The 61094-nt window shown below is 41.4% G+C and overlaps 6 protein-coding genes, 1 long non-coding RNA gene and 1 other non-coding gene across 16 annotated transcripts; 2 read left to right on the top strand and 6 right to left on the bottom strand.

Annotated features, from left to right (window-relative positions):
- Positions 1-1498: 1498 nt before the first annotated feature.
- Positions 1499-6900, bottom strand: LOC127773842 (uncharacterized). The gene is made up of 4 exons (XM_052300033.1): positions 6512-6900; positions 3526-4555; positions 2204-3057; positions 1499-1993 (listed from the first exon to the last, which is right to left on the bottom strand). The coding sequence occupies exons 2-3, from the start codon at positions 4492-4494 to the stop codon at positions 2221-2223; spliced, it is 1806 nt and encodes a 601-aa protein (XP_052155993.1). The 5' UTR covers positions 4495-4555; positions 6512-6900; the 3' UTR covers positions 1499-1993; positions 2204-2220.
- Positions 6901-8981: 2081 nt separating this feature from the next.
- LOC127773052 (uncharacterized) lies at positions 8982-11656 on the top strand. 2 transcript variants are annotated; one of them, XR_008017500.1, is made up of 3 exons: positions 8982-9230; positions 9317-9731; positions 10735-11656. It is a non-coding gene; the product is annotated as an uncharacterized LOC127773052 (long non-coding RNA). The 2 variants fall into 2 exon arrangements; XR_008017499.1 differs by having other exon boundaries at positions 8983-9230; positions 10710-11656.
- Positions 11657-17883: 6227 nt separating this feature from the next.
- LOC127774794 (uncharacterized) lies at positions 17884-18732 on the bottom strand. The gene has a single exon (XM_052301086.1). It carries the CDS (start codon positions 18637-18639, stop codon positions 18067-18069), a length of 573 nt encoding a protein of 190 aa, XP_052157046.1. The 5' UTR covers positions 18640-18732; the 3' UTR covers positions 17884-18066.
- A 413-nt stretch (positions 18733-19145) lies between these two features.
- LOC127774941 (uncharacterized) lies at positions 19146-20189 on the top strand. Its single transcript, XM_052301232.1, has one exon. The coding sequence runs from the start codon at positions 19160-19162 to the stop codon at positions 20111-20113; it is 954 nt and encodes a 317-aa protein (XP_052157192.1). The 5' UTR covers positions 19146-19159; the 3' UTR covers positions 20114-20189.
- A 715-nt stretch (positions 20190-20904) lies between these two features.
- On the bottom strand, positions 20905-30146 carry LOC127773924 (uncharacterized protein At5g08430-like). Of its 8 annotated transcripts, none has more exons than XM_052300165.1 (14): positions 29771-30146; positions 28936-29015; positions 27607-27800; positions 25964-26831; positions 25604-25725; positions 25364-25423; positions 23946-23996; positions 23619-23689; positions 23322-23479; positions 22920-23009; positions 22798-22854; positions 22188-22244; positions 21980-22042; positions 20905-21560 (listed from the first exon to the last, which is right to left on the bottom strand). In XM_052300165.1, the coding sequence occupies exons 1-14, from the start codon at positions 29929-29931 to the stop codon at positions 21187-21189; spliced, it is 2406 nt and encodes an 801-aa protein (XP_052156125.1). In that variant the 5' UTR covers positions 29932-30146; the 3' UTR covers positions 20905-21186. The 8 variants fall into 8 exon arrangements, with proteins under 8 accessions (XP_052156125.1, XP_052156128.1, XP_052156127.1 ...); XM_052300168.1 differs by having other exon boundaries at positions 22920-22982; XM_052300167.1 differs by having other exon boundaries at positions 20905-21551; positions 29771-30145.
- Positions 30147-33747: 3601 nt separating this feature from the next.
- Positions 33748-33829, bottom strand: TRNAS-AGA (transfer RNA serine (anticodon AGA)). The gene has a single exon. It is a non-coding gene; the product is annotated as a tRNA-Ser (tRNA).
- Positions 33830-34482: 653 nt separating this feature from the next.
- LOC127774988 (cytochrome c) lies at positions 34483-36813 on the bottom strand. Its single transcript, XM_052301286.1, has 3 exons — positions 36598-36813; positions 35642-35775; positions 34483-34892 (listed from the first exon to the last, which is right to left on the bottom strand). Exons 1-3 carry the CDS (start codon positions 36707-36709, stop codon positions 34800-34802), a joined length of 339 nt encoding a protein of 112 aa, XP_052157246.1. The 5' UTR covers positions 36710-36813; the 3' UTR covers positions 34483-34799.
- A 1697-nt stretch (positions 36814-38510) lies between these two features.
- On the bottom strand, positions 38511-45903 carry LOC127773742 (uncharacterized). Its single transcript, XM_052299909.1, has 10 exons — positions 45478-45903; positions 42877-43002; positions 41817-42494; positions 40435-41487; positions 40224-40285; positions 40089-40139; positions 39911-39995; positions 39288-39377; positions 39067-39158; positions 38511-38926 (listed from the first exon to the last, which is right to left on the bottom strand). Exons 2-10 carry the CDS (start codon positions 42946-42948, stop codon positions 38902-38904), a joined length of 2208 nt encoding a protein of 735 aa, XP_052155869.1. The 5' UTR covers positions 42949-43002; positions 45478-45903; the 3' UTR covers positions 38511-38901.
- Positions 45904-61094: the final 15191 nt, after the last annotated feature.

The following is a 61094-nucleotide window of genomic DNA, read 5'->3' as shown; positions in this document are numbered from 1 at the left end:
TGTGGCGAAGGTGAAGCCGTCACTGGTCGCCGGCGGCGGCGCTGCCTTTGGATTTCGGCTCCGTCATGCTGGAGGTGGCCATGGCGACCAAAGGACGTCGTCCCGCGGCCGCAGCCGCAAGATGGCTGCGACAATGACGACGACACCTGCAAGAACCATCTGGGGTGTACGGATCATGTGACAACACACGCAACGACCATCACCGACGACATGGATCTTCAGCTGATAACCGCCATGGATCTTCAGCCGGCAACGCTGGCAACGGCCAGTCGGCCATCACCGTGGATCTTATGACAATTAACACCGGCAGCAATGACGACTATGGACGTTACGACAGTTACAACAGTGACGAAGACTGCAATACTTACGGTAACGATCGATAATTATCACCATGGATATGATAATTGGGATATAAATTTTCAAAAAAAATTAATGCATTACTAAAATTTACGGTAGGAAAGAAAAGAATAACGAATTAAAAAAAGTAAAACAATTTCAATTTATCTCTTTTTCTAGCTACTGATCGAAATTTCGATGATTTCGCTCGGAATTTCGCTAAAGTCGACCAGTTTTCACAAGTTTATCGGTAAACTCAAGAAATTTGTATTCAAATTTTGGTTTATGAAATTTATTCGGAATCTACCGACTTTTTACCGAATTTTGTGAAAACCATCATTCCGCCAGAGCCGAAAACGGAAGGCCATCTCTGAATCGTAAACCCTGTATTACAGTGTATAATTTGTGAATGAAGCGTTATAATTCCTATTGTGACCTCTTGGGCTCGAGTGACGACTAATCTATGCTATAGTTCATGGCAAGGTTTACTTTGAACTAGTAAAAATACATGTGCACATCATAGCCGAGCGATGAACAGTCAATTAATAAACCAAGAAATCCAAAGAAAAACAACAATTTAATATTTTAATAGGACTTTTTTAAAAAAAATCTTGAGATTGACGAAGTCACCACAGGCGCCTCAATTTAATATTTTAATAGGACTTTTTTTTAAAAAATCTTAAGATTGACGAAGTCACCACAGGCGCCTCGCTGTTGACGGGTACATCGTCTACCACTGAAAGAATAATTAGCCGTAAATACAAGCACCCGTGTCAAATCTAGGAATTGAACCCGCATAGGCTGGTTTCACCACAAGGAACCTAACCAGTTGAGCTATGCTCACTTCACAATATTTTAATAGGACTTGGCCAACATCGTAACTTAATTAATACTGTTCTCAGTTAATGGGACCCAAGCACGAGTAAAACTATAGATAAAACCCTGGGTTGTTACATCATTATATGCATAACGGCGTACTAAATGAACATTAAGAATAGGCAGAACAATATTTACATATGGTTTGAGCACCACACTCAAGTTCTCAAGCCTTACATTTCAGGTCGCTATCTGAGCACCCAGACAAAGGCCGGCAACCACTGAGCACATAGTAAACTCAACCTACGGACACATAAACTAGAAACCAGTTAATCCTCAACCAATATAGAGTTTTACAATAAGAAAATACAGCATCCACCCTGAAGAAAATGTACATTCAATACTGCAGAATATAGAAAACAGTGCCAGAGAGTTTGCCTCTTGGCAAAACTTCACACATCAAGAAAGGAGGAAAAAAAGAAGGCACAGTTTTGTCCATTCAAAAGCTGAAAAATCGGTGGAAACACATTTTACAACACCAAACATGAAACTACTCCCCGAATAGAACACATCGAACGAATCACAAGCACAACCCTGACAAATCCAACATGGTGATGAGATGATAAATGGCATTGAAAAATTCAGCCTCGTTCTCAATAGGATAAATACAGTGGCACCAGATTTGTCACTTTTGAAAGCCATTCTTGCAAGGCTTTCTGTAAGCTGGCTCCGTCCAGTTCACAACTTTGTTTCAGTTTACTCGTACAGAAGACAAGCAGGTGGTTCCATTGTTTCTACTAACATAAGCAACACCAACAATCGTCCTGAATGGCAAGGAAACCTGAAAATTAATGGAACCGGAGGGGTCTCAGTGACAACTGATTTACACATAGCAAAACAGTAATCTCCTGAATTGTCAAGGAATACTATATGTGAAAAAACATATTAACTCATTCTAAGCAAGACTTTGAAGTACAAGCATCAAAATCACTTCCAGGAATCTTCATGTTTCTTCCTGCAAAGAAATTAACTAGCAGGAGACATAATGTACCTGGTTCTCAGCTTTTCTCATACTTGGTTATCGTTCTTCCATTCAGTTTCATCATCTGCCTCTCCTGTTGCATCATTCTCAGCATCACTTTCACTGGCTGTTTCCCACTCAGAGTCATCTGCCTCTTGACCAAAAGCATCACTAGCTTCTCCCTCGCAATGGATTCCCCCATGTTTCAAAGCTGCTTCCCTGAATAACCAAGCTGTGCGCATCTGCTTCTTCACCAAACGCTCAGCATAATCAGGAACTTTATTTTGCTTTAATGACAGGTCAGGATCATTTGACTGAGAGCATTCATTTATAAAGAGAATTGCATCCAACAGGCTCTCTTTCGCTAAACCAAGCATATCGTATGCTTGAGCCCTTCTCCACAAGCTTTTTGCGTGGCGATTCAAAGGACTATGAAGGCACAATGCACGGGTAGCATCACTTATGGCAGCCAATGGCTGCTGCAGGAGTAGATAACACTGAGCTCGATTACTATAAAGCACCACTCTTTCTTTCTTAGACTTCATTGGACATAGCGCAAGTGCTTCAGAGTACTTTGCTGCAGCTCCTGCTATGTTCCCTGAAGAGAAAAGTGAATTGCCTTCCAACTTAACAACCAATGCTGCTGCTTGTTTTATATGAAGATCCTCCTTTGGCATATTCTTCTCCAATTTCAAACTCTGCTTGGAACTCAAGAGTTCATCAATTTGTTCTTTGGTGTGAGTACTAATTGAATTCCGTGAATTTGCATATTGTTGCATACATTCTTGGAGCACTGTGACAATGGTGTCACCAAGTTTTTTATAATCACCGAGCATTGAGATATTTGCTAAATCTATCAGTGTTGAGGCAACTCTATCTATTACCTGTACCAAGGGAAACAAAAACATGACTACATGCATTAAAACAGATATTAACAGATCTGTAATGCTTGCATTCATACTAAATTAGCAGCCAAAATATAAATTTGCTGTTGCCAACAATTGAACACATAAAGACCACTTTAAGAAAGAAAAACAAGTGACCACGTAGACCTCATCAAAACAACCTTCTAAAATGCTAATCAATCAACATAACTATTCCAGTTAAAACACAGTGTGTGCCTCCATTAGTCCATTGACAGAAACTAAAATTTAACATCAGAGTATATGTTCCATATAGTTTTTGCATTTTTTACTGGCGTAGATCTTAAGCAACCCTAATTAAAAAATAGCTATAATCTGGAAAAAATTAACTGAGTAGACCCCAAGTTATTAAGACAAGACAAAAAAAAAATTGGTCGTGCTGTAGAGTCCCTTTAAGTGATGCATGTGATGTATTTAAGAATGTCCTACCTTATGACATGTATTTGAATCCTGCACCAACCAAAGTAAACAATCAACAGCCATGTATTGCCAGTCATCTGAAGAACAGGCAATGTTGCAGAGAGCTTCAACAACACTAGGAATATTAGCAACATGGCCTCGGCCAAGCTTGCTCTGGCAGATAGTTCTTAGCAAACCAACACCAGCAGGTGAGTTCTCATTTACGAGTCCACCCCACATTCCAGGTAACTTGACTAGAAAATCAGCCTTGCAAATATCATGGAGAAATTCAGACTTAAATGCGAAGCAGTTAATGAGTTGCAAAGACCAGCACTGAAGTTGGCTTGCCCATTCCTCAGCTTTGCGAGATTCCATTTCCACACCACCCATGCCTCGTGTGAGAAGGTCACAGTGGTAGCCAATCCTTCGGTCCACAAACTGGTAAAAATGAGAATACACAATCTCTAGAGAACTTGAAGCAAGTTGAATAGCAAGTTCAAGTACTTCTCCATGGTCAGCAACTGCAGGAAATGTACTGGGATATGTAGCCAAATGCCCCAAAGCTCTAACAGCAACCCTTTGCTCTACCCAAGTTAGCCTGCCTCGCAAGAGTTCAACCAATGGAGGTATTACACCAGCACGAACAGCACGTTCCGCAAACTCCTCCATATTCATTGTGTAGGATCCAATTATATGTGCCGCATAATATGGGATGTAAATATTCTGATCATGAGAAAGCCAACGCCTGTTTTTCAGTCCCTTCCATATAAGAGCTGACATGCATTCAAATATCCCCAAGTTGATGAATTCAGGGTCATTTGGATGTGCCATCGCAGTATTCCAAAGACCACTAATAGGGAGAACTTGACCATCATCATCTTGAGAAGGAAGTTCCCTAAAGAACTTCAGTACACTTGCTCTTCGTTTACTAGGGTTCGCCTCTTTCATAACACAGAAGAAACATCCAGGATAAGGGCAATCAGATTGTATCTTCTCCATCGTGAGAGACAAATGATTTTACTGACTTCTTTTATTCAGATCCTCAAAATCATACTCCAATCTGTGTCAAAACAGAACTATGAGTAAATTGAGCACAGCCCTTTCTCCATTCATTCATTGGACAAACTAAAGGAAATTCTTCTGTATGGAACGATCATGATAGTTTTGAGAGAATTACTTGTCAGAAAAAGGTGAACAGAACTATTGCATCTATTACAAAAGATGATAATATGGAAATATGTGTAAGTTATATGCATGTATGATATAGGTGATTTACTAGAGACTGTCTTGTTTGCACTGCACTAGTTCAAGTTCAAGAATTTCCTGCAGTTGCTGACCATGGCTACATGCTCCAAACATATGAACTAGTGTTAAAGTTCAAGAATTTCGAACCAGCTTGAAATTACCAGTGAATGCATTTCTAAAACCTGAATCAATGTTAACAGAGACTTATTCCATTGAATTGGTTCAATGGTTACAGGAATATGAAAATGGAAGATGAAACATTACACAGAACAGGCAGATAACAGTTAAATTACAGCATCATGATGAGCATACAATACTCTAAACATTTGGACTCAGTGGGTGATTTACTCCTGATAACAGGCCCAGCTGAGACTAAATGACACATTAACAGGTCTTTCAGCCTCTCATTCAAGAACATGCCCCTGGTTCAGACTGAACGAACCTTTTTTCCTAGGAAAAAAGAATCAAAGGGAACTTCAGAAACTGCCTCCATGCAAAATCCAAAATCCGCCCTCATATTTCAAAAAGGACGTCCAAAATCAATTCACAGGGCTGAGTGTGAGCCTTCCCACCGACACCGAGGCAGGCCCCTATCCCCGCTCCGCTATGCGTTAAGTTATCACGAAGACAGGAGATAGGTGGCAAATCTACCATTCTGTATCCAGTTCTTGTTGAGATGTGGCTTCAGTAGTCAGGCTCTGTTCGGGAGGAGGGGTTCCTCCCCGGCACGTAAAACGATGTTCGCATTAACACGTGATTAATTAAGTATTAGCTATTTTTTTTCAAAAATGGATTAATATGATTTTTTTAAGCAACTTTTGGCAAAAAACACACCGTTTAGTAGTTTGAAAAGCGTGCACGCGGAAAACAAGGGTGGGGAGTTGGGAACCCTGGGGAACGAACAGAGCCTCAGTCTCATTCCTTTCTTTAATGTCTGGTTCTAAATTCCATAACATTTTCATTGGGTATTTACAATGCTTATGTTGTGCTGTACCAAAAGTGAGAGAGAGTGTTCTCATGTTCTTTCCTATCATGAAAAGAAGCCTCCATAGACTTCCTAACAGTTGCCCATATATGTGTACCATCAATGGCTCCAATACAATACTAGTTGTTCAAATAACGTTGAGTAAATTTCAGTTTGCTGCAACTTTAACTAAGCATTTCAGAGAACGGTAACAACAGTACATGATTTATCAGAATGTTGCAACTAGTTAAAGTTTTGTGAAATACCTAGTTAAGTTGCAGCAAAGTGATAGTTTTGACCAAATAATTGCAGTTTTGTAAAATCTAGCAATTACAAAAATCAACCTACCCCTCAAACAAACAGTGGCTACATGTATGGTATCACAAAGCAAGTCACATGATTCACATCCCCTCAAAACTTCACACAAATGGAAATAAAGGAGCTCTAACATTTTTTTTGGCAGGTTGAATCATTCTTGTAATAAATTCTAGTATTTAGGCAGTCAAATATTTGCTGTCTTCTTTTCATTAATCTAGACCTGGCATACAAAGTCACAATAGCAGCAGCGAAGAAAGCAATGGCCCAAAAGAAAAAAACATCAGCTTTCGCCTTTTAGCGAGCCGCTTGTCCATCTCAAACTACATGGATGAAAGTGACTTGCTAGCTACAATAATACTCAAAACAATAAAGTCCATAAATATAGCTACCAGGGAACAATACGGTCAAATTCAAATGTAATGCAAAAAAAAAAAAGCGCAATCAATCAACACATGCAGCGCATTACTAACAAAATTCTGCAATGCGTACCCCGAAGCTTTTGGCGAGCACCCCCCGCAAACCAAATCGAGGAGGGGGAGGGAGGGAGAAAAGGGGCACTGGATCTGACGAGCCGACGAGCCCTCGTTGCCACCGGCCCGACGAGGCCGCTGCGCGCGGCGGATCTGGCCTTGCCCCTGCCTGCCTGCCTGCCGCCTCGCCGCTTCCCTGCTGCCCCGGCGCTGCCTCGCACAGCCCAAACCCTAGATTTTCTTGGCGGCCAGCCGACGGAAAGGAGGGAGCCGGTGCCGACGCCCCGCGACGGAGGATGGGGGCGGCGACGAGCAGCGGCGCACAGCTCCAAACCCTAGCTTTTTTTCGGTGGGAGGAAATGAGGAAGCGGAGGAATGTGCTTCTTCATGTGCACGTCCTCCTGTGCACGATGAAAACGGGATGGAAGGAAAATGAATTCAAAGTAATACTCCGTCCTAAAATATAAACATTATTTAACCCTCACGTGGTCTTAAAATATTACTTTGACCAACAATATTTATATAAAAATATAATATTTTAAATAAAAGAGTTATATATTATGATAGTTTGCTTAATGATAAATCTAGTACTCTCTCTGTCCCATAATATAATGGATTTTAGGTGGATGTGACACATCCTAGTACAATGAATCTAGACACTAAGATGTGTCATATCCACTCAAAATCCCATATATTTTGGACGGAGTGAGTAGCATCAATTTTTTTATTGATCTTTTTTTCCTATCAATAGTTAAAGTTAAAAATATTTAACTTGTTACTATGCTAAAAATGTTTATATTTTAGTATGGAGGGAGTAGCGAAAACATAAAAGGACTACAAATATATATACACCCACGACCAAATAACAAACGCAAAAAGACGTTTCTTCTATAACAAAACAAACCAAAATGCGAGGAAGTGGTATACATGTATCATATTACGGAACAAGGTTTGAAGGACCAAATTAGCTGATCCTACAGTATCAAAAAGACGTGCTAGAAGGCCGTACCCCACGCACCGTTCGGTGGTCGACTTCACTGGCGCTGTAGCTCCCGGCCGGCAGTGCAGTGCGCGTCGGCGCGCCGTCATGAAATTATGGCTTTGAGCCCAATAATGGTCCAATAATTGATTGATTTTGATGCTCAAATATGTTGCTGTAGGCGAGCTCGAACATGCGGAACAGACGGAGATTAGGCTGTGTTCTCTATTTCCAGTTAAAAAAAAGAGAACAGTACGCACAGAAATGGAGCGGTCCATCAGCGCATGTTTAATTAAGTATTAGCTAAATTTATTTTTAAAAATGAATTAATTTGATTTTTTAAAGCAACTTTCTATAAAAACTTTTTGCAAAAAACGCACCATTTAGCAGTTTAAAAACGTGCACGAGGAAAACGAGAGAGAGGGGTTGGGAAAAGGAGTGCCGACACAGCCTAATTGAACTAAAGCTATTTTTTAACTCCAATTCGGCTTGGCGATGAGTATAGATGGCCATAAGTCCCGAGGCCCGAGGCCCGGCCCACATCACGGCATTTTGGCCCGGCCCAAGCATGGCACGGCCCGACTTGGGTCGGGTCCGTGCCGGCCTAGCCCGACCGCTGGGTCGTGCCTGGGCCTCCCCACCGGCACGCTGGGGGCCGGCAAGCCAGGCCCGTCACACAAAGTATAGGGACTAAAAATAGACATATTAATATCACAGTCCAAAGAATAGGGACCTAAAATAGACTTAATTAGCTATTTATATGTCACAGCCCAAAGAAGAGGGAGGGAATATAGACGTTTTTAGCTATGCATATGTCACAGCCCATGAGGAGGGAGAAAAATTAGACTTATTCTGTAGAAAAGCACAATGGACCATCGTGCCTTCGGGCCGGCCCGGCACGGCCCGAGTCGTGTTGGGCCGTGTGTGCGGCCCGTGGGCTGGCACGGCACGGCCCGATGTGTTGGTCGGGCCATGCCGGGCCGACTACCCTTGGCCCAAGCACGGCCAGGCCTGGGCCATGCCGCCCGTTTGGCCATATATAGCGATGAGGCGATCAGCTTGCTAGTATCAGGGGCGGGTCCAGCTATAATTCAAGGCTATTCAGATGTATATCCAAGATTTTTGGACAAAAAATAGGTATATATGCTCTATAGTTCGTATATGTATTCAAAAAGTTAAAGAAAAAGACTTAAACAACGTATTTGGGCCTTGTTTTTTCATTTTCCTCTATTGGGCCTAAATTTTCCACTTCCCTCCCCCTTTCCAGTCGGCCCGCAGTGTACGTGGGCTGCAACTGAGCCCATTCGAAGCCAAAATCCCCAATTCCCAAATGCAAATGCCCTAACCAGCTCCTAACCCTAGCTTTGCCTGTGCAAGGAGATGGGCGGCGGCGGGCGCGGCGTGCGGCGGCGGCGAGCCGGCGACCGCGGGGCAGCCCGCAGCCAGACAGGCAGGGGCGGCTGCCGGCTGGGCGCGCCGGCGCAGCATCTGCCAGGGCGGCCGGCGGCCGAGCGGCGCGTCGCCGGCTCGAGCGACTGGCGGCGCCGCACTGCCGCAGGGGGCTGTGGCCTGTGGGCGGCTAGGCGCCGAGCCGCCGTCCGCCGAGACTTCTGTAGCAGTGACTGATTAGTTATTAATTGTCTCTTTTGCCAGTTGATGACTACATTCACAGTTCATGATCTGGGCACTCCCGGCCTGAAGGGAATTCTATCTATAATCCATTCCTTTCCCCTACCAGAAGTCTGCAAAGTCTGCAAAGGTACATGCCATTTCTTTTCTAGCTTGTACAATATGCTGGATCTCAATTTGAGTCCTGTATAATTTCCTCCGCGTGTTTTGTTTCAGGCTGAAGTCCAGTACTTGCATCCACATGCTGGCATGAATGCTAGTGTTGTCCAGAATGCAAATCCTCTTGTTAGTTTTTAGCTTTTCTGGTGTGTTTGGAACTGGGGCTTTTGCTGTTGGTACTGATGTTGCATTTGATACTGCGAGTGGGAACTTCACCAAGTACAATGCGGGACTGACCGACTGAGCCACACTAGTCGATCTCACTGCGGCACTGCTTCTGTAAGCAGCTTCATCCAATTCTTTGGTGTATTAACACTTTGCTAATATTCGTACTGTTGTTTTGGCCCTTTACCTGTTGTTTAACCCCTCCAAGTCCCAGTCAATTGGCAGTATTTCCTGGGGACTTCTTAGGGCAGCTTGCTCAGTATTGTCCTGCAATGACATCAAGCATTGCAAAATTGTCCTCTAAATTGTAAGATTTCTAATCATTTATATGTTTTATATGTTGTCACTTTGATATGATTAACCATTAGCACTTAGATATGTTAAACAATTTTGAGTTGTGATCAATTCTACGAAAATATGAACTTTGGCTCTATTTTGTGTTATACGGAGTATATGTTATATATAGTACAAATACTAGTGTTTGATGTTATACAAGCCAATTATAGGCTTTTTTGGGTGATTTTTTTTTTACCCTTACATTTCGAATACCCAACCTGTAAATCCTGGGCCCGCCACTGGCTAGTATGGCCAGCGTTTGGGCGCTTAACAGGTGAGGCAAGAGGCGGTCGATGGCTGAGCGAAGGTTTTTTTGCCTCACGAGGCAGAGCAGAACAGAGGGAGACTCAACCGGGTCAGGGCCCAGAAGTCTAATTTGACTCCCGTAATTATAGTTGGTCTAATTCATGTCTCTCAGCTGTAAAACAGGATATAATGGCTCCTCCAATTATTAAAACCGTGTAAAATAATTTCCAAGATAGTATTGATAGTGTTATACGCTAATGTGACGTCCACATGAGAACCCAGTCTTCAAAGAAATAAAAGAAAAATATGTGAACCCCACGTGTCATCCTCCCCTCTCGTTTTGCTTGTGCACTGAAGCTTCCAACTAGCTATCTAGGTGACGATGAGGCATGCAGAGCTAGTTAAGCCGACATTTAGCAAGCTAGGAAGAATTTAAGCTAGTAGAGAGATCGGTGGTGACGATGAAGGGAGCAGCGAGCGGCTGCACGCGCTACGATTCAAGCCACGGAGGTTCAGGCCACTCACCATCGTCGCCGGTTGCTTCCTCATTTCTCTCATCTTTCTCCTCTCTCTCCCCCCCCCCCCCCCCCCCCCCAACACCGCTGTCTTCTACACCCATAAGCCCTCGTATACCTTCTTCCTCACTTTCTTTCTCCATTTGTTAGTTTTCTCACGATCTTGTACTTAATCAACTCGATAACAGGGTGAATGACTCGGTGATAATTCAGGAGAGCACTGACGACAACGAGGGATTGGAAGAGGCGGAGGTGGCAAAGTGTAATGGTTGATATTCCGGCGACAAGGCTGCATCTGCAGGACCACTACCAGTCGTCGCCCTACTGTGTCAAGAAGAAGACGGGGGTGACCGGGAGAGAGAGTAGGGGTAGATCAGGGAAGAAGAGATAGCAAGGGGATGACTACATTGTCACTTTATTTTTAATTTTTGTTTTAATGACTGGACTGTCACACGGAAGTCGCGTTAGTAAAATAAAAATAAAAAAAACACCCTCAGAACAGTCAAGGGAGTCGTTTTGCATAGTTTTAATAGTTAGGATGGTCGTTATACTCGATTTTGTGATGAATCACACTCGACTGCTACTCGAGGGAGGGAGTCAAAGAAAAGAAGGGAAGGAAGAGTGGAGGGAAAGGATCGGGCCAATGGGAAAGCAGGCCAGCAACAAAAAGGAAAATGGACCTCTGCGATGCAGGTTTGTTGCCAGAGTTTTGGAACAAGCAAATGCATTTTAGAGAGAGAAGGAGAAAAAGGTAAGGCTCCTCCATGGTTAGGGACTCCTGTACCACGACTACCACATTCTGGTTTTGCAGCGTAGCACGCGTGATAGGGTATTGTATGCTTTTTGCTGTAGCTTGTGCAACCTTGGTTGGGAGCTGCTTCCGTCGGCAGTTTAGACGGATGTGTGTCCTTGTACCAATTTGCAATAATAGCATTCCCTTGAAAGATTATTTGACGAGTATTGAGTTTCACCGTAGTACTTTTGTATCTGTGGCATTGGCCAAGGCCTTGGCATCTATGGTAGGAAATGGCGAGGTTGTGTTGCTTGCATCCTCCTCCTTGGCCTTCGATATCTTGAAGAGGGCTTCATCTATCATGAGGCCTTGCGCTTCCTACTTTCTTCAAATTCCATCCTTCTAGATCCCTCATTCAATGAGAATGACATTGTTAAGAAGTTCAACCATGTCCAGATGTCCTTATCAGCAAAGTTTGTATTCGTCATATGCACTAGATAATCCGGGATGATTATGGCCCGGATGTCCGACAGAAGGCAAAACAATATTGGACGGTGATTCACCACGTGTAAAAAAAAATGTTTTAGATGTTTTGTCACTTGGTGAAAAATGTTTCGATAAAAAGATTTTCCATCACTTCATCAAAGATGTTTCAATCAAATGTATCATTCAAGAACAATGACTACAGCAAAAACTGACTGCAACATTTATTTACAGGATGGGTAGTGTTCCGAGTTTATCTCTTTAGTATCGGATGACTGGCTCGAAGCGTTTTTGAGATAAAACTTGTCTAATATATAAGCGTACATGATCATCTAATAAATTCACGTACCACGTAACTAAAAATCATGCTAAGATCAAGTACAATAGAAAGCTATAAGCTAGTAACAAACACGTGTGGATAAGAGAGGAGTAGAGAGAGAAGAAAAATGAGCTACGAATTTATAATCAGGTACCACACAAGCTCTAAAATAATGTGAGCATGATAGGTGGACTAAATATTACTGATTTAGTATATACTAGCAAAATGCCCGTGCTTCGCTACGGGTATAATGACAGGTTAAATGATATAAATACACAGTTGACATGTATATAATAATGTTCTAAGATAGATAAATTGTTCATTGGGCTAATGATAATTAGGACCGATAAGAAACACTATTGCATATTGATATACTCATATTGTCATAACACACACTCTCTCTCAACTCTTGCATGGCAAGCGCCTGATATAATTTCTAAAATCGAACATGGGCTTGTGTGGAGACGACTCGTTTTCATGGCTCATACGTGGACAATAGATGGTGCAGACTCTAATATGTCGTTTTTCTTGCAGATGATGAAAAGAAAAAAATAATTATGTTTAATTTTCAAATTAAAAATTGGTTCATTATAAGATTTCAGAATCACTAAATATCTATTGAAGAAAGAGGTGCAAAACTTTTGATTTTTCATCCATCGGATGCATGGTAAGCGCTTGATATAATTTCTAAAATCGAACACGGACTTGCGTGGAGACGAATCGTTTTCACGGCTCATGCGTGGACGATAGATGGTGCGGACTCTAATATGTCGTGTTTTGCAAATGAAAAAAAGAAAAAAATGTTTAATTTTTAAATTAAAAACTGGTTCATTATAAGATTTTAGAATCACTATATATCTGTTGAAGAAAGAGGAGCAAATAGATGGTGCGGACTCTAATATGTCGTGTTTTGCAGATGACGAAAGAAAAAAATAATTACGTTCAATTTTTAAATTAAAAACTGGTTCATTATAACATTTCAGAATCACTAACGTGCTAGTGGCGGAGAGAAAAAAATTGCGCAACAATCTAGCGAGAGGCAAAGTAATAATAGGATTTGAGATGTGGGAGGCAAAGTAGGCGGAGAAAAAAAAATTGCGCAGCAATCTATCCTAGGGGAGGCAAAGTAATAATAGGATTTGAGATGTGGGAGGCAAAGTAGGCGGAAAAAAAAATTGCGCAGCAATCTATCCTAGGGGAGGCAAAGTAATAATAGGATTAGGCAAAGTAGACTTATTCCGAGTAGGATTTGAAATGTGGGAGGTAAAGTAGACTTATTCTGAGGCAAAGTAATAATAGGATTTGAGATGTGGGGGGGCAAAGTAGACTTTTCGAGCAATCTAGCCTGAGAGAGGCAAAAAGTAATAATAGGGATTTGAGTTGTGGGAGGCAAAGTAATAATAATAATAATAATATGTATAAAAAGGGAGAGGTGGTGGGAATTGAATTGTGGTGAGCAGGTTGAAAATGTCCTCCACTAACCAAGTTACTAGTTGTGATTGGTTGCTACATGAGTGGTACATATTATATATCAACCGAGATTTTAGAGTAGATTAGAAAAGGTCCAATCCGACTATTAAGCGAAGTAAAACGGATTTTGGCAACGTGAATCTGGATGACGGACGAAAAAAAAATCCGGAAACATTACTTTTTTTTATTAGGTATATAGGTATATATTTATATAAAAGTACTGTATATTTGAGCTATTAAATTAACTATAAATAATGCGTTAATTTTTAGAGTTAGCAGTTGACTATACTATTGAACTGTGATCCCAATCAGAATAATTGTTGACATACGTATAGGTGAAAAAAATATCTTAACTAATTAAAAGATTACTAATTTTCTAATCGTCGCATTAGAATTTTCGTACGTCTTTTTTCCGATTGATTCATGGCCTTGAGTACGTATCAAATACAAGCCGTAATCTTTTTTTGTCCGTTTCGTCCGTTGCTCACGTCACATAAAATCGTCGCTCGCGTCATCATGCCTGCAATGCCGCTTCATCGCGCGATCATGAAAAAAAAACACGGCAACGGTAAGAAAATAGCGAATCGAGGCAGAAAAAAAAGGAGCTCCCCTCCCTATTTCTTTTTTTTCTTTTTGTTTCTAAAAAATAAATAAACAATCTAAATTCCTAATCACAAAAGGAAAAGATCTAATCTCTAATCTCTATCTCTATCTCTAACTACTTAAAAAATTTAAAAAGTTTTCGTCGTCCGTATATAAAATAAACCCATTATCTTAACTAATTATTCATAATTTTCTTTTCGTCACCTATTTTCCTTTCATCACCTACTTTTCATCCATACGACCGTGTGATCCGTCCCTCCCAAAATTTAGGTTCGTTCATTTGAGTCCGAGTCTGTCTTCAAAAAACATCCCCAAGCTAGATCCCCAAATCAATCAATCAACTAGACAACCAAAAACAACCAGAAAATACCAAATTTAATCTTCGACCTCATGAATTTGACACCCACAAGAAACCCATGTATTATCACAAATCCAACAACAAAGGCAGGAGGAGGCATGTCGGGTGTCAAGGTAACCGGCTTATTCGGTGATGGCGCGGAGGATGGTAAGGCGGCGCGGCTCCGGAGCCCTTTCTCCTGCCGGATCTGGCGGAGGGAGGGCACCTCCGAGCGGCCGCCGCTCCTCCCGCTGCACACCGCCGATGCCGCTGCTCGCCACTGACGAGGAGGGGAGGGCGCGGCCATCGCCACCGATGCCGCCTCCCGCCGCTGGCCGCACCGTCTCCACCCGCTGCCGCCACCCAATGCCCACCGCCTCCCCTCTTGCGCCGCCGCCTGCCGCCTCGGCTCTGAGAGAGAGGAAAGCGAGAGAGAAGACCGAGAGAGAGGAGAGGAAAACGAGAGACCCGAGAAAAAATAATGCGAGATCTCGGCCTTATCTCCTCGATGGCCCCACTGGCTCGGCTCTGCTCAGCCTTATCTCCGCTATGGATGGATGGATAAGACTCGGCTCAGTTTTTGCAGGTGCCGTTTTTTTTTTTAAAAAAAAACGGTGTTATAAGTGTCGGTTTTAAATTAACCTACACCTATAATATTTTATAAGTGTTGGTCTTTTTAAAAAAACCAACACCTCTTAACTAACTAAAAGATTCGTAACTTTCCGATCGTCACCTCGTCCGTCAACACGTTACTTTTTCATCCGTCCCCTCAAAAAAAAAAAATCCCTCGTCCGGAACGTCTGAATGAGAGTCCAAGACAAAAAGAAAATCATCTAGAGTCCAGATCAACAACCAAATGCACGAGTGATTCAGCGAAAATTCATCACAAACGTAGATACAAAATCCGATAAGACAATCAAGTGAAAGAGGAAAAAAAATAAAACATCACCGGAAGCCGCCACCACCGCCGTAGCCGTCGGATCCGGCGCGGGAAGACACCGTCACGCGTGTAGCTGTCGGGGCCGCTGGATCCACCGTGGGAACTGCTACCACTGTCGTCGCCATCGGATCCACCGCGGGAAGCCACCGGCGTCATTGGTGCCACCGGATCTACCCGCGGGAAGCCGCCGCACTGAGAGACGCTGCTAAGAGGGGAGGGGAGGGGGAGGGGGAGAGGGAGTGGCAGAGAGGGGGCGGCAGAGGAGGAGTGGTGCCGCTGGTCGGGAGAGGGGAGGGGATGGGACGAGGCACCACCGGTCGGGGAGGAGCCGAGCGGAAGGAGGAGCTTGCGGTCGGGGGAAGGTGTGATTCGGGCTAGGGTTTTGATGAATTTAGAATCGATCCGAGCCGTCCATCAAAACAAAATGGCTCAGATCGAGCCAGCGTCCATATCGGGCCGTAGCACCACGCGCATTTCATGGGTTGGGCGCACAATAGCAGGCCGATAAGGTCTAATGAGACTTTTTCTTAAAAATTTTTCTATTTCTAAGGTCTAATGGGGCTCATATCATAAAATCTAAATCCAAATCATATAATATTTTTATATTTATTATATTTTTAGTTTATCCGCTAGGATGCACGGGCATCTCATTATTAAAAATGTTTAAACAATTAAAAATATCTTGACATGTTCCCTCTGCTCTTTTTTTTTCTTTGCCTCTATCCGCTCTTTTTTTTATTTTTTTCCCTCCTGTATAATCTTCTTTCATTTTTTATATCTACTTATTAATATTTGACCTCAAATACAATTTGTAAATAAAAAACAATACTTACTCTCACAAAAATAATAAGATTGATTTTTACAATTTGTTAAACTCAACACATTTTATTCAGGTAACAATACACAGGTATATTCCCACAATTGCAAAGTGGGTATAATTTAACTGGATAGGTTTCTTGTGGAGGAACCAATCAACCTAGATTCAAATCTTTGATTTAAGATGGGTGCTCAAGGCGTTTGTGGTAACTTCGTCAATCTCAATGCTCGTGTTTCTAAAAAAGTATATATTCTCGTAACTCAAAGTACATGTGGTAAAAAAATTCCACTCATATTTTATTAGACTTACCTACATAAAAAAATAAATATTTCCATTTGTGATACAAATTTTCATCCATCACCTTTTGGGCAAAGAAAATCGCATTGTTCGTTCATCCATTTTCTCCCATGCTACAAATCATCCCAACTAAACATCATATATATTCCACAAATATAGAGCAGATTATTTATCTAAAAACAAACATTTCTTTTTAGCAGATTAGTTGACTAAACCAAACAACACTTTTTATCACTGTACATACTCCGTGATCACCCGATGCAACGCACGAGCATTTTTGCTAGTTAACTACTTAAAAGATTCCTAATTTTCCTTTCGTCACATCTGATTTTCGTCCGTCAATAGAGGAATCCGGCTCGGGAACGACTGGACTCGGACGTGGAAAAAAATTAGGGTTATTCCGGGTTTGCTGGGATAGAAACTGAGCCGAAATTCGCGGGATTCAGCGTAAAATTGATGTGGCTTTGTTGTGAAAAGGAAAGAGGAGATTGAGGGGAACCCATTTTTACAGCCAATTTGGATAGGGAAGAAAAGGGGAGGCGGGATTGGAAGGATTGGTAGCGCCGGCTTAGCACGGGCACGGGGTTTCGGTATTGAGCAGGAGGAAGAAGATGCCACTGTGCACGTGGGCCCCAGGCGACAGAAAGAGGAGGGAGTGAGGGAGGTAGTATAGACTTTCTGCTGCTGTTGGGCGGAAGAGAAAAGGAAGGAAGCAAACTGGCCAAAACGTGGAGGATATAAATTAGACTTTACCGGAGAGTAGGCAAGCCAGCTATAAGAGAGGGATCCAAATCAGACTTCACTGAAATTGGTCCGTCAAGGAGGGAGGATTTTAATTACTTTTCCATTTATATTAATCACAGAAATGATTTTGGAATTTTAAAAAACACTTTCAGTGCTCAAATAATTTCAATAAAAATCAAAAAAATAGTTGGACACTCAAAGTATTTAAAACAATATTTATCTAGATCATTTAGTCATTAATAGTTGTTTAAATAATTACGAAATGTCATTTGTATTTTAAAATTAATAATTGGAGAATTCTAGAGAGTATAATTAATCATGGAGAATTTAACAATGATTAAATATAGCCATGTTTTAATTAGGATCACATTAAACTTCACTTATAAATTAATAAAATTTAATATAGATTCTAGAAATAATTTACAAATCCCTAAACAAAAATTATGGTGTGGCAGAACACAAATCCTCAAAAAAAGAGCACAACAACAAGCGGAACATATGAGTCGCATCTAAGACCTCTAACACACCAGGGGATCCGTCAGCAAGATTTTTCTTAATTTTCTTCCCGTTGCAACGTACGGGCGCTTTTTCTAGTCAATAAACATAACACAATGAAATAATGAATCAAGCGAGGCAATTAATTAATTTAATTAATTTACAAGGCGCGTTCGATTGTTTAATCCGATTAGACGCCTAAACAAAATAATCCGCGACTTCGCGCACCAAAACACCAATTAACGCGTTCGTCGATCACAGGAACACTCGTTACACTCGTACGTACACCCAACGAACGGCCCAGATCCTACATCGCCGCGACGCCGGAGACGGCGGCGCCGCCGCCGTGGCGGCACCGGCACTGCGGCGACTCCTCGAATCCGTCCACCGGGAACGCCTGGGAGAGCGGGCCGACGTAGAACATGAGGTGGTCGGCGTCGGCCACGACGACGCGGTCGATGCCCCAGTTCATCATGAAGACCCTCACCGTGACGCCGCGGAGGCCGGTGATGCTGCCGCCGGCCACCCTGCCGGTGATCCTCCCCTGGTAGGTGAGCCGGTACCCGCCGTCGACCTCGAACTCGCACTCCCCCGTCCCGAGGTACACCGCGAACTCGCCGTCCGACGGCCGGAGCGTGTACCCCGTCACCCCCTCCGGCAGGATGCCGCGCGGGAACCCGAACCTCTCCAGCATCTCGTACGCGCTCGGCTCCTCGTCGCCGCAGTCGGCGACGCCGAGGAGGCGGCCGGAGCACAGCGTCTTCCCCTTGGCGTCCCAGGCGCCGGAGACCGGCGCGGCGGCGCCGGCGGCGAGGAAGAGGATGAACAGCAGCAGAAGGAGGCGGTGATGGTGGCGCGGCGTGGCGGCGGCGGCGGCCATGGCGGCGTTGGTTCGCGATTCGTTTGGAGGTTTGTTTGTTGGTGTAGAAGAGGGTTTTATGGGATTTTGTTGGTGAGGAGTCGTGAAGGGATTCAGGTTCGATCGAACCTGACTTGGATTGCAATGTAATGTAAGGCTGGTGACTGTCGATAAGCTGACTCCAACTCCATGTACAAATCCAATGCGTACGTTGCAGGCATTGCAACCGGTGTTGATGTTTGCCCTCTCTTGTCACGTGCCATAGTTACCCTCCGACAAATATTTCTTCCGTTTCCTATTTACCACAGACGTTTTGATTTTTTTTTCTTACTCAAGTTTTTTAAAGTTGAATCAAGTTTATATAGGAAAACATAGTAGCATCTCTAACACAACAAACATATTATCAATAATATTCTACTAGATTTGATGAAACTAATTGGCAAAATTTACTACAGGGCATCGAAAAATCTTGTATTTAGCTGGTGGACACAGGAAAAACACGAATTTACTGTCGGGCACCAAAAAACTGGTAATTAGCTGTATGACACTCGCGGCCTTATTTTATTATTTTCAGGGAAAACGGAGGGAGAAACAATTGAAAAAGACCCGATTATCCTATGTGGGCCAAGGATGTCAGCCTCTCCTCTATTTTCTTTTCTTGTCCTCTTCCTGCCTGTGCTTTCTCGCCAGCGAGCGCAGCGCCTGCCGCCGCCGCCGTTTGGATTACATGTTTGATTTCCAAATTCTCTCTGTGTCTTGTCCAGGTGCACGCAGACTGAGCTTCACCATGCAGAGGGGGAGAAAGAATGGTGCCACACCTGAAGGAGATGCGCAGCAGCCTGGCCGCGTCCAAGGAGCTCGTCAAGGCTCTCTTCGGTATCTGGGGCCCCGACGATGGCCTGAACCTGTCGACGGCGTCGATGCTCTACCTGGCACGCGCCCACGCGCGGCAGCTCGCCAAGGAGGACCGGCGGCGTGGCGACGAAACGGCGCAGATGAGGGCGCAGCTCGCCGAGGAGGCGCGGGAGTGGAGGAGCCAGCAGAGGAAGAAGGTTGCGGCGACGGTGCGCGTGGCGGTGCGGGGCTCGACGGCGAGCGGAGGTCGAGGCATCACGCCGAGAGGGTGAACGCCAAGCTCGGGAAGGCACTGGCCGACGCGGAGAGGGAGCTGGAGAGGGAGAGGAGGTCGAGGGAGCGGCTGGAGAAGATGTGCGACGAGCTCGTCAGGGGCGGCCTCACCGGCGGCGTGGACGGCAACAGGGGAGGCAAGGAGGAGGTGGAGGAGATGAGGCGGGAGGCCGAGAGGGCACAGGAGGAGCTGGAGAAAGAGAGGGAGATGTTGCGCCTCGCCGACAAGCTCCGCCACCGAGGCCTTCCGACCCGCGGCGCTGCTCACCGTCACACCAAGGCGATGGATTGTGGCGACCAGCTTCGGCGAAGCAGCACAGGGGCAGAATCGTACTCTCACCTCAGTTTCTCTCTCCGTTTTCCATGAAAATAATAAAATAAGGCCACGAGTGTCTAATAGCTAATTAACAATATTTTTTTCCTGACAGCAAATTCGCGTTTTTACGGTATCCACAAACTAATTATAGGTTTTTTGGATGCACTGTCACAAATTTTGCCAAACTAATTGGGTTTTGTTATTGTTTTTTTTTTAATATCACTGACAAATCTTAAGATTCTCAAGTCAATTACAGGTTTTTTGGATGCACTGTGACAAATTTTGCCAAACTAATTGGGTTTTGTTATTGTTTTCTTTTAATATCACTGACAAATCTTAAGATTCTCAAGTCAATTGGTGATTGGTTTGGATCGTCCAGTTGAGTGATTGTATCCCAAATCCTGTAGAAGATAGTCGGAATAGCTATGAGTGCACGGTACAGCAATTACTTACAGACGCGACGGTGACAGAACACAATCAATATTACTTCAGAAAATAGGATACTAATCAGACTCCCGGTGCCTACGATTTCCAACGGTTTATTCTACAATCATATGCCTGATGTAGTGCAAATGAAAAGAAAACCAACAAAACTTAAAAGTTAGTGACCTAACCAAACAAAACTACACTTGAATCAACCGCGAGTTGAAGTTAGAGACCAAAAGAATCATTGTCAGTGACCACAAGAAAGTGAATTCAGACGTCAGGTAACATGATGCTAAAGGTCACTTTTAACAGCAGCATCATAACACTGCACCCAAATCATATTCCAAGGCAGCTATCTTTTCTAAAAGAACAAAAAGGAGTGCATAAACACATACAAATATAAGACCTGTTACAACTTGCAAATATCCTAAGTACTTTGCTTGTTGTAGCATAAACACAGGTAGCTGATGGGCACAGAATACATCCGAAGGCCAAAAGGCGTGGTGCCTGGGATCCAAAAATTGGCTAAGGCATTCTAGTGTCAGACAAATATATACATACACCGCTTGACTGGCTCCCCCACAATACTACAGAGGGGCAATATGTCACAAGAATTGAGGCCCTCCTGCATTCTGCCATATATGTAGATACATCTAGTAGACATATAGTTGGTTAAACAGTGAGGCTCCTGATTAGTGCTAACTTGTCAGCAGCAAAGCATCTTTGAGCAAGATGGCAGAGTCACAAGATTGGCCTGTTCTCCAGACTCTAAAATCTTCCTTGAAGTATCCAGCTTTCGACCAGTGACGCAGAATCCGCAGCGGAAATGGCCCCTGTTCGTCACCTTGAGGATCATTGTAATACCAGACACTTGCGTGCTCTGAGATTTCTTCCTTCGCTTCGACAGCTTTCTGACCACTGCATAATTTAGGCTTAGCTTCATGTTGTCTCGTACCATGGTCCTCACTTCCATCAGAATCCAGATCAACAGTCATGTCTCCACTTTTACCATGCAGATCATCTTCACCGTCATCAATGTCAATAACTTGACCTGGGTTGACAGCTGCAGTAGCTACAATAATAGTATGAACAAGTAGAAAAACTTGGAGAAACCAAAAAACGAAAAAGAGACATAAAAGACCAAGGATAGCATGCCAAAATAAGATCCCATCCCATCAGCACCAGAAAACATAGGAGCAAAGGTGACATTTTTTCATGTATTAGCACTGTGCAATCATCTGGTTTCATTACAGTGGTTAAACATGTAGAATAAAAAAACTGAGCAAATGAAAAACCATTCTTTTTTAAAAAAAGAAGAAATACTGTCAAGCTATGCCTGACAGGTTTAATAAAGGGTAAAACAAGATGAAATAAGCTAAAAGCACCCTGAAATCTTAGAATAGTTTAAATTTAAGAAAGCAGATAAAGCCAACACGACCTACTTTTGGAACCAGATGGAATAGCATTACTGGTGAAAATGTAAGTGCAAACCTTTAGTGCCATGGTTTTGAACATGTGATCTTGGCATATCACCAGGAGGATTGACTTCAATAGCTGCATCATTAAGCACGAATAACCAAAAACAGCCAGGTTGCCCAGAATGTTGAATATGTCAAAGGGAATAAATTGCAATGGAAACTTCAGGAACAGCTAGTGCCTGGTGGAACAACTAGTGGAAGGACGGGCAGTAAGAGCAAACCTTTAGTGATGACCTTTTCTAAACACGTTCCAGGTGCATCAGCATCGCCTTTGCTACCTGCACATTTAATAAGAACAATAAAAACATGGAAAGTGGTCAACCAAAGGATTTTTCTTACAAGATATAGTGCCAGATTTCAGTAGGCAAATGCTATTTACTCCAGTTTCAAATACTACCAGCATTAAAACTTGAGGTTATGCCATGTAACAACAGTCAATGGTTTGCTCACTTATTAGCCACACCAGAGGATAGAGACTTCTAACTTGCTAAGCGAACACATATTCTAGGGCCTTAATGATGCAATCTAGACGTGCATATAGAACATAGTGGGAGCTATTTCATAGTGAAGTTCCACTGCCATCGATTTTAAAGTTAGAGCATACTCCCTCCGTCCCAAAAAAACTCAACCTAGGAGGGGATGTGACCCCGTCCAGATTCATTGTCCTAGGAGGGGTCACATCCCCTCCTAGGTTGAGTTTTTTTGGGACGGAGGGAGTAGTTCAGAGGGTAGAAGTTCTATACTTATCCTTCAAGCACCACTGCCATCAAATTTTAGAGATGGATAGAATATAGTGGGAGCCATTCAAGAAGTAAATACTTATGAGAAAACCTTCATGTTTTTCTTCTGAGAAACTTTCCGAACACAAAGGTATGTCCCTTTTGTTCCCTATGCAAAAAAGCAGTGTTTACATCGTGTTAAAAAACAAATGAATGTACACTATATAAGCCAACCTTTAAGTTTTTCTCCTGAACAACTTTTCAAGCAATCAACTCTATCCTTGTTGCTGTTGGTACCTACAGAAAAATCACAGGGTATACCTGCTGTACAGAAGAAATTACTAAGAACTTCCTGAAGGAAAGCATTGAAACAAGCAGCAGATCATGAAAGAAAATGATTAGCAATCCAAAATTCAACTCTTCATCAGCAATAAGTGTTACATTCCTTAATTTTAATATTTAAAAGTTCAATGGTAACAAAAGAAAAATATCCCAGAATGGAAACTAATCAGGCTAAGTGCTTGTCAAGTCTCTATACCCATTGCTTCCTACTTTCCATTGGTTTCATGGCACAATATGGAATTGAGTAGTAAAGCAGAAGAACATGAAACAATTCTAGGAGTCCTAAAAACAAACCTGTATTCCTTTGAGAAGATTTGTTTGCTGCCATAACTAGAAATTCAGAGTCCTTACTATCCTCTACATCTGGAATAATTCGCGGGACTTCTTCAAGAAGACGTTGCCTTTCTGATGGTGTTCGTAGTAGCTTTCTTTTGTCAATGTATTCGTGCATCGTGATATACAGTCAAGGATATAACTGTACTGTACAAAGTTCACTAATCTTATAATTGCTGCAGAGTTAGAATATGAAAACAAGATATACTCGTTGGTGAATATCAACATGATCACAAGAACTCAATCTGGTAAGGATATTCAGCACGCCAACCTTTCTCATTTGCCATTTCAATCAATTTTTCCAGTCTCTGAAGTTCCTTGTTGATCCACTGCAAGAATAACAAACAATAAGTTGGTTGTCACTTCTAATACTATCAACAGATGAACTTACACTGCGAAAATCTATAGTTTTAAACATGTCACCAAAGTATTGGCTATATTTTTTTTAATACAAGAACATAACAATGGGAATTCAGATAGAGAATAGTGATTAGGAAACAAGAAAATTTGGTCTAAAATCTATAAACAATTTCAGAATGTACTGCATGACGCATAAAAGTTCATCAGGCTTCCTAGTGAACTTACATGACTCATTATGTCTGCATGCATACTTCTCGCTTTCTCCTCAAACTCAGCCTGTATAAATACATCTAGTTCAGAGCTCTGAAAGAAGCTTAGGCATAGTTATACATGTATGATGTATTGTTCAAGTATAAGAAGAATTCATACAAACATCCTAAGAACTTCCCAAATGAAGGGAAATATAGAATAGCACCGGGAAAATAGCACATAATAAAACATTATATAATGTCCCAAACATGCAAGTTGCAAATGGTGAATGAAACACTGCGGTTGCTTCCAATGTGATTAATCTCTGAATATATAACCAGCCATAAGGCAGAGGCCAAGATGCCAGATACACATGGTAAAGTATTACCCATTTGGTGATCAAAAAGATGAATTTCAGTGGGCGTAAAGGCTAGTTAGAGTTTGGTGCTTATTTCCTTAGAAAAATAACCGAAGCAACCAAAAAAACTTGAGTAGAACTTTTATAAGTCAAACTGCTTTTCTTAGTAGTTCATGAGCCAGTAGTTCATGAGCCAATGATGGAAATTAGGATACGATGAAAAAAAATTGCAAAATCAACTCTAAAATTAAGTTCCAAAATTCAAATTTTGGCTGCGGTTGATAAGCCAACAAACAAACATGCGAGGCCAAAATACTCCTTGTTTATAATGACTAGGGTGGCACTAAATATCTTCTATTTGTACGAAATGCAAGATCCTGTATTTGTGAACTTGCAACCATTTGATGATTTGAAATTTAAAAACAGTCCCTATACTAATGGATATATGTTCCTTTAAAGTTTCACACTATGGATCTGTTCAGATAATAGCTATATAGCACTAGACTATCTTAGTCAAAATAAAACCTAGGTTTTTCTTATCGAACAACACAGGATAGCAGTCTGTCATGAAGGAGAAAATAAAATACAAAAGGTCAAGACGGAAGTTCTGACCAAAACAAATTCACAAACACTAAACTTATTTACAAATGCGTCATGCACAACTCATGATTGACCAAACTGCCAAGGCTTAAGAGCCCAGACCAGCCAACCAGGACAGCGAGATTGCAAGCCCTTTTGCCCCAGCCAAGCAACAAAGGAAGCTTTCATGAGAACCTAGGTTAGTGCACTATAACTCTGGACAAATTTTGCATTAATCGCCATGATAAGAGGCTACTCAAATTTTCAATCTTCTTTGCTACCATTCCATACGCGAACTGTTCACCTTTCCTATTAGCCACATCATCAGCCATCTTGTATAAGGAATTCTTGCTTTTAGCCCAACCATGTTCAACACAACCAAGAACCGAACTTTTTTTTTTTTTGGTGCTATCCCTAAAGTATGCATGCTGCCGAAACAAGAATTTCAGCAGCCTATTACATCTGATAAGATACTTGTGTTCTGGGGAAATAAAATTTCAAAGAAGATTTAACTTACAACAGTTTGCCTTTTAGAAGGTTCTTTCCGGGACAATGAACGAAGATCTTCACATTCTTCCTGTTATCAACAAAAGATGGTTTGTACATCAACAAGCATTCAGGACAAAATACTAGTAAGTTATAGAGGGAGGAAATCACATGGTATTGCAAAAGGAAAATAACTTGCACAGTAAATGCAGTTCAAAAAACTATTCATAAGCAGTGTTGTTGGAACAAGGGAATGCACAATAAACTGTACCTCCTCAAAGTCTTCATCTGACAACACTGAAATTTTGACATCAGACCACATGTCGGAAATACATAAAAGGATATCTGTAGATATGTCCCTTATCTTGTATTCTTCCGAGGATTTCCTAATGCCTGTTACGTATGCTTTTGTTAGCAGATAATAAATAAATGATTTGTCACTGAAAACTACACGTTAGATTATATGTGCCTCAGGTTCAGATGTAGAATACATTATATCTTTTCTCTATCTAGCACACGAAAGGAATAGGACATTTAGAGGCGAAAATAAACAACATACAAGACAAACTGGTTCACTACTCTACGGATCATCGGGGAATAGCAGTGGGTAATGCTAAGAGATGAACATTACCTGTCACCTGTCCAAGCTGGTATAGTTTTTGAGGCTTGTGGCGACTATACTCTCTGGGGTCATTCTTTACTCTAACAAAACAGCCAATAACTTTACATTCAAACGTATCCGGTTGCTTTAGCAGATCAATAACTAAAGTTCTCCTCAAATAGATTAATTTAATGTTTTCACGGACAAGAGAAGCAAAGCATCTCCTGTATCTTTCAGACACCTCTTCTGGAGTACTCAATTCAGAGTTCATGATCCGACTTTTCCTTTCCATAATTGAATCAGTATTGTCCTCGGAACTATCAAGTGATTCATCCTCGGGTGTGATATTTTCAGCAATATGCTTTTCCAACAAGCTATATATCTTGTTATATTTCAGTTTTGATTTCCTAAACAGAGACCAAAGCTTGCCATCACAAATGACCTGTTTTTTCTTATCTTTCTGCAAAAGATCGTTTTGCCGAATGTACTGCTTCACAACTTCAGCAGCACCAAATTGATCTAGAGGTTTTGATGTATCTTTGCCTATTGATGACATGAATCCAATAAGTTCTATTGAACCCCATCCCACATAAACCTGTTTCTTTGTTTTTCCTTCCTTCAGTATGGTTTTCACTTTATTTGATGTTCCATTTGAAACAGATGGATAAACTGGCTCATCGTCGTCATCACTATTGCCCAAGAAATCATCATCTGAACTCTGCTCACTATTTGGAAGTTTCTCCATATCTGATAGTTCATTACAGTTTAAGCCACTTCTGAGAAGAGTATAGGCTTCTCGCATATTATCCAATGTCAACCCTTCTTTGTCTCTAATTATGTCCCAGTAATCCTTGAACAAAAATTCATATGTCTCCCTGTCACTGAAATCAACCCTCTCCTAGACAAAGGAGAAACATATGAATTTCAGTGTGTGTGTGTCTATATAAAGCAAGAAAGCAAATAAGAGAGAGAGAGCAAGAAAGCAAATAAGAGAGAGAGAGCAAGAAAGCAAATAAGCAAAATAGTAGAGGTTGAATGGCATAGATCTATTTGCCACATGTAGCATTAACTCAAAGTTAAGAACCTTAGAATGGATTCCTACAAAAGCATAGACATAAACTATACTCACTCTGTCCCAGAAAGCTGGCCGTTTTAAGGATTATCAAACAAATTAACTCTAAGTAAAAATCACCAAATTATCCCCATTTATTAGCTGCAGTTGTCATTTCAGGTTGCAAGAAATATTTACTGCATGTAATTAATTAATGAATGCTAGTACTCCTATTTGTCACATGGTACTAGTAGCAGCAGTATTACACAGAGAGTAATCATTAGACAGATTCAAGTGGACCAGAATGACTCGATGCCCCGGTTCTCTGGTCAAAATGCTAAAGCGACAAATTTTATGGGACATTTCTCGAATGGTAGAATGACCAGCTATCTGGGACAGAGGGAGTAATATGCAACTAAATATTACTCAAGCGACTACACCATTAAAAACACACCTATTAAACAACATTGAAGGAACTGTTTACAGCTGTGAGGTACAACTATTTGCAGCACACTTACCAAAGATCTAAATATTATGGAAACAAACAAATTAGATAAAACAAAATGGTTTATGGCACTAACATAAGGCAACTTGAAATGTTTATAAGGATGTGCATTGTTACCCCATCAGAGTCAACATCGACGTTCTTCTCAATCATGATTGCCATCCTCAAACAGTTGTTGCAAAATCCCATTGTTTGCCTCATGACTGGGACAAATTCTGCTTGTTTCACACAACTACGACAAACAGAGTGATCCGGACAACAAAAGCATCGGTAGTATGAACGCCCTTTGCAGATAAAACATGTATGCCAATCTGTCATGCATGTTCAGTACTTAGGTCAGTTTTAAAGAAATTTGTAGTCCACTGTGGAACTGAAAACAATTTGAACATAAAATGTAATCTAGAAAAACCATGAGTGAACATGTTAACTTCTCATTGAGGTAGGCTGTCTTGGTGACATGCGTCAAGTTCAAGCCTGAACTTTGGACATATTATAGCATCTTGTACAGAATACTTCTTTAAGCCCTTGTTACCATCCTGTGCTCATCTTATCTCATGTCTTTCCCCAGCTAGTTAGCTGGCTGACACTACAGAATTTTGCTAATCATGGGTCATGTTCAGGGTTTCCCTTACCGTTTGGAGGGGGGTTCTCGCACCCACGTGGTAAGGCGGTTACCACGGTAACTGCCGAAAACCGTATGAATTTCGTCGACAAACATTTGAATTCAAAACTTTGGCGGTTTCGCGGTTACCGCATGGTTTGACGCGGTGACCGCGATATTTGCGCGGTTACCATGAGTTGTATAGCTGAACAGAACAATGCTAAAAAAAATTGAAAAACCACTTAAATGTAGAAATTAGGGATAATTAGAAGAATATATAGGATACTTGCAAACCTAACTTTTGGATGTAAAATACAAAAATTCATTATGACCTTCTCTATATTATGAAGATATTTTCTCCTCTATTGGGCCTTAATGGGCCAGTTGCACAGTGCAACTTAAGACCCAATACTTTTTTCTTTTTTCCATTCTCTAAACAATTATCGGTTTTGCCCTTAAATTTGATTTTATCTTACTCTTTTTCAAAAAAATTCTTCACCATCTGCCACTAAAAATCAAGAACTACATCCATGATTTTTTTTTTTTGGAAAATTTTGAAGTTTGGTCAAAATTTCCCAAACCCTACCACCGGTAACCATTACCGTACCCCCGTGGTAAGCTCAGTTACCAGCAGTAACGGAAACCCTGGCATGTTGGCGCATTGCTATGTCATAGGGTGTCACAACAGGTAAAAATAACAATCACTAAATGGGATTTTTTATTCAAAACATCATATTTTTTCAAATGTCATTAATTAATCAAGTTCGTTCATGCGCATAACCAAAAACATTTTTGCAACAGTCAGGTCATAGCAATACTAAAGAAAGAATGGCTAAAACACTCACTGCAAATGAATTGTTCGTCTGAATTGAGGAAGCTGTCATCCTTATCCACGCACTCAGGATGGTAAGCCTTGTGGCAGTTCCTGGAAGATGATAGAAGACGTAAACGCATAGCCAATAAAATTTTCCGAAAACCCAAACATGTATCCCAATAAGATTGCGATAGTTCGATCCATCTGCCTACCATACGAATATTTGTGGGTTGATAAGTCAATAACCCATACGTCAATCAAATAAGCGCCCAATACAACACAACAACCCCCATGAGGTAACTCTTTACTACTCATGACATTGTGGCATAATGCACTCAACTAGACGAAATGTAGCTTGCAACTACCACGTACCAACACGGTGAAGCATGCAACAGGCAAGTTAACTAGACACCCCTGGTGCTGTCACTGCTATGCGGTACCGGTACTGGTGCCTGCAGCTACAGCAATGGCTGACCCATTAATGCACACACTACTAGCTAGCATGCACAACTGATTGACAGTGATACATGGGGCCAAAGGCGACAATGCCGCAAGGAGAAATCCTGTCTACCCAAAAACCTCGCTTAAACCCTCTCTCTCTCTCTCTCTCTGGCGGCCGCTTGCGCCACAGCTTCAGTAGTTCAGTGCTACCAACAAGTGCTAAAGCTAAAGCGAGCAAGGTTGGTTTTCTCCTCAAGTCTTATCTCAACAGATCAAGCACGAGTACTCTCCGCTCCTACGAAACTCCGGCTAGCCACGACCCCGCGAGCTCATCGCCGCGACAAACCAACCAACCAAACACCTGCATGCCGCGTCATGGAGGAAGCGGAAAGGCGGGAAGGGGGGAACGGACAGGACAGGGGAACCTGTGGTCGCAGAAGCGGAGGAGGCCGCCGTCCTTGCAGGCGAAGCAGTAGTCCTCCTCACTCTCCCCCTCCCGCCGCCGCTTCCCGCCCCCGCCTTCATCCGCATCGCCGCCGCGGCGCTTCCTGGAGCCCCTCCTCCCCCTCCCCCTGCGCTTCCCCATGCCGCCGCCCCACCCGCCTCGCGACCGAGACGGCCGGCGCGCGCCGCAGCGGCCGATGAGGCCGGCCGATCCGTACGCCGCAATGCTGCGGCGGAGGAGGAGGAGGAGGAGGGGATTTGGTGAGGGAGGAGGGGGAGACAGAGAGAGCGAGTTTGAGAGAGCGGGGGGGATTTCCGAGGGGTTTGGGGGTTTTGGCTGCGTACTACTGTCACTTGGCCTTCCCCTGTGAAGTGTGTGAGTGAGGTGGGTGCAGCCAAGGTGGTGTGGGACTGTGGGTGTCAATCGGTGTGGAATTGTGGGGCCCGCGGGCGGAGATTCCCCGATGAGGGGTGTAGCGGACGGCTGGCCGAGCAAGCCTTCCAACACTTCCTCCTTCTAGGCTGTGTTTAGCTCCACACTAAAATTAGAAGTTCGAAGAAATTAGAATGATTTGATGGAAATGTTGAAAGTTTGTGCGTAGAAAAGTTCGATGTGACGGAAAAGTTGAAAATTTGAAGAAAAGAGTTGGAATCTAAACAGGGCCAAAGTTAACTAATACTCCATCCGTCTCAAAATACAGAACTCACTAAGCTTCACATTATAAGAGTCAAAACGTCTGATAACCTGAAACAGATGGAGTAGTAACTTGAAAACAGATGGAGTAGTAAATTAAAATGGATGGGACATATTCTATTAATATGAATCTAAATAAGATATATGTATAAATTCATAGTATTAGTATACTTCTTATCCTACTCTAGGTTACTATATTTTAGATCCCTCCGTCCTTGAAAAAATGAATTTAGGACAGAGGGAATATGGACAGAGGTTCTCCCTCCGTCCAAAAAAAACTCAACTTCTAGAGTTTGACTTGTCCCATAAAAAACCAACTTCTGCCGTCATACCTACCCTCAGCACGTAAAACGAGAAGTTTATTCCTTCAATACCCTCTGTCTACCTATCACTCTTATTATTTTTTTAATGATTAAGGGTATTATAGTCATTCTCACTCTCCACTAATTCTACCTTGAGATGCTAAGAATTATTATTTTTTGAATGAAAGGAGTATGTCCAGATTTATAGTAATGTGTCATATCAGTACTATGTTGGTTTTTTATGGGACAGGGAGTATGTGTTTGCTGGTGATTGGGAATCGGAGCGCGCGGTACTGAGAGTAAAGAATGTAATCAATCATGAGATTAAGAATTTGTGCTATAGCTGCTCCTTTTTCTTTTAAAAGAACGTAGCAGGGGAAGCCCCCAACTGTAAGAATTTGTGCTATAGCTATCAACACCTTTTGTCACAAGCTTGTCTTGTGTGTGTTTCTCTTCTTTTTTTTATATATAACTCATAAAATTTATTTCCATACTAAAACTGAGTGCATTCCTTATAGTGCAATTGGTTGCACTGAACTGGTTCTTTAAAGCATTTGCACAAAAAAGGTAATTGCTGGAGTAGGCAGGATGCGAGATGTTTTGACAGTTATAAATTGGACAGCCTAAATGTTGCATTCTCACATCATTAGCTAACTTATCACTTATCAGCTAATCGATTCACTTCTCTTGGAATGCAAATGATACTATGCATTAAGTCGTGCGGAAGATCACTCGTTGCATTTGGCTCAGCAGTGGTCTAAGACTCCAATATCCAGGGTCTCGTAGAAAACTTCTCTTCTTAATGATGTCCACAATTGTTATGTTGTCCGTTAGAAAGGTGGTTCTTGCAATATTCAAAAAAATTGCGACCTCGATTGTCAATTGCAATGCTACAAGCTCAGCCTGCACACGAGAATCAGCCATAGTAGTAGTGGCTTTAAGAGCAAGGATAATAATGAGCTATATAAGCAAGCTATATGCTTACGTGGAAGAGAGAGATAAAGAAAAGTGAGTAGTGTTGGCTCTCATGCAAGAGCCAGCTCCACACAAACTCCAAAAAAATTTGCATTAAATTTATAGAGTGATATAGAGAGAAAATGGAAAAAGTAAAGTTAACCTTATAGCTAACCTATTATACAAGTTAGCTCTAACATTGACTTATAGTAAACAGTGAGCTCTACTATTAAACTTGCTCTAAGGGCAACAGCAATGTATATTGCCTAACTAGGTAATAAGTAGCAAGGCTAAGCTAGTAGGGCCTTTGTAAAGAGAATCCCATGAGGAAAAGAATATTGCTTTTTAGTTGCTTTTTGCTTGTGTTGGAAGGAGAGAGTGAGAGACTTTAATGTTTTTTATTCTTATGACTAGGTTAGGTCATAAGGGCATCCACAATGTGAAGCAAAAGTAGTCCATAGGTAATATTATATTCCACTCAGCTACCTATTACCATTGTGCAACTAGTCTATATGGAGAAAATAACAAAAGATATCCATAGGCATATGGACTACCCATATGAAATAATAATACTATATATCTCTATTTCTCTCTCATCTCATAATGCTATTTTGTATCTATATACATTATGGATATTGTTATAGCTAAAGTCTCTTTATGTGGGTCCCATCTATATGGATCACTCTTGCCATATATATTGGTGATGCCCTAAGTTTACTATCTAGCATTTGTTACTACCCACTTCCACAATGCTTATAACTACTACCTCCGTCTCATATTACTTGTTTTTTTGAGTTTTTGTTTGTCAATGTTTGATCATTCGTCTTATTCAAAAAAATTAGAATTATTATTTATTTTGTTTGTCATTTGCTTTATTATCAAAAGTACTTTACATATGACTTATCTTTTTTTATATTTGCACTAATTTTTCAAATAAAATGAATGGTCAAACGTTGTAAATAAAAAGTCAAAAACATCACCTATTATGGGATGGAGGGAGTAGGTCATTGGGATACTATATTGCCTAATACCTGCTTTTTCCTAACATTGTGGATGCCCTAAGAAATATAATACTACCTTTTTTTTCAAAATGTATGATGTCGTCGAATTTTTCACTATGCTCAATCATTCATCTTATTGAAAATATTAGTATAAATATATAAAGTTATAAATTAAGATTATATTTTATTTGATGATAAAACAAGTGACCACAAAATAAATAATATTTATATTTTTTAAAAAAAATAAGACGAATGATCACACTTTAGACGAAAAGTCAATAGCGTCATATATTTTGAAATGGAGGGAGTACTCCAAAGCATTATGTGAGTTTGACATGTGAAAAAATATTCCAATTCCTGCATTTCCTTTAACCCAAGAAGCATCAACACAAAAGCTATTTCCTAAGGGAATCGTTGGCATTCTTCCATTTCAATCATCCTCTTGTTGAGCATCCTGGACCACTTCATGCTAATTACATCCTGCATAGGTGTTGACCATAGCTTCAGCTACATAAATAACTTGAGTGGGTTCCTTAATTTGCCCTGAAATCTCAAATCATTCCTCCAAACTTGAGTGGGACTATGGTACTCCTGCATCACATCCTTCTCAAATTCCTGTTCACTAGATCATGTGTGGCAGCGCAACGGAATGTAAACACAAATGGACATGCAACGGAATGAAAACACAAATGGATATCGACAATTCTGCTCAGATCACTGAGACACAAATGAATTCTTCTCAAACCACTAGAACACAAACTGAATTATTCTCAAACCGCTGAAACACAAATTGAAGGAAAGCAAAAGAACACACACAAATGAGTTATTATCAAACTGCAAATGAAAGGAAAGCAAACACACAAATGAGTTTCTCTCAAACCGCAAACCGCTGAAACACAAATGGAAGGAAAGCAAATGGACACACAAATGAGTTATTCTCAAAACCAAGGAAAGCAAAAATAGAGTTATTCTCAAAACCAAGGAAAGCAAAAACATAAAAAACTGAGCGTGGTCGGCAGGATTCGAACCTGCGCGGGCAAAGCCCACATGATTTCTAGTCATGCCCGATAACCACTCCGGCACGACCACTGAGATTGTTATACAGCAGAAGATTTTTCAATCATTATAACGGGGAGCACATCGACAAACGGTGCAACCTCCAATTCGTCATGTCCATTAACTCGTCTGGACAGAAACAATACCGCGACTCAAAACGTGGCACTAGCAATTCGTCATGTATTGCAACGCGCCAATCTCTAATCATCTCGTGTCGAGTCATATATTCCCCCAATCAAGCAGACGAGTAACTACGCCCGAATTCCAAATCAAAATCATCGAGTAACTATGGCTACATGCCAACTCAACACATGACCAAAATCCCAATCAAAATCATCGAGTAACCATGCCTACATTCCCGCTCAAATAGACGAGTAGTAACAAATACACGTGCGCCGTTGCAAATTCAACGGCATCGAAGCGAACAATTGATAACCAATACACACGTGGCATCCCAAATTCATCATCGCACCAATCAAACAGCCGAGTAAATCATCACCAATACGTGCCAAAGACATCAACCATTCAGTTCGTTCAAGTCAAGAACACCGATCCTTCATCAATATACAGATCATCCATCAAAACATAAATTGACAGCCGAACTGTCCATCCATGCGTGAGATACCAACAAGAACAATTACGTGGCCAAACATCACAAACAAAAGAAAACATCACAGGCAGAGAACTAACCGTAGCAAATGCAATGGATCAAAATATCACAAATTTAAGGATCTCAGTATTTTTCCAAAAGGGATGCAATCCAGTCTCACCGACTGGTGATCAAAATACTGGTGTTTTCCAGCAGTTAAAGCAAAAGCTGTGAAAGACTTTTCCTGCTAAACCTAAGATATGGAACCCATAAACCATAAGAACAAAATATAACAAGATAATTGTCTCGTGGATTGCACCCTGTAAAACCAGAGCGACCCAGATGTCTAAATATTTTTATTTAACTGTAGAATGAATTGTCCGATTGTCTCATGTTACGACAGCTCCACTCCTTTTAAGAGGTTGCTTCCTTCAGGTAGGAAATAAGATCAGCACGCTCCTGTGGCTTCTTCAACCCAGGGAAGACCATCTTGGTTCCAGGGATGTACTGCATAATGAGAAAAACAGACTCAGTCCAGCTGTCTAGAACAAAAATCGCCAAACTGGACCGTGCCATAGTGAAACAAGGCACTCTAATACAGAGAATGAGTCCATGGTTGTAAACAAATGTGTGCATCTGAAATAATACAAAGCCGGCTCATCGTGCAACAAGAAACTAATTTAAAACATCTAGATATAAAAACAATCAGCAATAAGAACTCCAGAGTGATCATAGTAACGAACAATGAGAACTCATTATACATAGCCTCATGTTGATACTAGGGTCAGAATCACATGAATCAGGTTCTCCTAACCTTAAGCCTATTTCAGATTATTCGCTCTGAACATCAATTGATTTTAATAAGAATTGTATTCTGATGAGACTACTGCTCAAAAACAGTAAATCATGCATGTGGAAAAATATTTAAGAAACCCAAAAAAGTACATCAGAAGTGAACTAAACAATAACGATGCGAAACATGCACAAGTACGTTGAGTTTCACTAGATAATTACAAAGCTCTCTAACCATGTTTAAGAGTTTTGAAGTTTTGTATGGTAAAGGGCGGTCAATACAGAAAACTAGATAGCATGAAGATTACTCTAGAGTGTCACAAGCAACAGGAATACAAAATAACAACAGGCTGGAAAACCCCAACATTTAGTTCCAACCCTGTGCACGCTAAAAGGAGGGAAACAATAGCAGGCTACAAGTAAAATTATAGAACTCAGGTGGCCAACGTTATCATTAATCATACCTTCTTAGGATTAAGCAGGTAGTCATAAAGTGTGTTCTCCTCCCAGATCACAGCCATGTTCTTGTTGGCCGTAGAGTAGGAATAACCAGGGGTGGTACCTGACTGCCTTCCAAACAGACCATTCAAGTTTGGACCTGAAAAGAGTACAAACATGGATCTCATCATCAACCACACAATCCTCCGAACACTAAGTAAGCATGAACAGATAGACAGCAAATGGAGATCTTTGCGGATGACATCCAATGGTTCATACACATAATAATGCAATCTATAACAATGGGAAAACTTACACAATCACCCAAGAAACAGGAAAAATAAACTGCTAAAAAGACAGTAGTCAATTTGTATGGAGATTGGTGCTTGTCACATATTACTACTAAGTACCAGGAAGCGTATGTAGGCTTATACAAGCATCCTAAACAGATGGAACAGAGGTTTTATTCAACAATCCATAAGCAGACGCTGGATTCGTTTCCTTGAGCAAATAATTCTAAAGCAGCAATCCCATCAGACTCAGCATACAATCACTACTTATTCCCAAGTAGCAGCAAGCAATCTGAAACAAGCTAGACTATAATAAGGGCTCTAATCAAAGCTAAAACTATTACAGCTACAGCCCTTTTAAAGTGTTAGGGGGCGAAGCGCCTAACTGAATATGCATTAATAATGCCATATCCCGCAAATCCATAGCAATCAACCCGGGAAAGTATCAAATACATGGACAAATCCGACTATCCCATCACCAATCCCACAGATCTAAGCACCATTCAATGCAACACGAAGCATACAGGCAGATCTATCACCTACAAGTTCCGATCTCAACCGCCCGTCTCCACATCAAGCAGAGAATCGTAGCGAAACCCCACCCAGATCCCCATCCCCCCGCAGTCAGCACAGAGAAAGGATAAGCCCTACAGATTAGCTCCTCCGAGACGCAGGGAGGGAGTGGGGCTCACCTTGCTTGTGGCCGGCGCCCTTGTCGACGGTGTGGCACTGGGCGCACTTGGTCTTGAAGATCTTCTCGCCGGCCTTGGGGTTGCCCGGGGGAGCCTCCGAGAACGACGCCATCTCCGCCGCCGCCGCGAGAACGAGAGGAGGAAGAAGAGGCGAACTACGACTCTCTTTTTTTCCTTTTTTTCTGGCTCGTGGGCTCGTGGCGATTCCGAGGAGCGCGTGCCCTAGTATACACCAGCGCGGCGGAAGGGCAGGTGGCGAAACTACGATAATACTCCTAGAATTATTGAACGGGTGGAGCGTGGGGGCAGGGGCGTTTCGGGGAATCCACGCGGTTCCAGAAGGTTTCCGTGTCTTGCAGAAAAAGGCAAGGGGGGTGTGGGTGTGGGAGGCGTGGACACCCAACGGCCCATTCGGTGTAGGGGCGTTCCGTTCGTGGACCGGGTCCACGTGCTCTGGTAGAGTCGTCGTCTTTGACTCGATAGGTGGAGGGTGGAGGCGGCTCGCGTTTGGTGGACGGTGGAAATCGCACCATTGGTGGGTCGGTGGGTGGACGGACGGTTCAGATCGGTTCCAGCGTATAAATGTTCTTTTTTTTAAGGGATTTCAGCGCATAGATGTTACTTCCTCCGTTGCAGGTTAAAACATGGGTAATGCTAGAAAGTTTTACAACCTGAAATAGAACCTAAAACGGAGATAGTACTATGTTAGGGTTGACAAATGCAACAGCAAGTCACGCAACCGCTCGGTTATTACGATTATTGATCTTATCAAGCCCGTAGATAGGGGTGGGCATTCGGTCTAACCGAAAATTTCGGTTTCGGTCTTCGGTCTTTCGGTTTTTTCGGTCTTTGAAAAGTGAAGACTGAATTTCGGTGAAAAAATGTCAGGACCGACAAACTCGGTCTCGGTCTCGGTCCTGACCGAAATTCAACAAGATTTTCATATATGCAAAGAAATAGTGGAAATTTTCAACACAAAAATCACAAAAAAATTTCGTAAGCACTTATAAGTAAAGACTCTTATTAGGTTGCATGCCTAAAAGAAGTAGGGATGTGAAAAATTAGAGTTTAATCCTATTAAACATAGTGGGTTGTAGGTTGTATTTAGATATTTTTTTGATAATTCGGTCTTTTCGGTCTATTCGGTTACCCGAGGAAACTAACCGAATTGACCGAACAAAATTTGGTCTTTCACTACCTAGGACCGAATTGATGACCGAATTTCTCGGTCTCGGTCTTTTTGGTCTCGGTCTCGGTCTTTTCGGTTCGGTCTTTTTCTGCCCACCCCTACCCGTAGAGATCAAGAAACTGTGAAGTAAGGTTGTGTTTAGAACAAGGATAAAAAGTTTTACGTGTGTCCCATCGGATATACAGACACACATTTAAAGTATTAAATATAGACTAATAATAAATAAATTACATATTTCACCTGTAAACTGTGAGACGAATTTATTAAGCCTAATTAATCTGTCATTGACAAATGTTTACTGTAACACCACATTGTCAAATCATGGAGCAATTAGGCTTAAAAGATTCATCTCGTAATTTACACGCGATCTGTGTAATTAATTTTTTTTATTAATATTTAGTATTCCATACATGTGTCTAAACATTCGATGTGACGGGGTGAAAAATTTTTGTGTTGGAACTAAACAGGCCTAAACCAGCCCACGTTTGAGAGATCAAACGGAAATTTAAATTTTTGGCAAAGTTTATCCAAATCTCACTTTCGTCGGTAACCGAGTAATGGTCGGAGTACCTGGCGCAAAAAGATTATGCCAATAGATCCATGTTTTTTTTTTTTTTTATAAAAGAACAGCATTGTGATCGGTAATAACAAACCGATCTCCTTTTTTTTTTTTGACAAAACAACGGCATCACGATCGGTAATAACAAACCAGATGAATCAGTAGTTACAGATGAATGAAGATGAAGATAATAATAATTCAACAATTCAAGAACTGCAGCCTACCTTCGAAGATCTCGTTGGTCAAGGTTCATCAGCCAAAAGCTCCATTTATTTCAGGTATATACAATGTTCTAGGTAAATTCTTGGACGGTAGAACTACGGGATTAGTGGAGAACTGGACATATTACAGATTGGTAGATACGAACACTACATTGGTTACTTCTAATAGGTGACAAAAAGTGATGGTAAGTGGTACTAGTAACGACTAATGACAGAAGATAACGAGGAACAGCACGGTTAATGCTTTTAGATGCGTCGAATGCCTCATTTTCTCTTCACATTTTTTCACAGCTATCTTGTTCTGCAGGATCCTAGATTGGAGACTTTCGATTGGGTTAGTGCCAGTGTGGAGTAGAAGCCCTGCATTGGAGTCAAAAAGATCATTTTTAGGTTACAGTTCACAAATGTTGTGTACAAGAAGCTTGTTGTGAGTTGGTTTGTCAATATGATATTGCAAAATATGTCATTTGATTCTTATGAGGCATGATGAATTTGCTTACTTGGGCTTCCTTCCACCAACAGACAAGTTATTTGTGTTTGTCTTGCTGGATATCTGAGAAGGTCGCCGCGGTGGGGGAGGAGGCGGAGGTGGCTGAAGAATCAAGGGAGCAAAAGATCAAATCCAACTTCAAGGTATAAACATGAAAATTTTATGCAACAAACCATGAATGAATTCCAACTATTATTACTGAACAGTAGTATAAGAGGAGAAAACACATACGTTGGGAGCCCTTGTCTTTATACTTCTAGTCTGCGCAGGAGTTGCACTCTTTGATGAGGATATTTGAGATCTCGCTGTCTCCTGAATGCCCTGAAAAAATGATAATCATCATTATCAGCAAATCAAAAGCGTGTAATGCAGTAGAAAATTTCATTATCTCATGTTCATTTGCAGTTTGTCTCCCATAAGATAATCTTTAGAATTCAGAGGTATGGGTTAGCTTATAGCCATATGCTACAACACTAACGTGAAGTGCAGTGCAAGATTCCAGTGTAGGCTGGAACAAGACTATGCAAAGTCCTCCCAGAATAAGGTGTGGAACACCTTTAAATATAAGCCACTCTTTACAATTTCCATATTGTATCGCTAAAATTTACTTGCGGATTTCCCCTGTGGCAGCAGGTAGTAACTTGAACTAGATTTATCAATATAGTGTGTCCAACAGGGAAGCATCCAGGATGCAAAGAAAATGCATAATGCAAATGTAATTAATCTAGTTGTAAAAGGCGCCAGACAGCAATAAAAATGGCCAAAGGCGCCAGCACTGCATATGTCACTACAGTACTTAATGAATGCAATTTAGACAAACAGCATGAAACAAAAAATAAGCTCGGGCATGTCACCTTGTTTGGCTTTCTGAAGCTTTCTGGGACTCGATTGGCTCTAACATTTGAAGTAAACATTTCCCTTGGAGGAAGGTTAACAGAACTGAAGAAAATGATAAAGTTGTGTTAGATCAATACTCTTTTAAGTTAATTTACGAACATAACAAGCATTCCAGCTCCTTAGCAGAAGTAGCACCTTGCTTTGTGTTTCCCAACTGCTTGAAGTTCTGTCCTCTCTTTAGCACAACTGCCAAATGCAACCAAAAGTTGTTAAAATCTCAGTGGAGAAGTAATCAATTAAGCATCTCTGAATAGTTTTGCAAAAGATTACCTTTTCATTTCTGGCTTGCTACTCTTAACAAGCTTTTGAGTAATTGCCTTCTGGGGAGTGACCTGCATGAAGAACAAAATGGATATAAGAAATTCAGCATGAGAAACTTTGATGTTTCATATTCTCCACATTAATTCAGTGGATATAAGAATTATTTTGATTTTACGATACAATCATTGTTGTGTCTGAAAGAGAAGGGGTCAGAACATACTACTGTAGCCATACCACCCTTTGGGTTAGCCAGCATGCCTCTCAACTTGATAGGTGTTTTTTCATCCAATTTTATGTTACTCTCTTTGGTGATAGGGCGCCTTTCTCCAGTAGATGGACAACGCGGGGTGGTGCTAACGTCAGCATGTATTGGTGCACTTCCCCTGCTGATGTGCCTTTGAGGAGTCAAAGGCCAACATGAACCGGTGAAATTACTGTGCCTCAGTGCAGTCTCTCTGGTGACAGGGCGTCTTTCAGAGGTAGATGGCCGGCGTGCAGGAGTGAGAGTGACATCAGCATGCTTTGGAGCAATCTCTCTAGCAACAGGTCGTCTCTCTGCAGTAGAAGACCGATGCAGTGCGACAACGTTAGCATGCTTCTGTGGAGTCTCTCTGGTGATAGGGCATCTCTCGGCAGTAGAAGGTCGATGCAAGATGGCAACATCAGCGTTTTTCCGTGCAGCCTCTCTGGTGATAGGTCGCCTTTCAGCAGTGGATGGCCGAGATGGGGTGGCCATACCAACATGCTTTTGAGCCATCTGTTTTGAGGTAGGGCGCCTCTCAGCAGTGGAAGGTCGAACTGGGGTAGCAATGCTAGGATGCATTGGTGCCATCCCTCTGGTGATTGGGCGCCTTTCAGCAGTAGAAGGTCGACGTGGGGTAGCAATGCTTGAATGCACTGGCGCCAACTCTCTGGTCATAGGGCGCCTGTTTGGTGTAGATGGTCGACACGGAACAACTGTGTTGGCTTGCTTTGGTGCCAACTCCCGGGTGGCAGGGCGCCTTTCAGCAGTAGAAGGCCGGCACATGGTGGCAACTTCAGGAGCCTTCCGTGAACTATCTCTGGTGACAGGTCGTCGTTCCCTGGTGGAGGGGCGTTGTAGTGCTGGAGAGGAAGGTCTTCTAACACCCATTATACCAGGGACTTCTTTTACCACAGGTTTGCTTCTTCCAACGATGTCAACAATATTGCCAGTTACTGCTTTTAGCCTTTGCTGAATAGTTTCTGGCTTGGCTCTACGATTCACCACACTGGATTTGCCTGAATCAGTTCCCTGAAATTATTCATGAGAAAATAATATTATAACCTTATGAAATAAATGTTCGTGCAATCATGCTCCCAGTGTAATAAATGCAGCTTGCAACATAGCCCGATCAATTGCAACTTATGTAGCAAGTGACTGTAGATATCAAGCTAAGAAGGCATGTGGGTTCTTCGACTAAGAGAAGGCCTAAATTATGTTAGTATGTTCCACAAATAGTGGGTGCATATTGTTGCTGTCCACGACAGTGAAGTAGATCATTGCCCAGGTCAGATCAGATCAAAAAGCATATGTCACCAGACTATAATGGGGGAGAAAATATGAATTTACTGTGCCATTACCTTATTAACAACTGCATGACCCGGAATATTACTAGAAGTCATATTGACAGTCTTTGGCATTGTTTTTGCAGCTTGACCAACCAGTGAATCTTTCTTGACAGTTCTCTTCAGAGTCATCATAGACTCCATGGGCCTTCCCAGATCATCTGGACCACAGTTGGTGTTTTGCTGCAACACATCCACCATTCTGTCAGGATGATTACCACCGCTTGCACTTTCTCTGAATTCTTGCTCAATTTGACATGTGCCTCCAACTGATGGAGAAATATCCTTATCTAACATCTCTTTGTCATTATCATCATAGCATTCCAAATCATTCTCAAATATAGTCTGAACACCTGTTTGTACCATGGAATCAAGAAGGGTTCCAGATCCAGAAGGAGATGCCTGATCTGCAGTTGGCACATCCTCTCCTGTCTGACTAGAATCACTACCATCACCACTATAGTCAAGATTAAGTTCAGTTTGCTGGTTTTGTTGTTGTAAAGCCTTTAGCTCCCTAATTCTCTTGAAGTATTCTTCGAAGTATGCCTTCTTCTTAGCAACCAAACCATTGAACTTGCCAAACTCTTCATGGCGCCTATCATTGGCAAATACAGACCACTTCTCCCATGCTAGTGATTCCAACTCAAATCTTCCAAAAGATATGGAACCATGGTCGAACACTTGTGGTGTTCCCTAAAGGAAGAAATTGCATAGATACAAATCAGTGAGATTATTGACAAAGGCAATGGTTTATTTCCTATTCGAAGCCATTATTTCCTAACTAGAATTTAAATAACAACATCAACAAACGTGGGCATGCCTAATACTAGTTCTCAGCATGGAACTTCTACAATTTGTACTGCATAAGGTAGATGACTACTTGCCAATTCTTAGGTTATCCATTTTTACTTCATCTAACCACCATATATGCCGACAAACAAACGCACACGCACACAGACACGATAATTCACAGATGAGAGAGATTACCTAGGAAAGTTACCATGTTGTGCTAGAAATTTCAAATTTGAATTGAACCAACAAGCTCTGTGATCAAATATGATGAGAGAGAGATTACCTGAGAGCTGTCTTGCACAGGTGATTCCTCCTGTGACCATGCAAAATAATTCTGAGTGACCTCTGTTGCCATCTTATATATTGTATGTATAATTCATTAGGTGCAGAATTTCACTACAAGCAAACCCTGCAAAATCAAGCATGCGAGAATCATAAGTACAACATGGTTTATCTGAGCTCAGGTTTCATTTTGATAATCAAGCAGAAAAAACACCTGACAGAACTGTTCAGTACTTCTTTTCACACAAATTTTGCAGCCAAAACACAAGTGCTGGCCACACTAAAAAAATTCTCTAAATCCAAATCCATCCCAGCTCTAGTCTAGAGGGCGTTAGAGAGACCCACACACCACTCACTAACCCGCGAAGAAAAAACCGTATCCTAGTACAATTTCGTAATTCATATAGATCCCCCAAAGTCCACACTTAAAATCAAGAACTTTCCATCGATTGCCAAAAAAACAAATCACGGACATGTTCGTGAATTATGACCACTTCCAAGAACACCATAGTGGCCTTAATATCCTTTTCACCACACCTACCTACCCCCTTAGAAACCAACCTGTTCACTTGCACGATGTACTAAACTAGATCTCCATGAATATAGCAGCAATGCAAAACGAATCAAGAGGAAAGGAAGCGAGGGTGCTCAACCCCGTAAAAAAAAAGCTGCATTTTGGCATTTCCTTGCCATTACTAACCAAATTTGTAGTTAATAAATGAAAATGGTGTTTGGCAAGACCTATTGAAGAGAAAGTATCTTTATAATAAGTCTATAACCCAAGTTGACAGGAAACAAGGTGACTCCCATTTTTGGTCAGGACTCATGAAAGTCAAAAACACTTTCTTAATTATGGGTTCTTGGATTGTGAATAATGGGGAACAAATAAGATTTTGGGAAGATAGATGGCTAGGAAATATGGCCTTTAGAGAAAAGTAACCATCTTTATATGCTATTGTCAGAAGGAGAAGTTCTTCTGTTGCTAGTGTGATGGCTTCTGTTCCGCTCAATGTTTCTTTTAGGAGAGCTTTAGTTGGTCAGAATTTAACACTTTGGCATGAATTGTGTGCATCTATTGTTCATATTCAATTGAATAATACTTCTGATTGTTTTAGATGGAACTATCATCAGAATGGCCAATTCTCAGTTAGATCAATGTACTTAGCTTTAATTAATAATGATTACATTGACAGAAATAAGTTAATTTGGAAACTCAAGATGCCGCTTATGATCAAGATCTTTATGTGGTATTTGCTTAAAGGAGTTGTGTTAACCAAGGATAATTTAGCAAGACGGAATTGGAATGGTAATTTAAGATGTTGCTTTTGTACGAAAAATGAGTCTATCCAACATTTATTCATTGATTGTCATTTTGCAAAGTTTATTTGGAGAGCAGTTCAGTTTTCTTTTGGTTTATATATTCCTACTAGCATATCTCATATTTTTGATGATTGGCTTCAGGGAGTCATAAACAAAAAGAGCAAACTGATACTTGTTGGAGCTTCTGTCTTGTATTGGGCTCTGTGGCTGAGTAGGAATGATAGGGTTTTTGACAAATCACCTACTATTACTTATATGCAGATCATTTTCAAGGCAACATATTGGCTTCGTCTGTGCGCACAGTTAAAAAAGTGTGATGAAGATGCAGATTTCTTAATTGTTGCATGTCGTAAGTTTGAAACGACGATTATGCAACTGTTTGTCAATCATAGATGGAGATTTACCAATAGACTGGAATAATGTTATTTTGTCTAGTTTGGTTGGTGTGTTTGCTTCCATTTGGACTTCACTCTTACATAGTGCTAGTTTGTAATAATTAGCTGTAGCTCTTTTGAGTAAAGGCCGGGATGCTATTTCATTCCATTATCTAAAAAACCAAATTTGTAGAAATTGAAACTTGAGAGATACAGATCAAAGAGGGAAAATGGTGAGAACTAATACAGCCGCAGATAACTCGTATGAAACCACTATGAAGTCTCGATAATGACAGTTCGCCAACCTAGTTTTGCAGGATTCGGCACCGTCGAATCGGAAGGCAACACAAGAAGAATACTAGTTGCTGCTTGTAAAAACCTTCGAGGCAAAAATAAATCGAGAATATTTTGAAGGCAGCATTAGCGCAAACCATGCGACCCTGATAACGTTCTTGCCGCCATTAGTAACAAATTGATCAGAAATAAAAGGAAAGTCGAGCGCAAATACCAAAATTAGAGCAGGAAAAAAATGGATCTTTTGAAAACACACACACACAAAAAGGGCTCGTACAGAGTTAAAGAGAGAGAGAGAGAGAGAGAGAGAGAGAGAGAGAAAATTTTCGGGAAGGAAAAGAATCGCTCAGAAACAGCGAAACCAAGAAATCCCCACCTCAACAAGTCAAAGAACAAAGAAAATGCTGCAGCAAGAAACACCACCAGGAGAAACCCATCCGCATTGCCGAATTCCACACCGCTCCAAGAACCCTAACAAGCACACACACAGTCACACACCCCCAGATCAAATCAAACCCCCCAAAATCCCCCCACAAACAAAGCTCCCCCACTTCACCTTCCAAAGCTAGAGAACCAAACTTAGTACTAGTAAAAGAATAAGAAGCTCCCCGTACCTGCATCGCCTCCGCCGCGGCGCGTCCTCCCCAGATCCGAGCCGAGGGCCCCAGCTGAGGCCTGCACTGCAGCCACCGTCTGAGCCGATGCCCTCTCCGCCTCTACGGTTGGGTGTACCAAGAGCTTTCCTTCCCCTCCTCCCCTGCTCGCTCGCTCGCCAGCTGCGCCTGCACGCCCTCGATCCGATTCTCTTGTCGCCACGGGGGGGTGGATTCCTTGCTTGCTCCCGCACCGCACGCCGGATTAGGTGCGGATGGATTTAGCAGCAAGATGGAGAGAGAGAGAGAGAGAGAGAGGAGGCAGTGTGAGTGTGAAGCAGCTGCTGAGGAGGAGGAGGAAGCTTGTGTACTGTGCTGTCGTGACGAGACGAGACGACTGAGGCAGCGTCTCTCTCTCTCTCTCTCTGCTTGGACTTTGGACTTGGATGCAACTAGGGCAAAGAAAAAAATTGCAAAACCATGGGTGCTCTTTCCCTCCAAATGTGTACTCGCTGATTTCGGAAAAAAGAGCGGGCGAGCGGTATGGAAATAAGCTGGACGTTTTGAATTGAATTTCTAAATTGAGGTCCAAAGGTTATACTTTTGTTGATTTTTCATGGCTTTCGGTTAGGAAAGAAAACCGGGTTTATTTTTGCCCGTAGTTGTATGAGTCGCTCATCGTCAAGCAAAGCGTCCCTTATAAACGCATGTTGAGAATATAGACATATAATGATTTAATATATTCTATAAATAAATCATGACATTACAGATGTATACTAGCATTAACGCATCATTAGATCCACACATGTAAACTAAGCAGTAAAACATGAATAGATCAAATATGTGCAACATGTCGAACACGTACCGAGGTGGCGGAAAGACCGGTTGCTTGGCAGGAACTACTCGCGGTTGCGAGCGCGACGAAGGCGCGCAGCACGCGAGCGGAGAGGAAGGCGAGCCGTCGCGGACGAATAGGGAGCAGTCGCGTGAAGCGCTTCCCAAAAACCTTATTGCCGCCTTCTCCCGGTGCAGGACATCGAAGGCAGAGGTTCCGGAGACCTGCTCTCCCGATCGCAGGTGCACGCCAGCGAGCGGGATGGAGTAGTCTACGAGTGACGGCGCAGCACAGAGGAGGAGGCAAACCCTAGATTGATTACATGTGTTTTGCGTGAAGGCGGCGGCTCGGTTTATATAGAGATAGGTCGCTTGATCAGGGCGCCCGCACGATCTCCACTCCGCGTAACCGAACCGGATAAATCGCGCGTAACTTATCCGGACTCCACGCCGTTTTCACGCACCGAATTTTTCGGAATGTTTCCAAAACAAAACAAATCCGAATTTTCCTGCAGCAAAACAAAACTGCAAAAGGAGGCTACATCTGCGCAAGGGTGAGGAGCCAATTTTGCGGACCATTCGACGCGTACGTCGTGTACGCGCGCCGCCTGTCCTGCCAGGCCAGGCGAGGCGAGCGAACGCGTGCGTGTCTCCCCTCTTCTCTCCACCACACATGCTTCAAGTGGCTAGGAGGGCATCCTCCCTTTTAAGGAGGTCCCCCTCTCCTAGAATAAGCAAGGTGGTACTAAACTCCACATGCATGCCATCTCATGAGGTGGGCTTTTGTGATTTTCCAAAGAATTAATCTTTGAATGGGCCTTAGCCCATCTATTAATTCCAACAATCCCCCACCAAATCTCAAAATCCCACTGAGATTTGCCTTTTCCAATGTACTGTTTATATACCAGCGCTTCGATGGAGACCGATCAAGGTTGAACATCCACCTAGAACTCCAAGCTACACTTACTCACAACTTGAACAATGGACTACGCCTTGAATTGCAAGTCTTGTGCAAGCAAGTTTCACTCAGAATCTTATCTGGTACTAGACCGTCTGTAGATTACCCCTCGGGTGGAGCGTATAAGTCATACTCATAGATCTTTAGTAAGCTTCCTAGAAGATTCACCCAAAATCTTCATAGACTGCGACCAACAGTCAAGCTTACAAAGGTGAGTTCTTTCAAGAATGCTCTGCAGGACAACATCTTCGCTAATTAAAGCCAACAGAACTCATTAAGGCATAGCCAACCTGCCTTGCAGCTCATGAGAGTACATGCATCTTCACTTAGAGAGGGTATAGATTGGTACTCTCCTCTAGTTTACTAATGGTTTGTTCTTCCCAGGTTCTAATTCACGGGATCTCTGATCAAATAGACTGGGTTACCACCATAGTATAACTCATATGGGTCTCAAACCCATCTCCTTCGATGCATTATCTATCACATTTCGTGATAGTCCCTTCGTGAAAGGATCTGCCAGGTTTCTAGCTGTCTGGATGTAATCCAACGTTATAACTCCGGAGTTTCTCAATTTCCTGACAGACTTCAATCGTCTTTTCATATGTCTAGACGATTTCATATTATCCTTAGAACTATTCACTTTGACAATTACCGTTTGATTGTCACAGTTCATAAGGATAGCCGGCACCGGTTTTTCAACAATAGGCAGATCCATTAATAGATCACGCAGCCATTCTGCCTCAACAGTAGCAGTATCTAGTGCCGTCAGTTCTGCTTCCATGGTTGACCTCGTCAAAATAGTCTATTTGCAAGACCTCCACGAAACAGCACCACCACCCAGTGTGAAGACATATCCACTAGTGGCTTTGATCTCATCCACATCAGAGATCCAGTTAGAATCACTATATCCCTCCAGTACCGCAGGATACCCAGAATAGTGAAGCCCCAATTCCATAGTACCTTTCAGATAGCGCATTACTCGCTCAAGCGCACGCCAGTGATCATCTCCCGGATTAGAGGTAAACCGGCTCAACTTGCTCACAACAAAGGAGATATCAGGCCTAGTTGCACTAGCCAGGTACATCAGCGAGCCAATGATTTGGGAGTATTCCAGTTGATTCCTAGCAATTCTCTTGTTCTTGCGAAGCAACAAGCTAGGATCATAAGGTGTTGGAGAAGGCTTACTATCAATGTAGCCAAAGCGATTCAAGATCTTCTCTACATAATGGGACTGCAAGAGTGTAATTCTATTCTCACCTCTAATTAGCTTAATGTTTAAGATAACATCAGCTACTCCCAAATCCTTCATATCAAAATTTTGAGACAAGAATGATTTAACCTCATTTATCACCTCAAGGTTTGTCCCAAATATCAGTATGTCATCAACATACAAGCACAGAATAACTCCCTCACCCCCACCATGGCGATAGTACACACATTTATCTGTCTCATTGACTGCAAAGCCTGCGGATGTCAATGTTTTGTCAAATTTCTCATGCCATTGCTTAGGAGCCTGTTTTAGACCATACAAAGACTTCAACAATTTGCACACTTTGCCTTCTTGACCTTCAACTACAAACCCATCAGGTTGATCCATATAGATCTCCTCATCCAGCTCTCCATTAAGAAAAGATGTCTTAACGTCCATTTGATGAACGAGAAGACCATGTGAGGCGGCTAGGGAAAGTAGCACACGAATTGTGGTTAATCTAGCAACAGGTGAGTAAGTGTCAAAGAAATCTTCGCATTCTTTTTGAGTATAGTCCTTAGCAATAAGCCGAGCCTTGTACTTTTCAATAGTACCGTCAGGCCTGAGCTTCTTCTTGAACACCCACTTGCACCCCACAAGTTTACACCCGTAGGGTCGCTCTGTTACCTCCCAAGTCCCGTTAGCGATAATGGAATCCATTTCAATACGGACAGCCTCCTTCCAGTAGTCTGTATCAGGAGATGTGTATGCTTCTGAAATTGACTTAGGAGTGTCATCCACGAGGTACACAGTGAAATCATCACCAAAAAACTTAGCTGTCCTTTGTCTTTTGCTCCTTCGAGGAGCTTCACTGTCATCCTCCTCAGTAACATGTTCATGTGTATGTTCAGTTTGTTCTGGTGGTATGATTGAACTGGGAATTATTTCAAAGGGTTGGCTAGAACTACTATGTGTATCATTCATTGGGAAAAAACTCTCAAAGAAGGTAGCATCACGAGACTCCATAATTGTACCAACATGCATGTCAGGTACCTCAGATTTAACTATTAAAAATCTATAGGCAATGCTGTGGTGAGCATATCCCAGAAAGACACAGTCCACAGTCTTAGGTCCAAGTTTGCGCTTCTTCGTTATTGGTACATTGACTTTCGCCAAGCACCCCCATGTGCGCAAGTAAGAAAGTGATGGTTTTCTCCCAATCCATATCTCATATGGTGTTTTGTCCTTATTTCTGTTAGGAACTCTGTTTAACACATGATTCGAGGTTAACAACGCCTCCCCCACCATGCCTTAGGTAATCCCGCGGTGTCCAACATGGCATTCACCAAGTCGGTCAGTGTGCGGTTCTTCCTTTCAGCAATCCCATTAGACTCGGGAGAATAGGGAGGCGTCCTCTCATGTATAATGCCATGTTCCTCACAGAATAAGTCAAACTCGTTTGAGAAAAACTCTCCACCACGATCAGACCTAAGTCTTTTTATCTTTCTGTCAAGTTGATTTTCAACTTCTGCCTTATAAATTTTAAAATAGTCTAGAGCCTCATCTTTTGTTTTCAACAAGTACACATAGCAAAATCTAGTAGCATCATCAATCAACGTCATGAAATATCGTTTTCCACCCTTCGTCAACACCCCATTCATTTCACAGAGATCCGAGTGTATGAGTTCTAGAGGTGCCAAGTTTCTCTCCTCAGCAGCCTTGTAAGGCTTGCGAGGTTGCTTTGATTGCACACAACTATGGCACTTAGAACCTTTGACAATGGAAAACTTAGGAATTAAACACATGCTGGAAAGCCGAGACATCAAGCCAAAATTAATATGACATAAACGTGAGTGCCATACATTAGCCTCATCATCCACACTGCCACAAATATGGTTCACAGACTTATTGCAGAAATCAGAAAGGGAAAAGCGGAACAGGCCTCCGCACTCATAACCTTTACCAATAAAATATCCATGTTTAGACACGACTACTTTATTAGACTCAAAAACCAACTTAAATCCGTCTCTAGTCAGACGGGAGCCACTAACAAGATTCCTGTCGATAGAAGGGACATGCTGCACGTTCTTCAGCTGCACGATCTTTCCTGAAGTAAACTTCAGATCTACCGTGCCAACACCATGAACAGAAGCATGTGACCCATTCCCCATTAGGACGGTGGAACCCCGTGCGACCTGATAAGAAGAAAACAATGAGATGTCAGCACAAACATGTACATTGGCCCCTGTATCAACCCACCAATTAGTAGGCTGATTAACTGAAAAAACAGTAGGTAAATTACCATACCCGCTTCCATCTCCAGTGTTGCCAATGGTCACATTAGCAGACTTAGAGGTCTGCCCTGCAGGTGCCTTCATCCCCTTGCGTTGTGGACACTTCCTAGCCAGATGGCCAGGTTGACCACACACAAAGCAAGTCCTCTCATCCTGATTAGGATTGTTGTTGTTGTTCTTCTTCTTGAAAGTTGGTGGTCTGCTGAGCTTTGTATTTCCCCTTGCTCTTGTTCTGGGCCTTGTGCACAACATTGGCAGTGGACTGCCCACCATCGCCCTTAGACGCAGCATCTTTTTCCCGAGCTTTCTCCTCAACATCAAGAGACGCTATCAACCCCTCAACGGAGTATTCCTGTCTCTTGTGTTTGAGTGCAGTACCAAAACCTCTCCAAGATGGAGGTAGTTTCGCAATAATGCACCCGGCCACAAATTTGTCGGGTAAGACACACTTAAGGAGTTCGAGTTCCTTAGCCATGGTTTGTATCTCATGAGCCTGTTCGACTACAGAACGGTTGTCAGCCATCTTGTAGTCATGAAACTGCTCCATGATATACAGATCATTGCTAGCATCAGTAGCACCGAATTTAGCATTCAGTCATCCCACAACTCCTTAGCGTCGGTCATATGCATATACACCTCGACCAGACGATCGCCAAGCACACTAAGAATGCATCCCACAAAGAGAGTAGTGGCCTCATCGAATTCTTTCTGCTGGTCAGCATTAAGAACGCCCATAGACTTGTCCGTACTCACCCAGAAGCATTTCATAGCTGTCAGCCACAGAGTGACCCTGATATGCCGTCTCTTAAAGTGCACACCGGTAAATTTATCCGGCCTCAGTGCATCAGCAAAACCAACCATAGTAAAACCACAGCGCCTATAATAAGGTTTTTGGATTGTTGAGAATATAGACATATAATGGTTTAATATATTCCATAAATAAATCATGACATTACAGATGTATACTAGCATTAACGCATCATTAGATCTACACATGTAAACTAAGCAGTAAAACATGAACAGATCAAATATGCGCAACATGTCGAACACGTACCGAGGTGGCGGAAAGACCGGTTGCTCGGTAGGAACTACTCACGGTTGCGAGCGTCGACGAAGGCGCGCAGCACGCGAGCGGAGAGGAAGGCGAGCCGTCGCGGACGAACAGGGAGCAGTCGCGCGAAGCGCTTCCCAAAAACCTTATTGCCGCCTTCTCCTGGTGCAGGACGTCGAAGGCAGAGGTTCCGGAGACCTGCTCTCCCGATCGCAGGTGCACGCCGGCGAGCGGGATGGAGTAGTCTACGAGCGACGGCGCAACACAGAGGAGGAGGCAAACCCTAGATTGATTACGTGTGTTTTGCGTGAAGGTGGTGGCTCGGTTTATAAAGAGATAGGTTGCTTGATCAGGGCGCCCGCACGATCTCCACTCCACGTAACCGAACCGGATAAGTCGCGCGTAACTTATCCGGACTCCACGCCGTTTTCACGTACAATTTTTCGGAATGTTTCCAAAACAAAACAAATCCGAATTTTCCTGCAGCAAAACAAAACTGCAAAAGGAGGCTGCATCTGCGAAAGGGTGAGGAGCCAATTTTGCGGACCATTCGACGTGTACATCGTGCACGCGTGTGTGTTCCCCCTCTTCTCTCCACCACACATGCTTCAAGTGGCTAGGAGGGCATCCTCCCTTTTAAGGAGGTCCCCCTCTTCTAGAATTAGCAAGGTGGTACTAAACTCCACATGCATGCCATCCTATGAGGTGGGCTTTTGTGATTTTCCAAAGAATTAGTTTTCGAATGGGCCTTAGCCCATCTATTAATTCCAACAACGCATGCATGAAAAAAAAAAGAGAAGTGCCGGGGTACGTAGAAATGACTCGGCTATCTGCACTAAACTAACTTCTGTTGTAGTATTGGGATATTTAGATGTACTATAAAATATATGAAAAATAGATACTCTATTAGAAATTCCTAGACAGCTACTAAGATGATCCTTTTTGTAAAAATCTATTTAAACATATTTACTATTGTATACTAGTATATCCTTACAAGTGTGTTATTAACATTTAGCCATTTTATGGTTGGATTTAGTGGATACCAATACGATAGTAATAGATGTAATTAAATATTGTTACTCACCGAAAATAATAATTATTTAAGTTGTTTGGTCCATGTTTCATGGCTAAATTAAAGACTAATTAATATCTTTTCAGATATCATTTATTAATCATTGTGTACATATTGTAAATCGTTTATGTAAAATAGGAGAGCAACTACCATATACTCTCTCCATCCACAAAAGTTACACCTATTACATTTGTCACCAAGACCAAGAAGATATTAAATCATCTTGCATGTTACAAAATCAAGAAGTGAAATGCAAGCATACAACCAATGAGTATTTATATGACTCCTTGGATTCTAATCAAACATTTAATTTATATCTTCATTTAAGTCTTGGATAGATAAAGATTACAAATAGAAATAACTTATTTGGAAGAACTCAAATGTGAAATATGCCTAACTTTTATGGATGGAGTATCATGAATTGTGATTGGTTGCAACCATTACATGGATCCATGCAAAATAATCACCCATAAATTAAGATAAGAACTATATGTTCAAAATAGGGTGACATTCGGGAGATAGGAACTATGCTTTTCTTGAGAGAAGAGGGTTTTGTTTAAAAGAAATGCGAAAGTGCTTTTACTTGAAGCTAAGCACTAATCTGTTGACGTGGCGGGTTAGCAACTTTATTCAAATTCAAAATGTTGCTAGAGCTATAGATGTTGTGGGGAGCACCAAAATAAAGTGACCAGACGAATTAGCTTTTTTGACTTCTTATGTTTTTTATTCCCCTTTTTTTAAAACAAAATGTAATGCATACTCCTCCCATCAGCACCTTTTTCATCTTTAAGATTTGGTCTACTCCTTAAAAAAGCCCCACACACTACTACAAAAGGTTTCCCAAGATAGGTTTGCATTGATATAAGATATTAGGCTATGATCGGGACCATTGGGCAATGAGTCGACAATTTCCCTCAAATTATTGAATCCTTGCATGTTTGGGATGCAGACAAACCGCTAAACAAGTTCAATCTTCTATGGCGTTTCCTCAGCTCTCCAAAATTTTCTTCTGGCAAGAGAAGAGAAATAGTTTTTTACTACTACTGGTATATACTAATGATTTTTTTTTGTTATGTCCATTCTGTGGGGACGGTTTTTGATCAAGTGTTTATTTTGTTCTCAACTAATACTAATAATAAATAAGAAAACTAAAAGCCGTGCTTGATGGGCCGTCATCGTCCACAGGTGACCATGGACCATGTAGGTATAGAGCTGTATAGATGAGGAGGAATACTAGTAGCATGTATATGTAGAGTTCTTTTTTAATAACAAAAATGGTTTACATCTCTTATTCTCATCATTAAACACACAACCAATAAGTTTTAATACGACAAGAAAAAAATAAGCTAAGGTAATGTGCTTGGACTGTTGAACAGACCATGAGATTTCTCTGTATTGCGTAGAGTATAATAATGAGAAATGAAGATATCAGTATAAGAAAAATATTGTAGGAACAAATATCAGTATAAGAAAATATCGTAGGAAGGATTTTTTAGAAATTTGGAAGCCTATAGAAAATTTTTCTTTGGAGCCTTTGGACTGTAGAGATGGGTTCCAAAATTCCTATAGGATTGCTTCCATTCCTTTAAAAAAAAAGAGGATTCCAAACATCTGATCAAAACTCGTGTTTTTCATTTTCTCTGAGAAGTAAAGATAAATGCCTCTTCATCTCTCTTATTTTATCTATTTCTATTCTAAATTTTTGTGGTTTTTCTATGGAGTAGGCAAACACCCTCTTTTATTAAATTCATATATTTCTATTTCATAGGATTTGGTTAAGCCTTAACCCACTGTATTCCTGTATCTTTTCTTTTTCCTGTTTCTGTGTTTTTCTGTACAGCTTCATCGTTTTGCCCTACAAAGAATAAATTGTTGTCAAAAATACAAATTTTAAAACTTAATCCGGAGATAACTTTAGAGTATTTTCTATATGGTTGTTCTTTTTAGTTTTTTTATAAGTTCGCTAAGAACAAACATATAAAAAGAAATTATGTCTATAGATTACTTCTGATAATATGCCATTTTTGACATGTAATCAGCTCCAAGGTACCCTTACTCCAAAATATAAAAAGCCTTTTGATGTTGTAGTAGTACCACTATTATAAATAGGGCCACATGCCTCAACAGGGTCTTGTGTAGTGCCCGCCAAGGATACACGGATCCATCTACTGCTACTGCTGCGTGTCGTCCGCATGTGCGAGTGTGCGTGGCCTTGGATCGGAGATCGAAAGCAGAACAGGACGACGTGCGGTAGAAAGGCAGACGCAGGGGGGCGATCGATCGACATGTCGCGCGCGCGTATGGTGGAGTATATAGTATGGCTGCCGCACATGGGAGGGACGCGTGCGCGAGACGGGGTGGATCTGCATCTGCCTAGTACGGCCGTTGTAGTAGATGGGATCTCCGACAGCACGAGCCGAGATGAGGACGACGACCGGTGACGACAATTCTCCTGCGCCGCTGCATACTACTCCCCCGTTGTAGAATATAATTCCTCCGTCCTATAATATAAGGATTTTAAGTTTTTAATTCCTCCGTCCCATAATATAAGGATTTTAAGTTTTTACTTGCACTAGTCTTATTTAAAAAATTTCACAACTTTTCGTTTTTTATATTTGCACAATATTTTTAAATAAGACGAATGATCAAATAATACAAACAAAAACTCAAAATGCTTATATTATGGGACGGATGGAGTAGTAATAAGAAGTTTTAGGGTTAGACACGGTTATTAAGAAAATAGATAGAAGTGAGTGGTGAAGGGTTGTGATTGGATGAGTAGTGGAGATAGGTGGAAAAAGTGAATGGTGTAGAGTTGTGATTGGTTGAGAAAGAGAATATTGATGGAGAAGTTATTATATTTTAGGACTAAAAATTATTATATTTTGGGACATAAGGAACACAGTAATTCCTTCCTGCGGATACGCGCGCGCGCGCGCTTGTGTTTGCGGTCAAGCGAAGGGAGCAACACGCTGCTGCTGATGTGCTTCTGCTAAACCTCTTTTTTTCTTTTAAAAAAAACTCATTTTATTATGTAGCAACGAAAGAGATTAGGGAAAGAATCCCCAGTACAGATTGATCATACACAAGACCATTCTTTCTCTTCTGCTAAACTTGGCTCTACCCTTGGCACACTGAACTACACACCTTCCCCCGTTTGCTCTCCACCTTATCACTGCAGCCAAAATCGAAATTTTAAAACTTAATTTTAGAGTTAATTTTTATTTATAATTTATTGAGAGTATACATATTTAAGGCATCATATTTTTATAAAAAAATAATCAAGTCACTCTTACACGGTAAATTACATACACTTTTCTTTTGTAGGGATAAATTACATACACTTACGTCGTAAATTTTAAAACTTATATTGTAATTATATTATAGGTTTCAATATTTACATTGCAAAGTAGATAGGAAGAGATATGAGCATACTTTTATGTATAGAAAAGAGAGCAATCACTTAGAAAAATAACTAAAATTAAATGAAAATGTGACGTGACAATTTAATCAATCCTTTTTTAAGCACCGTGCCCCATGTATCATAGACTTATTTTCTAGCCACATTTTACAACTTGAGACACTCGTTTTTTTTCCCAGTTCCAATCGTGCCACACTTTATCGAATTTTTTTTAGAGCAGGCACTTTATCGAAGTTAGGCATTAGCCCATGGCAAATTTAAGAGCGAACCAAACAGACCGTACAATTTTTTTGTAAAAAAAAAAAAAGAAACAGAGCCTGGTGAAAAAAAAATGCACAAAATATGCAACGGCTGGCTGCAGCCTCCAGTTAAGGCAGACCATTTTTACATTAGCTTGGATCAGAGATTCGTAGTGGGGGAACCTAACCATCATGCATGTTTAGGAGGATATCAACCAATGATGATGATGATGGACTCAAATTATTAATCAAAAGAATTATAAACCGGCGGCCGTTGCAAAAGTACTAGCCTTCATCATATGGCGAATCGATCTAACAAACTAGGGCCACTCATCACAAGTGAGAACAAGTTTTGGAAGAAGCGATTAGTAGGAGAAGCTTAGCTTGCAACGGTGCAATCTAGCCTATGTTCATGTGGGGTGCTTTCGATCGAACAGTACACAAACACGGTTGCCTGCTGGGCACATGAATGCCGGCCACATGGTTAGGCAATCATACATGCACGGCTTGATGATTAATTAAAGGTGCATATATGTGGAACTTAATCTTGGAATCTTTCGTGCAGGAACAGAGGGGGGATAAGCTCGACACTCACATATCGCAACATGCATGTTTGTCTTAATTTGACCATCAGAACATGCGTGTTTGGGACGCAGAAGTTTCCAGTACCACGTGTCTACAACTTCCCAGCCCCTCTTCATTCGTGGAATAAAAACTTTTACTTACGTGTTCTTAGTGATATAAAATCAAACATTGAAAAATAAACTTCGATGAAAAAACCTTAAAACCTCACAATTTTAGGGTTTAGGGTTAGGATTTAGGTTAAAAATTCAAATTTTAGTTGATAAGTATAAGCGTAAGAAAAAGACAATGCATGCCTCGTGTATGGTGCATCCTTCGTATTGCCCCATAGTTTATAGATTTTTGTTAAAATGCTGCATAGTTTATTTTTAAGACTATAATGGGGCATAGTTGAGAATGGCTGCTAGCTGCCTAGCTCTCGGGGAGGGTACTGCCATCTACAAATGTCTAAGAGCAAGGATAATAATAGGCTATATCCTAACTATAAATTTATGTGAAAGAGAGAGAAAAAGAAAAATGCTTTACACATGCTTCAAGATATTTAAATGAAATCTATAGTGAGATAAAAAATAAAGCCAACATCAAAGCACATCGATTATACATGTTAGCTATAACATGAGCTAGTAGTCAATAGTTATACTGTATTCTTTTGGATACTCTCTGACCTTCCACCTTTTCCATTTTTCACACATATATTTCCTAAAAGGCTATATGTGTGTTATAAAAAAAATATAAAAGTTGCTCTAAAAATTATAATCTATTTTTAAATTTATTTAGCTAGTACTTAATTAATTATGCGCTATTTCACCTCTATATTTTACGGAGAAAAAGGCTCCAATCCTCCCATACAAACGTAGTTTATATTCCTCAATCTATCCTACCTCGCATCACTACGTTTGTATTCCTCAATCTATCCTACCTCGCATCATTGTTGGATTACCTACTTGTACATTGGCTAGTTAAACGTTATGTGAAAAATCTTAAACGTATGTGAAAAATCAAAAGCGTCTACATAAAAAATGAAGATAGTATTAATCTATCAATTGGCCCATGAGTTATGGTATTTTAACAAAGCCGACAAACTTTAGGGCAAAAGAAAGAATACCACTTAGCTATGTGGCAAAAGAGCGATTTTTCTTCATCACATCCCCCGCATGGAACATGGTAGCACTAATGAAGTTCAGACATAACCAACCTAAACATCCAGTAGTAAAGGACCACAAAATTAAATTAGGTATGAGGCAAATGTTAGTTACCAGACTTCAATTTGAGCTCAGTTTGGAGAGAAGATGCCACAGCCCCAAAACTCCTTTTTTTTCTTTTTCACTCAGCTGATCAGCTCTGTCCTCAATAAAGGCTTCAGCATAATTTTCAAATAAACCATATAGGAGTATCAAGTTATCAACTTCTTCATGTAAAGCTGTCATGCTCCAAACATGTCTTTATACAAACTTGCCCCCTTTAGTCCTTTTCAAATCTATGAAGATTTTTCCCCGCAAAAAAAAAAAACTATGAAGATTTCATTCAACTAACTGCTTGAACAACCGGACAACATAATATCTCATTTATTATACTTATCAAGCAGCTCAGCCCAACCCCAACTACTAGAACTAGATGTGAAAAAAAAAATTGCAACTCAAAGTGCAAAAAGATCAATCTTTCAGGCAAAAGTTTAGCTTTTGCACGAGTGTCCTATCATCGAGGATTTGAGCTATAGCTAGGGATCCAACCCAAACAATGTGTGAGTTCAGTGTGCAATGCTAGTTTTTTTTTTATTTGTTACTTTTTTATGTTTTAGTTTTATTAATATACCATTTCAAAAGTATTTTCACATCTAAACCTTTTGGCCACACAGCCCGCCTGGCGTGACCAAATAACTATATCACACCACTCATAGCTAGCTCATGCCACTCCAGCCTCTTGTCACGCCACCACTATTGGCATGGCAGGACGTCAGCCACTCGACTGGTGTGGTCAAAAGATTCAGTTTTCAAAAATATTTTTTAAAAATATCTATTAATAAAATTAAAACATAAAAAGTCTAAAAAGTAAAAAAAATCGCAATGCTAACCTTTCCCTTTCACAGCTTTTGCAAACACTGTTTACATTAGGACACATCAGAGAGAGCGACTGCGTGGCCGATCGATCCCAAAAAACCGGCGAATTAAGGCGAAACAAGGAACGAAATTAGCAAGCATGTACGCGGTACGAATGCATGATTGAGACAAAATTAAGATATATTAATGCAGGAATCGGAGCCACGATAATTTGATTCTTGACCATGATTAGGAGAGTGGTGGACGAAGATGAGGTCCCCTCGCAAAATTATTTTGATGCTGAAAGAAGTATCAATCGTTGCATGGTTGAGATATAGTTAATGTAGGTCAGTGATGATCAGGCAAAGCCTTATAAATTACTAGGTCGTGAATCTACGTCAACAAAATACGTTACCAGGAGATGATAATTAAGGTCGTGTGGCCTCTTGGGGCATCAACAAAACATTCTAAAAATGGCTTCTTACGACCTGTCCAGAATGATTGTACATACCTTCAGTTCCGAGAGCTTGTCGGCACAGTGAATAAATTCGAGTAAAAGGGGGGCATTCAGTAGAAAAAGTCGAGCCTACTTTTAAGATTATTTGATTTGGAAACTGATGGAACGGGTTTATCTCTGAAAGAGACTATTTCTTTAAGATCTGGGTTAGCCTTGTGCAAAAAAATCCGACGGACCAATCGAACCAACTTTTTTCTCTCCCTGATACGGGCATCATTTCTTAAAAACAGAAACATCACATTCGTCATGTCAAACGGATAGCTAGATCATCCCATCCAAAAATATATGAGTCTAAAACATTACACCTTGTTTCCAAATAAAACACATACCTATAGGACACATTTGGTAAACATGTCTAAGATATCGTATCTCACCCTCCAAATTATAAGTTTGTCTCACCCCTTCAATTTTTCTCAACTTAATTATTTTTTCCTTTTTTATTGCGGGAATTTTATCTAATTTGTTCATTCCTTTTCCTTTCTCAATCCCGCCCATTATCAAATGCCTACTAGCTAGTGCAAATAGATTGTTTCCTACAAATTCCTGCATATGTTTTTTTTTTGAGAAATTCCTTCATAATTCAAAGACGGGTACATATGAGCATCCCTGTGCAGAGAGTGCTATTATTTTCTTTTAACCACCGGATTTGCTTTTCAAAAATATAATCTCTTCCATAACAGTTGGCCCAACATAAGCCCACATGGGCCCGTACGTTACTCGGATTTGGCCCATATGTTTATGTGAGACGCTTTTTGCTTGCACCTACACGGCCTATGTTGTAGTACGCTGCTATTGACCTCGCGTCGCATCGTTTGTACGTAATGTAATCCGTGCTGTCGTCGACAATTTATCTGTCACGTACGGTGGCACCCTTGACTTAATTCATTGTTGATTATAATTAATTTCTTTGTTGACAAAGATGATGACGCTGGTCTATGCATGCGTTCGCACTAGATGTATGCCAGAGAGGCGTCAAATTCAACATTCTCGCGTACCCGATACCTAATGTCGATATAGGGTTTATTTTATTTTAAAAAGTCTTTGAGATTAAGCCTTGACTTATGACTACTAATTGTTTATCATAAAATATAGCACTAGTAGCTGTAAAAAGGGGTGAAAATAGAGCAGATATTATCCGATCCACTCCACTCCGAATCTGACCGGAGTGAGGATACGGCAAGAGTTTTTGCATATCCGTCAGATGCGGATGCGGATATGGTATCATCGATATTTGGCGGATGCGGATTATCTTTTTTTTAATCGGATTATCCGAATGATGAGTTGGCGGATAATCCGCATGTTTCAGGCCAAAAAAACTACACAATTGAGCCCATTTTAATAGGCTAGCCTATCTAGCCCATTTATGTGGAGTGTTGACCTAATCCTAATCCCCCACCGTCGGACGCTGGCTCTCCTCCCACTCTCACGCGCGTCGTCGCCGCCAT

Source organism: Oryza glaberrima, chromosome 5 (assembly GCF_000147395.1).
Source record: "Oryza glaberrima chromosome 5, OglaRS2, whole genome shotgun sequence".
Taxonomy (NCBI): Eukaryota; Viridiplantae; Streptophyta; class Magnoliopsida; order Poales; family Poaceae; genus Oryza; species Oryza glaberrima.
The sequence above is the reverse complement of the archived record's forward strand: the minus strand, read 5'-3'. Positions and strand labels throughout refer to the sequence as shown.

Excerpts from the sequence above, each read along its gene's own strand:
- LOC127774794 (XM_052301086.1), bottom strand. The coding sequence starts at position 18,639 with ATGGCCGCCGCCGCCGCCACGCCGCGCCACCATCACCGCCTCCTTCTG.
- LOC127773742 (XM_052299909.1), bottom strand. The coding sequence starts at position 42,948 with ATGGCAACAGAGGTCACTCAGAATTATTTTGCATGGTCACAGGAGGAA. Across the intron at positions 40,286-40,434 it reads AGGGTGGTATGGCTACAGTA|GTCACTCCCCAGAAGGCAAT; the intron begins GTATGTTCTGAC and ends TTCTTCATGCAG. Across the intron at positions 38,927-39,066 it reads GTTGGTGGAAGGAAGCCCAA|GGCTTCTACTCCACACTGGC; the intron begins GTAAGCAAATTC and ends ACTCCAATGCAG.
- LOC127774941 (XM_052301232.1), top strand. The coding sequence starts at position 19,160 with ATGACACTCGCGGCCTTATTTTATTATTTTCAGGGAAAACGGAGGGAG.
- LOC127774988 (XM_052301286.1), bottom strand. The coding sequence starts at position 36,709 with ATGGCGTCGTTCTCGGAGGCTCCCCCGGGCAACCCCAAGGCCGGCGAG. Across the intron at positions 35,776-36,597 it reads GGGCGCCGGCCACAAGCAAG|GTCCAAACTTGAATGGTCTG; the intron begins GTGAGCCCCACT and ends TACTCTTTTCAG. Across the intron at positions 34,893-35,641 it reads ACCTGCTTAATCCTAAGAAG|TACATCCCTGGAACCAAGAT; the intron begins GTATGATTAATG and ends CTCATTATGCAG.
- LOC127773842 (XM_052300033.1), bottom strand. The coding sequence starts at position 4,494 with ATGGAGAAGATACAATCTGATTGCCCTTATCCTGGATGTTTCTTCTGT. Across the intron at positions 3,058-3,525 it reads ATTCAAATACATGTCATAAG|GTAATAGATAGAGTTGCCTC; the intron begins GTAGGACATTCT and ends CCCTTGGTACAG.
- LOC127773924 (XM_052300165.1), bottom strand. The coding sequence starts at position 29,931 with ATGGGGAAGCGCAGGGGGAGGGGGAGGAGGGGCTCCAGGAAGCGCCGC. Across the intron at positions 27,801-28,935 it reads AGACGAACAATTCATTTGCA|ATTGGCATACATGTTTTATC; the intron begins GTGAGTGTTTTA and ends CATGCATGACAG. Across the intron at positions 23,480-23,618 it reads GAGAAAGGTTGGCGTGCTGA|GATGCACGAATACATTGACA; the intron begins ATATCCTTACCA and ends ACTGTATATCAC.